Source organism: Talpa europaea (assembly GCF_964194135.1).
Source record: "Talpa europaea genome assembly, chromosome: 1".
NCBI lineage: Eukaryota > Metazoa > Chordata > Mammalia > Eulipotyphla > Talpidae > Talpa > Talpa europaea.
The window spans coordinates 7,114,676-7,183,583 of record NC_140073.1 but is presented as its reverse complement, the minus strand read 5'-3'; the positions used below and the strand labels follow the sequence as shown (position 1 = coordinate 7,183,583).

Below are 68,908 nucleotides of genomic sequence, written 5' to 3'. Positions count from 1 at the left end.
CCGCAGATCTCTGCCCGCCTTCTTCACAGTACAGGGCCAGCTGGTTCTGACTCGGCTCTGCAGGGGCTTCGAACGTCCTCTCAGCCGGCGGGGGAGGCCCCCAAAGCAACCTCAGCTCTCATCTATATGTAAATGTTTAAGTCATTACTGAGCTGACGGGAGGAAAATTGTACGCTACGCACGTCGACCAAACTAAAATAAAAGCAAAAACTCCAGGAAGTAAAACCAGCTGCTATTCTGGGACTTTCTACAGAATCCTGGAGACGTGGCCCTCCTGCTCTCATGAGTCCAGGGTGCTGCATGCCAAGCCCAGGGTCTGGGGCAGATGAGCAGCCCAGAGGGCTTTGTGGGGACCACAGTGAAGGAGCGAGAACCCCATTGTGCAGGAGGAGGCAGGGAGCCCCTGCCTGTCTAGATGGTGGTGCTGAATGGATTGATGAACAAAATCTCCCCTGAGAATTGAAGTACAATTCCCTCTTCCCTGGTGTGTGCACACCAAGCTCTAGATTAGGGCAGGGTAGGGGCCCTCAAAGGCTCAATCTGGAAAAAAACAACCCTGAACTTTCTTTACAGTGCGCCCAGGGTAATGATTCATTTAATGTGCTCCCCAGGCTTCAGGTGAAGCAAATATAAAATCCCTTCTGAAAGAATGTGATTTCCTCCAACAGATACCTTGGAGAGTTCTCAGAGTCACAGATAAAAGGATCACTTCACAAACAAAAATTACAAGATCCCAGCCAAATACCAACAATAAGGTAAGCCAATGTTACCTCAGTTTTAAAAATTAATTTAACCCCCCCCCCCCAAAATCACAAGACCGTAAAGAATGGAAAGACACAGTGTAGGCTGGGAAGACAGGTGCAATAGAGGCTCACTCTCCAGATGTAAACATTTATAGACATGTGTGTTTTATGTGTCCATACATATGTCATGTGTATTCAACTTCTATCCATGAATAAGGGCAAACAAAATGGGAAAATAAGCAAAGGACACAAATAAGCATTTTGCAAAACGAACTCAGAACTTACATGTACACAGATGAAGAGACGCTCACTCATGGATGTGAAAATTCAATGTCATGATACTATTCTCGACCCATCAGACTGGCAAAAATTAAAAAGTCAGGAAATACTCAGGGTCGGTGAGAGCCGGGAGACGGAAGCCTCCTCGCTGATGCTGTTGAAAATCCTTTGTGATCACGACAGCATGCTGTGACACAGTCTGGGTTAGTTCCCTAGAAAAACGCTTGCTTCAGAAGGTTTGCAGAGGCATTGTTTGTAAGAGCAATTTTGTAAGAGCAAAAAATGTCAAAACGAGTCCCACGTCCGTTACCAACAGCAGGGAATTCTAAGTGCATCGTGATATGTTCCTAGGGTGGAAGCGATTATAATGAGGTAAGGTTACCCTGCCCACCGTTTATCCCTTGCAGACTGACTTCCCGGAAGAGGAGCTGATCCCTTAGAGACTTCACGGACTCCAGCCACTGCCAAGTGCCTAAGGCACCGATCCACTACAGAGCTGGGATCCCAGCCTGCAGATTAGGTCTAGGGACGGGGCTGGTGTTTCTCCATCTGTGAAAGCAGCGTGGTGAATACTGTGCTGGCGCAACCTATCAGCCAGGTGCAATTGCCCAGTTTGGACCCTGGACCCATGATCACATGGGGAGGGATTGCTGGTACAGCCCCCCTTCTCACCCTCCACACAAACACTGACCTGACAGATCAGCGCCGGGAACCAGGTAATACCACAGAATATTGCTGTGTCCCTTTCCACAACCAAGGAGGGGCTGTGCTTCCTATTATCCTGCTTGAAAGCACCGTGGCCCAGAGCTGGGGGTCCCCCTCCCAGAGCACTAGAGTGGACAGCCACGCAGGATCTGCACACCTTTGACAGCTCCCACCTCCCATGCTGCTGTTCCAGGTGCCTGGCGGAGCTACGGGCCACCCACTCAGAGGGACCAGACAACAGGTCAGCCTCAAGAACAACATTAAGGGGCCTCCCTGGTGGCACAAGGGGTTAAGCACAGCACGGTGAAGCTATCCACAGCCACTGCAGCAGGAGTTCCATCCCTGGCCAGGGAGCTGACCCACATGGCGCAGCAGACCTGTCCTGTCTCCCCGCTGCTCCCCTCAGCAGTGTATTTCAGTAGATCCACCTGTTCTGCTCCCCGCTCTGTCTCTGGTGAATCCTCTGACCGCCCCGCCCCCATCTCTGGCCTGCACCCCAGCTCTTGTATGCATAAATAAATAAAATCTTTAAAAAATAAAAACAAAAAATGTTAAGTACATGAGGAGAGCAGGTTGAGCGATTTCATCTATACAAAGTTGACATCACGGTATCGATACATGTGATATACACGTATCAAACTGCTTTAAAAAAATCAGTATCCTTGTAAAACTATAAGGAGGAATGGTGAATGCCAAGTTCAGGGTCATGGTTTCCTCCAGGGGAGGAGAGGGAGGCTCTCCCAGGGGGCACCCAGGGGGCGCCTAGTGCTGTGTTCCTAAGCTGTTGGGGATATAGGGCGTTTATTCCTCAAAATGGAAAAGGTGTGTTCTTTTAGACGCTTCGGAACTTATGTTTTACATGCAAGGTGGAAGAGGTTGATGCAAGAGCTGTTCCCCATCTCTGTCTTCACATCTTAGACTCCATGCAGCGGATCAGAGCCACGGAGAGTCCTTTGGGACTCGCCAAGGACACCTGCCCTCAGGGAGCCGAGCCAGAATCGGGTAAGAGCAGCCACCCCTAAGCTGCCTCCGGGTGGAGGGGGAGGAACTGCCAGTTCTCACCCCTGCTCCCGCCTGGTGCTTTGTCTACCTACCGATTTTCATGTCTCCGAAACATGCCTAAGTCACTTCTCCCCACACCCGACTTTTGCCCTATCCTGCCAGCCTCCTCCAGCAGACCCCAGGCCTATGGGTTGCTTCACGCACACCGCTGCCTCCCCACCGGGGCTGGGCTCTGTCCCTGGTCAGGGGAGACTTCGGCAGTGCTAGGTCTATGAATTGGGAAGGCCGTGTTGAACATCAGGGACCTCCCTGACCCCCGCAGAGTCCCCGGGTGCCCGAGCACTGAGTAGCCAGTGACCGTGGCTGCATTGCTAGCGCACTCACATTGACCCTCCACAGCCCCAGGCGGGCACCAGGGATTCTGTGTTTCAGATGCAGACACTGCCACTCAGGCCACGGCAGTTGGCATTTCCACTGGGCCCCCCACACTGCACCCCAAGACAATTGTGCGGTGGAAACTGGCCTCCTATTCCCATCTCAGCTGATGATGGGGTGGCCGGCTTGGTCCTTCAAAGGAGAGGGCTCAACCTCCCAGGTCATCACTGAGGGGCCTTTAGCAAGGCACTGGTTTCCTGCTGCATGAGGTAGACGGCAGGTCTGGCAGAGCCCTCTGGTACCAGTGTGACTACAGCGCCCCCAGGTGGCCTCCTTGGTCAGTGTTCCAAGGTGACATCGCAGCTGCTGCATCTCCTTCAACAGTAGAGGGACTTGGGGGTCATTCCATTCTGACTTGAACTAACTAGCAAGATTCTTAAGGACCGAGCGGCAGGCTGGCTGGGTCCATGCCGCCCAGCAGCGTGACAAGAGGCTAGAAGGGGAATGACAGCCGTGAGTACACAGCCCGGCCCTCGAGAGTAAAGTCAGGTTGAGAGACAAATGCACACACACGGCTAAGTGAGAGCTTCGTCAGGGCCGTGACCCAAGCGGTGAGTGGGCTCGCCCCCGGGCCAGACAGCTACACGACCAGGGGCTTCCTGGAGGAAGCGGGCTGTCTTCAGGGAGTCTCCGGGAAGAGCGAACCGTGGAGTAGAAGCAGCAGAGCGACGTGGCAGTAACAGCAGACATGGGGGAGGAGGGGGTGCCAGCAGCAGTTACACGCCAGCATCGTTTCTGTGCAGTCATGGTTCTCGGCACCTTAACTCTGCACCCTACTTTCCACACTGTGCCACAAAAAGGAGGGGCGTGGAGCCCACAGGGGTGCGGGAAGCAGCTCGGTTGCTGGAAGTGAAAAGCCGGGTTGTGCCAGCATAAAATGAGATCTATGTAGCGCCCAGCACGCAGGGCCTGTCGATGAGTGAGGGACGGCCGGGCGGAAGGGAAGGCATGGGAAGGCCTCCCAAAGGCCAGGAGAGTGGGCCATGCCTGTCCTTGCAGGCTGTGGTCTGGAACTGGGGGTGGGCGTGAGGCTAGTCCCCGAATTGTATTCCGAGCACCCGCACAGGGCAGGAAAATGCGTGCGCGTATCTGGCCAGAAACGTTTCCGCGGCTGAGCTGTGGTGGCCCCCGGGGTCCAGGTCAGTGCCAGGATGCCCCGACGCCGACCCTCCCCCACTTCGCCATGCTGCCCACCTGCACACTAGTCCTGACCGGCGCCCCTCCCTCAGCACTGTCCCTGCTCCGGAAGTCTGTCCTGCCTCACGAGAGCTGCACGCTGTAACTCTCCTTTAAGCGATAAACACACAGAACAGTCCCCCACGCTGGTGGAGGAAATACAGACCGGTCACTCCACCCCGGGAGCTACCCTGAGAGCAAAGCTGGGGGAAGTTCCCGCCCGCTAGTTACACAACCGCTGTACCGCCCCAGAAGTGAGTGCCCTGGACATTACAGGGGACACACGCACATTCTTGCTGGTCACAAGCCCAAGGCAACTGGGTTAAACGTTCAGCGGTCTTTCCTGCAGGGCTGCCGAAGACCTTACTAGCTCATCAGCACTGACCCTCCGCGGGAGGCATGGCGCACCCAGCGTGCCTGACCGCGGGACGCGGCCGGCAGGACACCCATGGGGCTTTACGTGCTGACCCGCAGCCCGGTCCAGGTTCGCACCCCTCTTCCCAGCTCCCTGTCCTGACCACCTCCTCACGTAGAGTCCCAGCCCCCCACGTCCTCACCTCACTCTTGAAGTCCAATCCAACCCACTGCCAGGCACACTTCAGGATGGCTCCTAACCCGGGGCCTGACCTCCCAGGCCACACCCACCCCACTCAAGCCACCAGGCCGCCTCCCCCACAAACACCTTGACCACAGGCCAGGGGACCTGCCCTCTGCCTGCAACTCTGCCCTTCCCCTCCTAGCGCCTTGTCATTCGGGCTCCAGCCCATCTGTCACCACCCGAGCCTTTCCCAACCCAAAGCAGCCACGTGACCACCAGCTCCCTGCTCGGCTTTCCTTCTCTGACCTCTGTTGCTGTTGCTGGGCTGGGTCCCCTGACACCAGCGCACCTTCAGACCTCCCAGCGCCGGACTTGTGAAAATGTCCTTCTGACTCGAGCCAGTTTGGGACAGGCCCCCATCACCTGCAACCACGGCGTCCTTCTGGATGCGCTCACAGCTCCTCTGCAAACAGCTCGTCTGCCGAGCTCCTGCCTCCCCCCAGGCTGTGAGAAACCCAGCCCACCAGGCAAGGGGCAGCTGGAAGATGAGGCCCCACAGGACAGAAGGACAAGGGCTGCGGGGACAGAGATGGAAGATTCATTCTGGCAAACAGCTTATACATTTATTTCTGTTGAGCAATAAAAAAGAAAGAAAAGGCAAGAGCACGGTGACAGGAGAGAAGCGATGGGCTTCCTGGAGGCGGCGTCCCGCCCTGCTCCCTCCCCGCCCTTCCAGCGCAGGTGCTGGGCTACACACACACAGGAGGTGGCTGTGTTTGCTGTTTTCTTTTTTTAATGAAACTAGATCGCTGCTTACAAAACCCGGCACTTGCCCTCGTGCCCACCCCGTCACATTTCCCTCGGCTCAGCCTCTGTCTGCAGGAACTGGGCATGGCGGACGCGGCAGGACCACCAGCACCAGCTCTGTGGACGACAGGAGGGAGAGGCCCTGGCCTCCAACCAAGCCTTCGGAGGGTGACATTTCCACCTCCAGTCCAGGCCCGTCAGCCCCGGTGGCTGCACGGATGAGGGTGGTCTGCGCTGCCATGCTCTCGGCTACCACCCCGACCGGCGTGAAATGATGTGAATGTCCCGCCCCATGGACCCCCCTCCCGCCAGTAGTCTCTCCCCTTCCTCCCCCCACCCCCACCCCTAACTCTAACCCCTAGTGAGATGAGGCTCAGCTTGTGTCAGAAGGGCCAGGCCTACAGGCTGTAGAACTTGAGGCTCCTGTCCATGCCTGTTGAAGCGATGAACTTGGCGTGGTGCCCGAAGGCCACCCCCGTGGTCAGGCCGCTATGCTCTGTGGGGGAGAGAGACGAGAGGCAACAGTGAGGAGGCTGGTCTGACCCTGAGAGACTCACCTCCCCACCCCCTGGCCCTTCCCTGGTCAGTGCCCATCACACGTCACTGCTGTCTGTCCGCTCCCGGGTCCATCACCTCCAGGCCAGGACCCCAGCCTGACTGCGTGGCATGGGCCCCAGGGCTCACCCAGTGCCAGCACGCAGCAGATACTCAAGATCTTGTTGGGGGACGGAGTGTGTGTTAAAATGCCAGTCCCCCCCCCCCCAGCTTGTGGGGCAGCTACAATTCTGTTCAGTTCAAGTGCTCAGAAGCAGCCGAATCAGGCTCGGGCAGCAAGAGACGAGTGCACCACACCACCTCTTTCCGGAAACTTCTCTGAGCTTTCAGTCCAGCTTAAAACCTCAGTGCTTGCTTCGAGAGCTATTTAGTTTTAGCTCCTTGCTTATAACTACAACAGTCCATCCACTTGTCCTGGTTCACAGGGGTCCAACTCAAGGAAGCCGGGGACCCTCACGCAGGGCGGGGCTGGGGGGCAGAAGAGACCGGACAACTCCTCGCCTCCAGGAGTGAACTTGGGTGCGAATTCCTCCAGGCTCAGATCACACACTTCGCCGGGCAGCCCGCCCACCAAGAAGCCCGCCCCGCGCTGCCAGCCGCCACTCCAGCTAACCCTGCCCCCAGTCAAAGCACCAGGCAGACGGGGAAGGGCCGGAGCCCATGGCACCTCCGCAACAGCAACAGGCAGGGCGCCCGCCAGCAAGGACGAGAAGCACATCCGCGAAGCCACTCAGCCCCGAGCGCGCCCACGGCACCAGCCCGCACCATCTGCCAAGCAGGGCCTGAAGAGGAAGTGGCCACAGCTCTGAGGTCAGGCGTCTCGCACACTCTGGCAAAGCCACTGGTGCAGCCACGCTGCCTCCACCCAGGCTGGACACCCAGGTGCAGTGGGTGCCACGTCCCCGCTCCGGTCCCTCAGCAGACCCAAGACGTGGAGCCAACGACGACAGCAGCAAGCTCTCACTACATGCCGGGCGCTGCAGGAGCTACCTTTTGTAGAAGCTCATTTCCGCCTCACAAGCTCCCCCCAGATCACCCTATCTCCGAGGCTCCAGAGGTGAAGTGACTTCCTGGTATCACAGCTTCAACAGGACAGCTGGGCATGGAGGCCCAGCAGTCTGACCCGGGTTCTTTATTCAGCCACTGAACTCGCCTGCCTCAGGGTGTGATCTAACCGTCCGTGCACATCCCCGCCCGGCCTGAGCAGTCCCTAAGCCGGCGCTTTGTCCCCACATCTGGCCCTACCTGTGAAGTGAAGGATCTCCGTCCACTGCTTGCAGATGTAGATCTGGACATCTGTGCCCCCGAGGGCCAGGTAGGTGCCGCTCTGGTCAAAGATCAGGGACTTCACCTGCAGGGACAAGAAGACAGGTCCCGGGAGGGGACAATCAGGGACAGAGAAGCCATTTAGATTAGTTCAGTGAATAACTGATGAGGCAATTGCAGGGGGGGGGGGAGGGGGCAGAGCGGGGTGCGCACACCTCAAAGTTGCTATCCAGCTGCAACGTCTTGAAGTTCTTGAGCTTGCGCAGATCCCACAGCTTGACAGAGGAGTCGTCCGCCGCCGTAGCCAGGTAGTAACCATTCTCGGAGAAGGCGATGCTGGTGATGGGGCCAGAGTGGCCAGGGAAGTTAGCCACGTTGGTGCGCTCCTACAGTGGGTGGGGGGAGCAGTAAAATGTCACCCACTGATTACTCTTGCCTCGGACATCGTCCTGTGGTTCAGGTAAGGACACTCAAGAGGGCCCCCAGATCACACCACCGAGCCAGCCTCTCCTTCCCTGGGACGCCCCCAGGGCCAGGTGCCCCGGGCACTTCATCCCCAAGCCCAGGCCTCACCATGTCTTACCTTCAAGTCCCAGATCTTGATCTGGGAGTCCATGGTTCCTGTTCCGAAGATGAGCCCATCGGGGTGGAACTGTGCACAGGTGAGAGCTGTGGGGGAGAAGGAGCTGCGGTCAGAGCCCGCGGGAGGGACCAAGCGCAGCGGAGGCAGCTGCCTGGGTCTTCTCGTCCCGCGCCAGCACGGCGCCTGGCCGCAGCAGCACCGACGCTCGGTGTTTTCAGAACAGATGGACAAAGGACTGACACACAAGCCTGAATGACAAACAGCAGATGAGGGAATGCCCGTGCCCCTGTGGCAACTCACAGCAGCCGGAGGTCTCGTCTGTCACCTTGGTGAGCACACGCCCGGTCTGGATGTCAGAGAAGGCCCAGTACTGAAAAACAGACACCGGAGCCAGTGAAGAGTGGGTCCCGGGTTCTGGGAGCCCTTCGCGACAGCAGAGACCCCAGGTCCTCTTAATAGGAACCTTCCCCTCCAGGGTTCCGGGGACCAGCTGGGCTCTGGGATGTTCCCACTCCCAGGACGATCAAGCTGGGGAACCAGCCGGCCCGTCGGGACCCACGCTGGGACCACACCTGGTCATCGGAGGAGCTCAGGAGATAGTCGCCAGTGGCGTGGAGGCTGAGGCCGGTCACAGCGCTCTCGTGCGCCCGAACAACCTGAACACAAGAGGCACTGGGGACCGACCAAATCCTGATGGTGGCGTCTGGGGAGGCAGAAAACACCAGCTCCTGAAAGGCAAGTGAGAGGCCAGGGATCAGACAGAGCTGGCCCACAGCAGTCTCAGCGAGGGGCCAGGGTGGCACCAACAACCCCCAGCGGCTTCTTGTGTCAGCCTGCTCAACCTGCAGCCAGCCGCACGCTGAGGCCTGCGGGGTGAGCTGAGTCTGCTGAAGCGGTACCTCAGACAGCAGGTGGCCCAGGGAGGCCACGCCGTCTAGTGGTAAGAAAAACGTGCAGCAGAGAGCAATCACCCAGACTTTCTGGGATCAGAGAGAAATGCGGCTGAAGCAATTGATGAATTTCTTATTTAACTGCACTTTAAATTAGCCACGTGGCGTTACTGGCTACAGTCTGGGATGGCACAGGTCTTATCGACAGCGGGTCTGGAAGGGGCTGCGAGGGCACATTCCATGAGGATTCTGAAGGCAAGTTAATTCTCAGAGAAATTTGGAGTGGGGGAAACACTTACATAGTGTCACCCACCTGCTACTTTGGGCACTAAACACTTTTAAGGTAAATCTACCTACCATCGTTTACCAATGCAATTTCACACCCAAAAAATTAACACGTTTCCACACCCACTGAGCAGGAAAGCAATGCTTCCATCTGAATCTACTTGGTTTCATGAAGCATTTATCATGTTATTATTCTATTTCCAATTTCTTTAAGGCTCAGGGAAAGTCTTGCTGTCTGGGAAGCCTCGGTCCAGCCATGTCCTAACCGACACTCAGCGCCCAGAGGTCGTCACCTGGCCCACTGAGCTGCCTTTACCCTCGAAGCCAGCACTTGTCCACATATTTGAACACACATACTGTTAACAGCCAGTATCACATTTTCACCGCCACCTGGAGGACCGTGGGAATACAGACACATCTGCCTCGGGAAGGTGAGGGGAAAGATGAGCTGTGTGGTCTCTTGTAGTTTGTCACTTGTAGGGTTTTCTCCTCTTAACAAAGTATTTCAACGACTATGCTTTTTCAAGCTTAACGCTTCCTTGCTTAACCTGTTTTGAGAGCCGATGCCTTAGGACACCCTACACAGAGTCCAGGGCAACTCCCTAACTTCACCAGGGGCCCTAGAACACTGAGCAAGGGCACAGGGATGAGGCATCGAGGGCCAGGAGCGTCCCTTACCTGGGAAGGGTGAAACACCACACTGGTGACTTTCTTGGTGTGGCCTTTGAGGGTGGCCAGGATTTGCTCAGAACTCTTGTCAAAGACAACAACATTCTTATCTGCTCCACCTGCAAGGGCCCAAATGAGATCCAAAAATGACTCCGCCATCCGGGTCCCTCTGCTGAAGAAGGCACACTTTCTGTCCCCAGGCCAGCAGAGGAAGAGGCGTGTGCATCTTCCCTGCTGCCCCCCGCCCCCCTAGCCTGCTCTCACCGGTGAGGATCTTGTTGGTGTCAGAGGGGCAGAGGTCCAGGGCAAGGATCCCGGGAATGCTGGCGCTATGCAAGCCCTGAGCAGACACAGCACATGACAGCTGAATCGAGGCATACTCTAAAGCCACCCAACTAACCCCATTCCAGCCCCAGCCCAGAAGCAAGAGGGACTCTGCCCCTTGCACTATGCTTGGCTTGCTGCCTGGACACTGCAGCCTCTCATTGCACTGCCAGGAGCTCAGAGGACAGAAGAAAGTCCCAGCAACCCTCAGTCAAGGCAGAAAATGGGCCAGAGTCTGGCCACCCTGCCAACCGCTGGCCTCCACTTGGGCCTGCCAGCCCCAAGGACGGACCGGGAGGGCCGTTTCCGACAGCAGGGACGCGGCTACTCACCACGTGGGAGGCCACCTGCCGGTATTTGCTGAGCTCTTCGGGCTTCACCAGCTCCTCAGGCACAGTCTTCCCTCTCTGAGAAAAGAAAACGCAAGAAGTGGAGCTGAGTGCAGCACCCCGCCAGCCCCGTTCTGAGAGGGGTCACCCACCTCCCACCAGACCAGCCCTCCCTCCCTCCCTCCCGGCTTGGGGACAGGACGTACCTTCTTACGCTCCGTGGTTAGCACAGTGGCCTTGTCTTGAAGCTGGGGAAGCAAGGGAATAGGTCAGTGTGGGACAGTGGCTCATTGGGCACCGGCCACATCCCTGCCCCCCTGCATGTCACAGACACCTCGTTACCCGCCAAGTTCGCTGCCCAAGGCTTCCAGGAATGATGTCACTTTTTACTTTCACCCCAACTTTGGGACCTGGTGATTGGTGATTTTTTTTTTACAGAGGAGGATAGTGAGCCTCAAGGAAATAAGTCGCTTGCCCATGGCCACCGAGGTGGTAAGTGGCAGAGAAAAGAGTGAAAGTGTGCAGAGCTCCAGGCTGGGGCAGCCACTGAAGATGGCAGCGAGAGCAAGCCGGCAGCCTGGGCACGCAAGCTCTCCTCCGCTAGGGGCTCACTCTGGGGTGGAAGGGGCCCGGACCTGTCAGCTCTGCTCATGAGCTGTGAATGTGAACCTCGGAGTGTTCTGCTGCTAAACAAAGAGGAGTCGTCCTGTCCTGCCCCCCTCCAGAGGGAAAGCATGGAACCAAAGTGCTTTAATATCTGCAAAGGACCCCAGTGACATAAGAGCTGCAGTGCACCTACTAGTAATTAAACTCCCACAGTGTAACAGTGGACGCTATTGTTCCTGCTTCAGAAGCAAGCGTTGGCTGAGTCAGCCCGAGGCCTTAAAGCCTCCAGCGGTGACATCCACATCAACCCCTGTCTGCCCCAGACTTCACTCCTAAGGGCTGAGAGTCGTACTCATACAGGACTCAACGCAAAGGATGAAAAGTGAGGGTCCCTCAGCACCTCTGCCAAGTGAGAGGAAGACTCACCTTCTGAATGATCTCGGGGGTCATTCCCACCAGCTCACCCAAGTCCATGGGCTCGCCTGCACCCTGGAGAGAAGAAGGGGGGAGGGGAGAGAGGTCAAGACCGCCACTGGCACCTGAAGGGGAGCTGTGAGGGCCGCTGCGCACAAATGAGCCAGGGCAGGGGTGGGGGCGCTCACCACAACGCTTGGCTGTGAGCTTGGCACAGCCTGGGGCACGATGAGACCAGCTTGAGGTTTCAGGGTCGCCAGAGCTGAGGGAGAAGATCATGTCAGAAATGGCACCATACCACACAGGACCAGCCCTGGGGCAAGTGGCGGGGGGCGGGGGAGCACGACAGGACCATGGGATGGACAGGGGGTGGGCCGCACCTTCTCGGGCAGCAGTGACCTCCTTGGTCAGACGGGCGATGACACGGCAGGCCGCATCGTGCTGGTACAGAGCGTGGGACAGCTCTTGGCGAGTTGTCTGCAGCTGCTGGCGCAGAGTGAAGCTGTGCAGCATGACGGCGTCCTGGGGGGAAACACCACCGTGAGGGATGAGGAGCAGGGTGCGCCCAGCCTCGGCAGAGCCCACAACCCAGACCACCATCAGGGAGCAGGCACGACTTGAATGACCCTGAAATATGCTGGCAGACACTCCTGCGCTTCTGCCCTGCCGAGTCCCAGGCACAGGGACAGGAGCAGCACCAGCTCTCACCCTCCCCGTCTCTAATGAACCAGCAAATTCAGATGCCATGCCACCACCTCGCTGAGGGGATGAGAATGCTGCTGCACTGCTATTTTATCGATTACCCTCGAGGTGTCAGGCACCCTGCCAGCAGCCTCAGGGTGTGCTCACCAGCCCTACTTCAGAACACCTATTACTGTGGGCGCCGCCTGCTGTGCTGGGGAGACACTGCCAAGTAAGCCCCCGATGTCATGAAGTTTCTACTTTAATTTTATTCTAATTCTCCCCAAGCCCCAAGAGACAGGCACGGATCCACGTCACAGTGCAGAAAATCAGGGCTTGGAGATGGACCCTGACTTGTCCAGAGCCACAGGCTGGTGACAATGGAGCTAAGCATGGAACCCCCACCTGTGTCCACATCCATAACCGGGCCCCTCCCCTGTCCCTCTGTCCTGGAAAAGAAAATCACGCTCCCTCCTCCCCTGCAAGCCCTCGTCCAGTGACCTGTTCTCTTCAAGCGGGAACCATCAATTCTCTTCCAGAGACTCACCCACTCATCCTGCAAGGCCTTCAGGATGGCTGGGATGCTGGTGGCCGAGGGAGGCTTGGGCCGGATTGGGTGAGCAACTGGCGAGAGAAAGTGGGTATGAGGAACCACAGCCCCCGGAGGCTCCCCCCCGCCCCAAGCTCTGTGCTGAGATGGCCTAGACTGAGGCCTGCCAGCAGGTACCTTTAATGTCAATAAGCTGCTCTTCTGACAGAGGCTGGTTGTTGATGGGGTCTGTGCCGTTCTCTGCAATGTACTTCTCAATGAGCCGCCGCTCGTAGACATGATTAGACACGGGGGACACACATGGGTGCTCGGGCACCTCATTGGAGACTGCAGAGAAAAGGCAGGCAGTGAGGTTGGGCCAGACGGGAGCCTGGGCCAGGGGATGCCTCCCCCAACTGGCCCCAGTAAGACCATGGGTCCCCATAGTCTCTAACAGGAAGCAAGACGTGACACCAAGCCCGCTTTTGCATTGTCCCCAGAATGCTGCCCGCTACACAACCAGCTTCTCCCTCCGCCTCTCAGCAGTCAGGTGGTCAACAAATAATGACTGCGCAACTCCTAGTGACAGCAGCAAAGAGCAGTCCATGATCCCACCCCAGTTCATTCCCGAACAAGAACGCTTAGGACCCAAAATATGCCAGGACCGGGAAATACACACAGACACTCAAACAGCAGGTGGACGAGCAGACAAAAGAAACTATAAAGCAATGTGACCAATGCGACAGTAACAAACACCACAGGCTGTTTATTAGGTGCAATCCACAAGGGTAAACACTTGCCACAGAAAACTCATCCTCAGATGCCCCCCGCCAGCCCCACCACAACATCCCTGTACACGCCTGCCTCTGTGGTCCCCGCACCCCCCTGAGGTTTGGGACTGCAGTGGCCGCTGCCTTCAGCACACGCAGGCGCCCGGCAGGCTCTCCGTAAACACCTCAGAGAGCAAGGGAGGAAAACAGTGCTGGGAGCGCAGAAAAAAACCTCCCTCAAGATGGCAAGGAGACAACAGATGAAAACACCCTGCAAGTTGTCATTTCTGCATAGTGAAGCCTCCTTTTCCTCCTCATCCCTGTCCTCCCTCCCGCCCCCCTCCTGGATTCACTGAGAGGTTCTGGGAAGAGTAAAGGGCTCGAGAATTACGAGGCAGAGAGGGAAAGGGATGCTGCGCTACTCCCTGCCGCAGCGACCCCTGCGGAGCACATCTGCGTGCACAAGACACGCCAAAGCAAAGCCTGCCCAGGCGGGAACGCGGCTGGGCTTCAGGGGCAGCGAGCCCGGCCCTGCCACTTGCTGGCCTGCAGCTCCTGCCAGGCCGCACGCTTTCTGAATGTCACAACCGCATCTGAAAGCCCGGGACCCTGACTCCTGCTTTGAGCAATCCTTGCAAGGCCACAGGAGGTCGGGGTCTGGCAGGGGCGCCGCACGCCGCTCCAGGCCTGGGAAATGTCCGCGCTGTTCGCATCGGCCGCAGGGGCGAGGCTGGGGGCAGCTGGGGCCGGCCCTGGGCCCGCCGGGGCCGCCGAGCGACCTTCGCCGGCGGCAGCCGCCCCGCCGACACCCGCTGCAACACCCCCCTTTGCAGCTGGGGAAACGGAGGCCGGGCCCGGCGCCGCCTCACCACGCCGACCCCCGGGGTCCCCGGGTCGGCCTCGGCCGCGGCCGTACCCTGAGGCGCGACGTGAAGCGTGAAGCGCTGCGCCCAGGCGGCCGCGGCCGAGGGGGCGACGCCCGGGCCAACAGGCCCCGCTCCCGCCGCCCGGGCGCCCCGCACCGCGGCGCCCCGCGGGCTCCCCGCCCTCGGCCGCCCGCGACCCCGAGCGGCCGCGGCCGCACTCACTGGAGCAGATGAGGGACATGGCGCCGCCGCCGCGCTCCGGGCGCCTCAGCACCGGCTCCCGGGTCCGCTCGAGCCGCCGCGCGCCGCTTCCGGCTCCCCGCCGCTTCCGGGCCCTCGGCTGCGAGCGGGCCGCGGCCGCGCCGAGCGATGCGCGCTGGGCCCTTCACGTGGGACCCGCGGCCGCGCGCCTCAGCCCGCGGCTAACGGAAACTGCCCTTTCCCACAATGCAACCGGGCAGGAAAGGGCCCGCCACGAACACTCGGCTATTTCCGGCAGGACTCGGGTCCTTCCGTGAAGCGCTCCCGTGGGCGGTGGGAGGCGGGGGAGGAGAGCGGAACTACATTTCCCAAGATGCAGTGCGGATTTAAAGTCACAGGCTTTCGGGAGACTTTTTTGGGACGCGGGCTGCCCTGGGCCGTGGGGCCGTAGCCTGGCTGATGTGGTGTGCAGGAGAGTGTCTTAACGAACTTGCTAAAATGCTTATTTCTGGGGTCTGCTTTGGAGAGTCTACTTTTTCAGAGCGTGCCCCACGTGATTGGGAGGCAGGCGTGTCCCTAGCGATGAGAGCTGTTGTGTGGCCCCGTGAAAAAGCACAGAGGCAGGTGCGTAGAGACTAACACTGGCCTAGAAACTGTTCTCGTCCTGCCAGTTTACTCTATTTCCAGTTTACTCTGTGACCTTGTGCAAGTCATCACCTTCTCTGTCCCTTTCCTACATGACTTGTCGGTCAACTCCAGCTCAGATAGTAAATTCTTGGCGAATAGCTGCAAGATAAGATACTCTCGGGGATTGGATTATATACATAAGGTGTTGTGGGCTGCAAGAGACCTAGGTGAAACAAGAAGACAAACAGGTGTGGTCGGCGAAGAGGTATGGATGAGCTGGACTTTGATTGGTAGGTGTGATTTTTGCAGCTTACCTGACATTTATTTATTTGGTCATTCAGATGGCAAAATATATTTCTCATCTATATTGGTCTTCATCCACAGTAGCTCACAGCTCCCCAAGCCCTGGAATTTCCTAAGTGTTGAGAGTGATTAAAAGGTGTCTTGTGTTAATGGAGTGACCCCACCAATCATGTGATTTGAGGGTTGGAACTTGCCCTACCACCCTCTTAACCTCCAAAGGAAGAGGTGAGGGCTTGGAGGTTGAATCAGTTCCCATCAATCAATGACTTAATTAACCTTGCCAATGTAATGAAACCTGAAAAGGACAGGATCCAGAGAGCTTTCCGTTTGGTGGACTTGTGGAGGTGCTGGGCAAGTGGTGTCTCTGGAGAAGACATGGAAGCCCCCCTTCTTCTTTCCCCACACCTTGCCCTGTGCATTTCTCCCACCTGCTGTTCCTGAATTATCTCCGTGTATAATAAGTTGGGCAAATCTAGTATCTTGCCCAATTCTGTGAGCCGTTCTAACAAATTAATAGAACCCAAGTAGGGGGTCTGATTTATAGCTAGTTGGACAGAAGAACAGTAACAACCTGGGCTTGAGACTGGTGTATGAAGTGGAAGGTGGTCTTGGGAGACTGAGTCCCTTTACCTGTGGAATTGAATGCTGTCTCCTGGTCGTGTCAGAACTGAGTTGAATTCGTGGACACCCTGCTGATGTCCAAGATTGGCTGGTTGGGTGAAGGCAAGCCCCCAGACACACCCAAGCTGGAACTGGGTCTAGGAAACCACCCAGAGGGAAAGGAGAAGGGAGGGCAGCCCACCAGGAGGAATGACAATAAGCAAAGGCTTGGAGAGAAAAATAAAAGTTGCAATACAAAGGGGCAGTGTGGCATAGTAGCCAAGGGCATGGACTCTGTGAAGTCACGCTGCGTGGCCCTGATCCCAGCCCCACTCAGCCAGCATGCTGTGTCTCTGCCTTAAATCCTTCATCTGTCAAATAAGAGTGGTAACAAAGGTGAACTAAATGCTGTGAGCAGTTAAATATTGCGAAAATGCTTTGAACTAAGCCTGGTATTAGTAAGCACAATACAAATGTTCATGTTTGTTTTTGGCCCAAAAGCCAAGCCAGATTGCCCAACCTACCACCTCTCCCCTACACCAATAAAATTGCATCCTAAATGGTCTTGCATCCAGCCTGGTCTCCTCCTAATGCACTTTCTACAAAACAGCCAGTGATCTACTCTCAATGAAAAATCTATTCCTGCTCCTCCCCAGGCTTTTCATTCATTCAACAAATATTGATTGGGTGCTGTCCAGTCAATTGGCTGTGGCCCTGTTCTCAGATCTGGACATACAAATGGTGGACAGGACAGACAGTTGGAGCTTACCTTCTATTTGGGGGGAAGGGAATGCTTAGACAATCAATACATAAGAAGAAAACTCCAAGAGGGGCTAGGGCTATAAATAAATCAGAATAAGGTGGACAGGAGGTCAGGAGAGATTGGAGCGGGGGCTGCTCTAGGGAGAGTACTCAGTGAGCGCATCTCTGAGGAGGTGACACAGCGGCAGAGGCCAGAGATGAGAGAGTTTCTGGCAGAGGAAACTGCCCCCCAATCCTGCAATCTGGCCCATGCTGACCTTCACAGTCCCACTCACCTCTCCTGCCACACTGGCCTTTCAAGTCCTCAAACTTTCCTCCTCTGTCCGGTCCCAGCACTTCCGCTGAAATACTTTGCTCTCATCTCTCCCCTCTTTCCTCCCTATGAGACCTGCAAAGTGAACTTGAGCCTCACAGTCACGTCCTCTGGAGTTTTTTTTCTTGCCCTTACTGCAGCTTAGTCCCTAAGGCACCCTGTAATTCTCTAAGCTGCTTTGGTAACTATACTCTTTGAATTATTGATAAGTATCTGCTTGATGTCTGAGTGCTCTGCCAGACCAGAACCTCCATGATGGCAGAAACCATAGTCGTCTGTCACTGCTGTTTCTTAGAGTCTGACCCAGTGCCTGGCACACAGTAAGGACCCCATGGACTGCTGGTTGAGTGACAGGCTGCCTGGTGGACCAGGCATCTTCAGAACTTGACGGTGGTAGGAAATAAAGTGGACCCGCAGTTTAGGTGTGGCCTTGAACCCCAGGTGCTTAGACTTGATTTGGCTGGCAGCAGAATAGCAGTTAAGCTATGGAGTGACAACCACACTTCCAGAAGATTCCTCTGGCAGACACATACTGGATGTGTTGGAGGGGGCCAAACTGGAAGAAGAGAGACTGAGCATTTCATTCATTGGGCAAATCTGTATTGAGTGCCAAATGTGTGCTGTACTAGACATTGGGGATACCACTATGAGCAAAAGCAGAGGTGAGCTATATTGGGGAGCATATGGCTCTAATAGTGGAATAGAGGGACAAAGGCATCCTTTCAAGACTTTTGAGTTCAAAAGCCTTCCCCAGCCTGAGGAAATAGAACAGGTTTAGATGAACTGATTTTGGAGTAAATATTATGGTTAAGAACTTGATCTCCGGGCCTCCCCGGTGGCGCAGCGGTTGAGCGCTGGGTTGCGAACCTGCCTGCGGCCACTGCGGCGCCGGTTCGATCCCCGGCTGCTCCCCGGCCACCAGAGGAGGGTCCCACATGGCACGCAGACCTCTCCTGCCGCCCGCTGCTCCCCTCAGCAGTGTACTTCGGTCCTTCTGCCTGCTCTGCTCCCCGCTCTGGCTCTGGTGAATTCTCTCACCCTCCTGTGCTTCTGGCTGTACCCAGTGCGTGTGTAAACAAAACAAACAAATAAACATGCCTCTATAAAATAATTTAAAAAAAAAAAAAAAAAAGAACTTGATCTCCGATTCCTCCCCACTCCCCTCAAGCTCAACCTCCCCACAGATGAGATAGAGCTTCCCTAGGCTGGGAAGAGAGATGTAGGGAGGTTTATATATGCATAGATGTTGGTGGAGCCACAAGAAAAGAACTCTATAGCCTGCTCCCCCAGGCCAATGCTGTTGTGGCTGCTGCTTGGGAAGCAAGGGGCCACACTGGCCAGTAACCCCCAAGCAGCTCCATTTCCCAGCTAGTGGGAACCTGTATGGACAAGTGATGGGATTAGACAGAACAATGAAGCTCAAACCACTGGCACTGAGGATTAAATGAACTCCCCCCCTTTCCCCCACTGGCTCTTTGTTCTTTTTCCAAAAAGTGTTTACACCTGAAAATCAAGGGTGGGAAGAACCTGAACTATCTGAGGTTGTTCATATAACTCCCATAGAAAAGAGTTGAAAAGCAATTAACGCACAGGGAACTAATATTCCACTGGAAAGTCTGTGCCCTCAGACTTGTAGGTCTACAAATCAAAAATGATCTCACAAATGTAGAGTTGGAACTGTTAGAAAGGCCAAAAGATAAGGAGAATTATTAGGCTGACTCAGGAAGCTGGGAAAAAGATCTGTTTAGAGTGTTGTGTTTCAGGACTTGCATTAATATCAAAAGAAAGCTTTTCTGTAGCAGCCAACGATGGGGGTAGAGCATTCATGATGGGGTTCTGATGAGATTCGGGGGCCTTTGAGTTATCATGGAGAAGAGTTTTGGCAGAGTTCCCCTCTCAGCAAAGTGCCTGCGTAGACATGGGCAGGTAGAGTTCTTCATTTGAAAGAGGCTTGAGAGACACCTGCATAGACACAGGTGCTGGTCTTGTTTTTTTTTTTTTTTTTTAAAGATTTATTTATTTATGCATACAAGAACTGGGGTACAGGCCAGAGGTGGGGTGTGTGTGAAAGGATTCACCAAAGACAGTAGGGAGCAGAACAGGCAAATTGACTGAAATATATTGCTGAGGGAGGCAGCCAGCTAGACCAGAGAGGTTTGCTGAGCCATGTGGGTGGTTGAGGATCTAACTCGTGTGGCAGAGGCTGCGCATAGCCTCACAGTACTGTGCTTAACCCCTTGCACCACCAGGGAGGCCCCCTTTGTGGAATTTTTATCTAGTATTAAATCAATCAATTCTAGGGTCTGATTGGGTTAATCTGTAAAGACTAGAGATTCTTTGTAATGATCCTCAATCTCTATATTCCCATGCCTGGTCCACACTTAAGAATCCACATTGTAGTGACTGACCATCTCCAGACCACGCTTAAGGATGATTCATTTCTGTGGTTGGCTTGAGGGCTATGTGTGTCATTTCTCCCCCTACCCCCAGTTTCTGGTCTTCTGACTCCTCCATCTCGTTTTCTACTCTAAGCCTCCATCATTCAGACAGCAACTTGGATTTTGTTGTTGTTGTTAACATTCACGCACTTTCATGGCATGTTCATTCTCTTTATTTTTCCACACCTACTGTGGAGTGCGGTGGTATTTTCAGAAGCATATAGTACTTGACAGGAGTTAAGTCGAGACCAGCGAGAGGAGCAGGTGCCCAGGTGCTTCCCCTCCAGTGCCTGCTGCCCCCCCCCGCCCCCCAAAAGGCTGGCTTTGTTGTAGAAACCGGGTCCGGGCGTCAGTCCCCGGCCTTCTCTAGAATCCAGTGGACACCTGGGAGCCATCTGCGGAGTCTGGGTGTGGAAAAGGAGGCGCGGTTGCGTTTTTCCTGCACCGTATGCCGCTAAACGTTCCTCTAATACTTCCCCCACCTCGAGTGCCATTTTAGCGCGAAAAGTTTCTCCAGCAACCAAGTGCCGCGGGCGCCGGTACCTGGGAACTACATTTCCCACAATGCCCCGGGAGGCACGCGCAGCGGGAGAACTACATTGCCCAACATGCCCTGCGTGGAAGCCTCCAGAGGGGCGTCGGGCCGAGTCCAAAGGCCCAGTGTGTCCACTCTACGGCCCAGATAAAATCCCCTCTGTCCCCTTTCCTGCCAGAGACTTCCGTTCCCAGCTCAAACTTCCGACCCCATTCTTCGCCCGGTGGGAACGCTCGGGGAAAAACGTCACGGCGCGGGCAGTGCGCACGCGCGCCCCGGCCCGGGCCGTGGGGGCGCCGCCGGGGCCCGGGCGCCTCCCGCCCTGCGCGTGCGCACTCGGGGAACCAACGCCCGGAGTCGAGGCGCGGGTTCGGTGGCGCTTTTCAGCGAAGCCGCACGTGAAGGGCAGCGGTGGCCGGAGCCCGGTAAGCCGCGAGCCGAGGCCGGGGGCCGGCGTGCAGCGCGGGGGTCCGCGGGGAGCCGCCGCTGCAGCCGGAACCGAGGGGGAGCCCGGCGGCCCGACGGGCGCCCCTGGGGCGGGGTCCGACGTCGCGCGGCGGGGGGAACGGCTGGGGACCCGGATTCTCGTTGCTATGCAACAGGGGGCGTCGTTACTAGGTAACGGGGGAAGCCAATGCTTCCGGGGAGTGGAGGATTCCCGGCGCTGCTCCTAGGGCCGGCCGGGACCCGGCGAGGCCGGACGCGGGGACTCCGCCAGCGCGAGCCCTGCGCCCCCGACCGCCCCAGCACCCAGGCTCCAGCGCCGTCTCTCGCAGCCCCTTGGGGGTGTCCTGGCCCCTGGGCCTAGAGGCATCCCCTTGCCAGCGACACCATCCAGCAGGGTTTGGCAGGGACGCGGTGTTCGAAATAGCACATGCCACTGACACCCGGTCTCCGGGAGGCTGGGCGCTGGGGAGGGCGCCTCGCGGTGCGGCTGGGCGGCCCTGGCTCCAAATAGCTGCAGGACAGCAGCTGTCAGGGGGTGAGCGGGGGCTGCCCCCACCTGCCAGGACCAAGTTGCTGCGTTGTGGCAGCTTCGCCCGGCCTAGGAACCTCCTTTCAGCGCAGCTGTGTTTCTCGGATAGCCCGCAGCATGCTTGGATCAACTTTAAAATAAAACCTCTCCCTGGCTCTACATTGCTCCCCTCAGGGCTTCTTGGCGGGCCTCCAATATTCGTTTAGCAAGTGTTTATTAGCTCTTGTTCTATACTAGGCGCTGGGAATTCCAAGAAAAGGTAGTTGTCCGGTCTGATCTCCGGTGTTCAGGAGTGTGAAGAAGGCTGCCTACAAACTTGCTAAATTATGCTACAGTGTAACGAGTGGTATATTGGCAATTCGTGCCCTGCAACATTTCTGTAGATGTTTACAAAGTTCTTGTAGCAACATGTGAGCCTTGCAATGACTTTCCACCTGCTCAATCCCATTTTACCTGGAGGAGACTGCAGCTGCAACAGGTTAAGTATCAGGCACGAGGTAGTGACTTCTACTTGCTGGCAGAATTAAGTCTGGGACTGAAGTCTAGGTCTTTTGTGCCTTTCTGCACTTTTGGGATTTTGCCCGGAGCCGACTTTTGCCTGTGCTGCTGATTGGGTGTGGCAGCTGTCCGATTAGGCGTCAGAGATCCCTGAGGAGTCCCTGTGTGGCATCCTTTAAGTAAATTGACCTGGGGTGGGGCAGACATCTTGCTCTGGAAGGCTCCACAGGCTGCTATGATAGGCGCCAGAATTGAGAACCGCTGCTCCTAGGGGCAGCTCTGAGCAAGGATGGGCAAATCAGAGCCAGCAGAGGGCACTAAGGCAGCTGCCCCTCCTCTCCCCGCTTCCCCCACGGTATGATTCATAGTGTGGAAGGAAACGGGGCGGAGGGAGCCTTGGCTGGGGATGTGTGGATGGCCCCACCCAGCTCTCTTCCCGAACCACAAACACATTGTGCCTCCTCACTAGCATAGCAAGTGGAGCATTTTCTCCGGCTCAGCCGGGTCCTCCCGCCTCTCTGCCTAAGCTCTCTGAACAGAAGTGGTGGGTCTAATCCCAAACCTTTTCCATCTTCTTACCTTACGCTACAAAACCATGACCTGTAAGCCCAGCAGGTGGGTCCACACCTGGTGTGTAGTCTTTTCATTTTGAACTTGTTGATGAGTTTAGTAGAACTTTAAGTGCCATATCTTACTGAGGGAGTGTGGGGGCGAGGTGCAGAAGGACAAGATTTAGATCCTGGGCTCTAGAGTCAAGTCCAGGTTCTGCTGTGTGAACTTGAACCAGTCACTTGACCTCTATAAGCTGTAGTTTTCAGAGTGCAATGGGGAGAATAGCAGTGGGGTGGTGAAATAGCAAGCACTTTGAAGATTATAGAGCACCAAACAAGAATATTTATAATAACCATATATCCCTTGAGAACAGGCATTACAGGAGCTGAGAACATTTACTACCAACTTCCTCTCGGAGCTTGTGACTATTTCGGCTATTGACCACAATGGCCTCTAAAGTGTGTGTGTGTGTGTGTGTGTGTGTGTTGCGGGGAGGGGTGCGCAATGGCATTGTGTCAGATTCCTACGGCCTGGGATAGACCTGAAAGAAATGAGAAAGAACCTATTAAAGAAAACATTCTGAAGGAACAGAACAATCAGAAATCTGTAGTCCTATCTGCAGAAAGCACATCCAGAATCCTGTTGAATTTCGTTTCCAGTGCACTTCAGGTCAGCTGACAAGGCAGTGCCAGCCCCGCTCCCAAGGGTTTATTTCAAGGTCCCCCAGCTCCCTTTGACTGGGGCAGCTGGTAGCTCGAAAGTTGAGGCTAGCACAGAATGTGGCAGGCTGCCATGGCGGGGGTGGGGGGTGCAGTTCACATGCCCTGACCTCCTCAAAAGGGAGATGAATCTGCTCCCGCCTGGTGGAGGTCCTTGGATATAGGATCCGACCCAAGACAGCAGCTCTGCTCTTCAAGTCCCCAGCGCGGTGCTGACCCAGATAGCACAGGCACTGACCTGCGCTTCCCTCTTCTCTGACCACTGGCGGGCAGGAACCATCTGGTTCTTAATTTCTGCCAAAAGAGAGTAGAAGGCTCTCCAGCCTGAGTCGTTCCGCATGGATCGCATGTTTTGCAGCCCTGCTTGACCCTCCAGGTCTCAGAAAGGACTTAGAACAGCAGTTTCTGTGCCAGAATGTGCCCCCAATGTGATATTTTTTTCTGACCCTTTCTTGGAACCCTTCTCCTTCCCACCAAACAAAAATGGGAACATCTTTCTCCCCATCCCGATGGCGCCGGATTTCTAGCCAACTCCCTGCGGGCCCTGCTAACTGCAAAAACTTCGCGCACCTGCCTGCCCCCAGCTCAGGCCATGCTAAGCCTCTGCTCATGGGGCTGAGTCATGGACACTCCCTGGAGGCGCAGGTCCCTTCTGAGCCTGGAAGGGAACAGGGGATTTGCTGGTGGTGGCTGACATTTCTCAACCATGGTGGCAGATAGAAGTTGGGATTGAAACATGTTTCTTGGCAGAATCCACATGTGCTTCAGTGAGTTGGTGCTTGTTGGTTCTTGCCCGTGGCAGCCTTTTACAGAACAGATGAGAGCTCGCAGCGGTTAAGTGAATTTTGTCACCGGTAACTCACGGAGTCACGATGGGTGGGTGCCACCTTTCCTTAGCTCCTCCTTTATTTGAAGGAATTTCTAAATCACTTCTGAGACTTCGGTTGGAGATGATAGAGCAGGGTGGTATGGGGGGGGGGAGTTCTGAAGTCACATATCCCCGGATTCAAAGCTTGATTTCCACGCTTTCTACTTACCTTTCCTCCGTTTCTTCAGCAGTAAGATGGGGGATAATAACAATTCCTTCCCGACAGTCACTCTCCTGACGGGTCACTGCGAGGATTAAGTGGGGCAGGTGGTGCACGGTTAGCTTTTTACTGATAATGGAATCTTTCCTCGGCGGTTGTGCTTTCATCCTTGGCTGAGTTTGGGGGCTGGGTAGTTGAGGCCATTCTGTTAGTGGGTCTCAACCTGGCAGGGAGCAGTAATTTGGGGACCGTTTACAGGTCTGAGCCTGGCTACACTGGCCAGTGACCTCAGAAGCTCTGGGTGTGGGCTGGAGGCCCCTGGCTGTGGACTCCCGGGTGAGCGCGGCGACCAGCCAGTGCTGAGATCCTGTGTTACCTTCGCACCTCACGTGTGTGGCCCTGGAAGCAGAGGCTTAGGCTCAACTCCTGGCTTTTCTTCATAGCACGCGACATTGGGCAAATGCCTTTTACTCCTAAGTTTTAGTTTCTTATGTGCACATTGGGGCAAGGAGGGTCGCACCTAGCTCAGCACTTCTCTTCCATGGCTGCACAGTGGCAATCCCATTTGTGTACTATTTTTAAGGGTTTTTTTTTTTTTTCAGCTTAAGTAGATTATAATTTCCTTGGGGACAAGCCTGATCATCCTGTATATTTTTTATTCCCATGGTACCTAAGAGCCAGAGACAGACCTTCAGCGTTTTAGAACTGGAGTAGCCTTAGAGAGCCTGCCTCATTCTACCCCGCCCCCAAGGGCACTGAAGAACACTTGCTGGTTAGCTCATACACCAGGGGTAGAGAATGTGATGGGGGACCCCGCTGTCAGATGACTGTGCTCCACTGAAATAGAAAAATCCCTGTCCTGCCTGTCTCAGCTAACAGGGTAGGGGCGGCAGAGGGTTTCCGGGTGCATCACAGCCGGACAGTGGGTTTCTGTGCCCGCTCTGGTTCTCTGCTCACCCTGTGCTTCTCTCCTGCCAGACCCAGCCATGCCAGGCCCCGGCAGCACCTCAGCGCAGGCTAAGTACCTGTTCAGTGTCATCCTGGTGGTCCTCGCGGCCTTCATCCTCCACTCGGCGCGGGCCCAGTCTTCTCAAGACTTTGGCTCACCCGGCCATCGGAAGAAGGAGGTCCCCGTCGATCTCTTGAGCCAGATAGGCCATTCTCTGCGGGCCACATTGGATGAGTGGGTGGGGCCCGAGACCATGCACCTGGTTTCAGAGGTAAGCGAGGGGGTCCCCGCTGTGACTGCGTGGGTTGAGGAGTCCTGACTGCACATCCTCTGTGTCATAATCCCCGATACAGAAGACCCCAGAGTGCACAGGGCGAAGCCAGCTGGAACCTGTCTCGTGGCTCCCATGTTTGGTTCCTACCCCGGGGCCTTTGGCTCTGCCTACTTCTTGCCTTGGCTCCTGCCCTTTCTTGCCAGAAAGACGGGGAGTGAGGCGTCTTTAGAAGCCCATGTAACTGGGTGACTGCAGAGCCAGACTTTGGTCTAAAAGTCAGACTTTGACTTTAACCTAAGCCAGACTTTTACCTAAAGTTGGTAAAAAAAAAAAAAAAAAAAAAAAAAAATCAGGAACTGAATCCATTCCTTACCTGGAGAGGTGGGGGTGGGGCTGTGACCTGATGGCATCCCACGTCACGTGCTTCTGAGGCGGCACCAATGACTGAGGATTCTGGACAAGGTCAGAGTATAGTGGAGCCGACGGACCCCTTTTTCATTCACACATCCGAGTCCTTCACAGAAGTTACTCCATACACTTTCATGATTCCCCAAGAGGCTAGGAGGACCCCAGTTTCACAGAGTGACTACTGCACGGATCTGGTGATTTACACACAAACTATTCCAGCAAGTCAGTTGAATTAGGGCCCAGATACCCTGGGGTCCAGTTCAGGCCAGAGAAATGACCTGCTGTCTGTCCCTACACCCCGGAAGGTGGCTGTGGAAGAGACTTAGCCAGGCCCAGCAGCACTTCTGAGAAGCAGGGGTGAGGTGCTCCTCCTGGGCCTGGCCGGCAGAGGTGGGATTGCTCAGGGGAGGGCAGCATCATTAATTATGGACTCACTTGCTCTCTCCACAGACCTTGTCTCATGTGATGTGGGTCATCTCGTCAGCCATCTCTGTGGCCTTCTTCGCTCTGTCTGGCATCTCTGCGCAGCTGCTGAATGCGTTGGGGCTGGATGGTGAGTGGCAGAGCCCTGGTTAGGGTACTGCAGTTTAGCCTGGCCTGCCCTGTGACCAGAGTTCATTTCAGGGTCCAGACATTTCCCTAGTTGCTCCACACCTCCCAGGTCTCCCTGGAGGCTACTGTCATAGGAGCAGGCCGATAACTCCCACCACACAGCAGGCTGAGCGTCTTGCTCCCTGTGGTACCGCACTGTTAACCTACAGCCCAAAGTACTCAGTGAGTAGCTACAGGCTCAACCACCCAGCGGGGACCGGAGCTGACCCTCTTCCCCGCCCCTGGTCACCTTCCCAGGGTGGCTGATGCTGTGACTCTCCCCCTTCCAGGAGATCTCCTTACCCAGGAACTGAAGCTCAGCCCCAGCCAGGTGCAGACCTTCCTGCTGTGGGGAGCCGCGGCCCTGGTCCTTTACTGGATTCTGTCCCTGCTTCTCGGCTTGGTCTTGACCTTGCTAAGGCGGATCCTGTGGGGCCTGAAGCTGATCTTCTTCCTGGCTGGCTTTGTGGCCCTGGTGAGGTCGGTGCCTGACCCTTCCACCCGGGCCTTGCTCCTGCTGGCCTTGCTGACCCTCTATGCCTTACTGAGCCGGCTCATAGGCACCCCGGCCTCAGGGGCCCAGCTGGAGGCCACGGTTCGAGGGCTGGAGCGCCAGGTGGAGGAGCTGCGCTGGCGGCAGAGGCGAGTGGCCAAGGGGCCCCGGAGTGTGGAGGAGGAGTGAAGGACGCCTGGCAATGCCACCTTCGTCATACCAAAGAGCTGAACTGCTTCCGGGTCACACAGCCCTCCTTCCAGGCCCTTAGCCCTTCCTTGCCCTGGCTCTGAAGCTCAGAACCTCCCACTCTGCACCAGACCCCCAGCTGAGAGAGGAAGACCACTTCCCCTGCTGATTCTGGGAGCCCTGCCTTCTGGGGTTCTGTGTTTGGGGTTAGTTCTCTTAACCCTTTCTCCACTCCTGTCCTGTCTCAGCCAGGACAGGGGTTGGGGCATCCCCCAGCTTCTGCATCTGCTCTCAGCACTGCCTTCATCTCCGGTGCCGTAGCCAGGTCTCCATGCAGCCACCTCTGACGCTCTTGCTCTCCTGTCCTCCGCCTCCTCCTTTGCTGAGTCCCCGGCTCCCATCCCGTTGTCTTCGCTTCCTGCATCCACCCAAACCACACCTCTCAGGCATGCTCCTGTCCTCTTCAGTGCCCAGCTGGTAAAGAGGCAGGGGACCCGAGACCTGAGGGGAGGGGGCGGGGGGGCATTCCCTCGGGCTGGGACAAGGATGACCCTGGAGTCTGTAATAAGTGCCTTAATCAGGGCCAGCGGGCCCTCTCCTTGCCTCTGCTCTCTGTAGTGCACTGGGCTGCTTTGTGTCAAGAAGAGACTGGTTCCTTTCAGAATCTCGATTCCCCTTTAGCCAAAGCAAAAGATGGCTGCTTTGCAGACTCAGGCCTGCAATTAGGACCCCACCGTGGTGGTCAGATCCCCTGTGGGGACTTCAGAAACTCTGAAGGAGGAAGAGGTCTCATCTTCTGGCCTGCACAGTTCTAGATGGCTGCCTACCCCCCACCCCCTACTCACTGCCACCAAGGAGTTGCTGATCAGTGCCCACCCCGGGGCCTAGGAGGAGCACGGAGCAGAAACCAGAGATGCAACTATAGCCTCTGTCTCCTGTTCTGCGGGAGCGGGGAGCCTGCGGCTGACTCGTGCTCTTCCTTTGAGGTCTGGTAGAAGTGGGTGTCCTCTGCCCCGCCTGGCATGTGAAGAATCAACAGATGCCCAGTTCTTCCTGTTACAGTTTGATGTGGAATCACAGCTGCAGTGATCTATATTTTTATCTGCGCTTGGTTGGTTTTAAATAAAGTGCACGCTATTTTATTATCTTGCTCTGTGTAACATGCATTTACTCAAAGTCTGGATGACTTTGATTTCTCTACAGTGAAACCCTTTTCTGTGGAGCTGCTCAGCTTTCCTGATTGCTTCCCGCAGGGGTGGTGTGAAGCTGGTAGAAGGGAGGGGGGACAGACTAAAGGCAGCCCTGGGGCCAGGTATGCTTCCTCCCTGGAGGGTGAGGAAGGAGGCAGGAGAGCCCCCCACTACAAAACCTCCAAGAACTGAGCAGCACTGTGGGGATAATGGAGGGTGGGGGGAAGAAACCCCGACCCCTCGGTGTGGAAAAGGCTAGTCCCAGCCAGGAGAAGGCACACCTGCCCTCCCGGCCTGCCTCACCAGACTAGCACTTATTGTACCAGCCTTCACCAGGTGGTAGATTGGGTCGTTTGTCTTGAGGGGCCCTGGCAGGTGGGGGTCTTGTCTTCTGAAGGTGCCCAGGACATAATCAGGTGCAGGCGGGGTGCCCTGCTCTGAGCCCCTCGGGACACTGGCAGCGAGGCTGCACAGGGAGGCCCGTCTGGGAGGCAGGCCTCCTTCAGGAGCAGAGACAACCCCCACGCCTGCCAGGCCCATGTGCCAGGCCCATGGGCGTCCCCGGGATGGGGTTGCCCGAAACTCCAGCTGCCTGCACCCGGAGCCCTCCCCCACGGGAGCGGCCAGGACTGCGTCTGGGCAGGCCCCGCTGGTTGTCCCCGGGCCGCATCGCCTCGCCCGGCCTCCCCCATTCCACCTCTGCATTCCGGTGTCCCTCAGCCCCGAATTCTGGTTCTGATCCGGTGTCAGAAGCCTTTACAGGTGAGCTGCTTGTGGGGCGGGAGTGGGCCTGAGGAAGTGGCTCGTTCCTCTGGCTCCGGGGCTCCCGAGAGGGCGCCCCCGGAAACGCGGGGTGTCCCGCCGGGGCGCGCCCGTGCCCGCGGGTCCGGCCGGGGGAGCAGCCTCCGCCCCCCGCGAGCCCGGGCGCGCGGCGCGGGGGACCCGGCGGGCACTAGGACCCGGCGGGCGGCGGCGGGGTGCGGGCTCCCCCTCCGCCGGCCCCGGCCCCGGCGCCCGCTCCATTGTCTGGGCTCGGCCGGCGCGGGGCGGGCGGCAGCGGGACCCGGCGCGGGGCGGCGCGGAGCGGGCGCCCGAGATGCCGCGCGGGACCGCCGCCCCCTGAGCGCCCGCCTCGGGCCCGCCGGCGGGAGGACGCGCGGCGGATGGCGGGGCGCGCGGCGGCCGCGCGCGGGGGGCCCGGCCGCGCGGGGCTGCGCCTGCTGCTGGCCCTCGCCCTGGACGTCGTGAGAGGTCAGCGGGGGCGCGCGGGCGGGCGGGCGGGGCGCCCGGCCCGGCGAGGCCGGCGCGAGGGATGTCGGGGGGCCGGGAGCCCTCGTCGCCCCCAGCCGGGGTCTCCCCGCGGCGGCCCCGAGGGTCTGCCCGGCGCGCGTGTTGCTGCCCCTGCGCTCCCCGCCCGCTGCTCCGGCCGGTCCGGCTCGCCCCGTGCCCGCTGCGGCCCCTGCCCGCCGCGCCCTCGGAGCTTTCCCTGCAGCCGGGCGTCCAACCGGCTGCTCCCTGCCCCCGGGCACCGGCCCCTGCGGTGCCCCTTCAGGGGCGCCCGGGCTCCTCGCCCCTCCTGGCTCACTACCTACCCCACGAGAGCGCGAAGCTGCGCCTTTGCCCGAGGCCTGCCTTCAGGAGCTCCCTGACCCTCGAGTCTGCAGACACTGCCCTGTTCCCGCCTTCCTGAGCCCTCACGGGCATCTCCTCCCTGCAGGGGCAGCTACTTTCTGTCCCCTGGGGTGGGGGCTGGGCCTGCCCTTGGCTTGGGCCCCGGCTGCTAAGTGGATGGTGCCACAGAGGAAGAGCCGGGGCCAGCGGGGCATTTTATACCCCTTCATCCGGCCTGGGAGAACTGAGCTCTGGGGGACGGCCCGTGGGAGTCAGGCCACTGAGCATCTTGTAATTATGGAGGCAGTGGAGTAGGAGGACGGCTGGCCAGGGGCTGCCCCCTGGGAGCTGGAGTCACTCACCTGTTACGCTTGGGGGGAGGGGGGAGAGTCTCCGACAGGCTGCTGGGTGGGGAGGGTCTTGAAGGAGATTGAAACCATCATGGCCCCCAGCCCAGCAGTGGGGCTGAGAGGAAGCTGGCTCTGGGGTTGCTTTCAGCCACCTGCTCCCCTCCCCAGGGGACCCGGCATGATTCCTAATAGCCCTGCACAGAACGACAGGAAAGCCTGGTCAAATCCATTGTGGCGAAGCAATAACCCTCCCTCCAACATCGCTCCACTGTACCCAAAGCCCTCCCTGTCCACGGTGGGGCAGAAGACCCGCTCTACAGGCAAGGAAACTGAGGTCCACGATGTGAGGACTGACCCAGATTTCACGGAGGCTTTTACAGCAGAAACGTAATGACAGAACACTAGGGAGAGCTGTCCAGCTTGGGGGATTCCAGGGTGGGTTAGGCGAGGCCCCTGGCTGGAGGAGAGGAAGATAACTGATTCAGAGGCAGAAACCAGGGGTGCAAAAGGACTGATGGGAGAGCAAGCAATCAAGGAGGGCTTCCTTAAGGAGGCACCATTCACTTGGCCCTGAAGGAGGAGAGAGGTGCCACTGGGCAGGATAGGGGAGACCCACAGTCTAGGTGGTGAAGCCCACAGGCACATAAGCAGCATGTGTGGGGAGAGAGGCAAAGGCTGGAGGGGCAGGGTGGTGTCGTGGTCAGCACCTGGGCTCTGACGCCCAGCTCCAACCCTCTCCAGCTGTGGGGCCGCAGGCAAGGATCTTAACCTCTCAGCCTCATTTCCCACATACATAAAATGGCATCTATGGTAATAGAGACGTTAATTCTCAAAGTTATTATCAAAGCTGTTTAAACTGTAGCCTGTACAGTGTTCAAAAATATTATTTATTATTTTTGAAAGATTTATTCAAGAAATGTTATCTATTACTGTTGGAGTGAATTAATAGTCCATTGGTAGAAATGAAATAGAGCTTAGCAGTCCTTTGCTTTCTAGATGTTGAATGTCTTTTTTTTTTTTTTTTCTTAAAGATTTATTTATGCATTCAAGAACCAGGGCACAGGCCAGAGGACTTACCAGAGACAGAGTGGGGTGCAGAACAGGCAGACTGACAGAAACACACCACTGAGGGGAGCAGCGGATGAGGCAGGAGAGGTCTGCTATGCCGTGTGGGCAGCTCCCTGGCCAGCCGGAAATCGCTTTCGTGCTGCCGAGGCTGCGCACAGCCCCACAGTGCTGTGCTCAACCCCTTGTGCCACCAGGGAGGCCCCTAGAGGTTGAATGTTTTGATTATCTCCCCGTGCACTACCCCCTCCCATCCCACTCTTACACTCCAACAGCCAGGGAAGAAGGGAGCTAGTTGGAGGACTCTTGAGGTTGCCATGGTGATGATGGGGGAGGGTGGGTGGACACCCACCAAACCTGGCCAAGTACCAGGGGTAAAGGAAGGGCCTCTACTTTCTCTGCGCTCACCTGGTCACTATCGTTTACCAGCTGGGCCTTGTCTGGGGAGAGCTGTACCCCACAGAGGCCTGAGTGTCAGAGGCAAGGGGACAGGGCCAGGAAGGGGTGTGGGAGGCATTGAGGGGGTTCTGCCACAGCAAGGAAGACCTGCACCCGTGGATGGCAGAAGGAACAGCTTGGAAGCTGCATCTGGTCCTGGACTCTGACTCACATCCGGCTTCCTCAGTACTGCCTGTGCAAGGCTGGCGGAGGCCCCTCGTCTCTGAAATGGGGTGATCCCCCCCACACCCTAGGGGGATGGGACATGCACATCTCTGTGACCCCTGCTGCTCACCACTGGTGTGTGCTGGGACAGAGCTCAGTTCTCCCTGCCCGGCTGCAGCTGTCACCATCTCTGCCCCTTGTCCCCCTCAGTGGCCTGTGACCAGGACCCCCTGGACCCGCTCTACCTGCCAGCGGCTCTGGAGCTCCTGGATGCCCCTGAGCACTTCCGGGTGCAGCAGGTGGGCCGCTACCCACCTGCCAACTCGTCTCTGGGCTCCCGATCCGAGACCTTTCTGCTCCTGCAGCCTTGGCCCAGGGCCCAGCCACTACTCCGGGCGTCCTACCCGCCCTTTGCCACTCAGCAGGTAAGGAGGGGCACCCGGGCCTCCCAGGCCGGCAGGGCTCAGGGCCAAGGGCTGCTGCCTGTGGCTCCAGGGCCAGCCCCCACCCCAGCTTCGTTCCGCATTTTCTAGAGGGAATCTGAGGCCCATAAACACCCTCCTCCCAGGACGGGGCTGGCAGCCCGGGATGCCCCGTCCCCAGACCTTGCTTCCACCACCTGCTGAGTTGACCGTCCCTGTCCTGCCTCCAGGTGGTGCCTCCTCGCGTCACGGAGCCCCACCAACGGCCAGTCCCCTGGGACGTGCGGGCCGTGTCAGTGGAAGCAGCAGTGACTCCGGCGGAGCCCCATGCCCGTGTGCTCTTTCACCTCAAAGGGCAGGACTGGCCCCCGGGCCCTGGCGGTCTGCCCTGTGCTCGGCTCCACGCCACACACCCCGCAGGCACCGCTCACCACGCCTGCCGCTTCCAGGTAGGGGGTGGGCCCCACCCGGGCTGGCTCTCACCAGAGGGCCCCTGGGGAAGGGAGGAGAGGGAGCACCACTCCTGGGAAGTTTGGGGGTCACCGGCCACTTGACTCATTCCTGGAGTGTTGGCTTCACGGGGCCCCGTGAAAGGGTCATTTAGGCCCCTGAGAATTCCGCCCATTTTCCATGGCTGGGCAGTCTAATGCCTCTGAGACTCAGTCCCCTCGTCTGTCAAATGGGGCGATACCAGTTCCTACCCATAGAGAGTGGGGATGAGGAGCAAGGGTGCGTGCAAGAACAGCTTTCAGCAGGGTGCCGGCGCAGTCACCCAGCCAGGAGAGCTGTGTCTGGCTCGGTGATGGTGAGCGTTCACCTGGAGTGGCGATTTCCACCATTTTGGGATCTAGCACAGAGAGAGGTATTTTGCTGGCCTTGGGATTTTGATCAGACTGAGTTCTTGTCAGGGGCCCCTGGCATGGTTTGGGGGAACGAGACCGTCCCCAAGGTAGGAGAGTGTCTCTGGACACGCCCGAGCCAGCCACACGTTGCCAGATGGCTGTGTCACCCGGACCTCTCTGTGACTGCCGGCCCTGCTTTTCGCGAGCCCCTGCAGCTCTGGGCTCCCTGTGAGGTGCTGGGAAAGCCCGCTCCTGGCGCCCTGACCGTGGCCGTGGTGTCTTTGCAGACGTCGCTGGGGGCCTGCGTGGTGGAGCTGGCGTTCCCCCCGCACTGGTTTGCCCAAGACTCCTCCACGCGCGCTGAGCTGGCCTACACGCTGGAGCCCGCCGCCAAGGGCCCTGGGGGCTGTGGCCCCGGCGAGGAGGACCCTCGGGAACAGGCCCTCCCGGTGGGCAGTGTGGAGCTCCGCCCGGCAGACCCCCCGCAGTACCAGGAGGTGCCCCTGGACGAGGCGGTGACTCTGCGGGTGCCTGACGTGCCTGTGCGGCCTGGCCAGCTCTTCAGTGCCACCCTCCTGCTCCGGCACAATTTCACAGCCAACCTCCTGAGCCTGAGGTGAGTGTCAGGCCCTGCGGTGGGTGGGTCAGAGGGGGCCTCTGCAGGAAGACAGGGCAGGTGACTGCTCCTCTTGGGGTCCTTACTGGATCCTTGGACATCTCTAAACGTGCCCACCAAAACCCCTCCAGGCCAAGCACTGTGGTTGCCCTCACAGCAGACGGGACGCAGCAATGCGCATGGCCATGAACTTGAAGTCAGGTAGCGGGAAGGCCCCCTCTCCCTAGCACCTCCCAGAGGCTCCTTGATCCAGTGGGGCTAAGGCTGCCCACTTTCATAGGCTCTGGGGAGCAGAAGCAGGAAAGGCTCTGGAAGCTGGCAAGCACAGTGCCCGGCGGGGGCTTGTCACATTAATGCCCCAGGAGAGGGGCTGGCCCCATCAGGGTATGTCTTCCTACTTGCCATCCTCTCAGGGCTCCTAGCCTCTGGACTAAGCCAGGAAAGCCCTCCTCTTTGTGGGCCCTTCTGCAGCCCCCCAACACACAGCAGCCCCCCAACCCAGTGCCACTGACAAGCCCTGGCAGAGAGTGATCTGCAGCTCCCGCAGTGGGGCTTGTGCATGCCCCCTCCCCTGTGTCCCTTCTCCCTGTCTCTGGCGTCCTCCTATGCATCTTCACACACTCATTCGATCTCTCCTGGACATTTAGGGTCTGCCCAGCCCCGGGTCTCCACTCTGCAGCTGCAGAGATGAGCATGATCCAGTTCCCATCTGGCAGTAAGGGGCCCCCAGTGGCAGGGAAGGGAGCAGGCAGGCGAGCGGGATGATGGGTGGTGATGAAGCATTGCAGGGACTCGGGTTAGGGGGACAAGGTAGAGGAAATTCTGTCACAGGAAAAGTTTTCTAAAGGATGTGGTGTTTAAGCCACTTGAGGATGAGCAGCTAAGGAGAGCAGGGGCAGAGCAGGCAGAGCACAGCCTGAACAAAGGCTTAGGCAGAACAGCCTTGTGCATATGGATGTTGCTGAAGCAAGAGTAAGTTGTCACAGCTGAAGATGCTTCCGGACCAGACCCGGGAGGGCCTTAAATGCCAGGCTGAGACTTGATCTTATGTCTGGTGGGGAGCTCTGCGTGGGGGGACAGCTGTATGGGGTGAACTGCAAAGAGATGGGGTCCTTGGGTCAGAGCATGGCTCAGAGGAGATGCAGACTGGAACCAGAAGGCCAGATGGGAGGCTGGTGTCCTTAGCTACCCGTCTTCCCCCTCTGAACCCACCTTGACAAACTGCACCTGTGTTCTCTCCCAGGATCAAGGTGAAGAAGGGGCTGTACGTGACGGCTGCCCACCTGGCCCAGCCTGAGCTCTGGACCGCCAAGCTGGACCGCTCCAAAGGCTCCAAGCACCACAGCGCCCTCATCACCTGCCAGCGCACTGGGCCCCCAGGATCAGACCCCAGGTGGGCAGCTCCGTCCGGGGGCAGAGGAGAGAGTGTAGTCTCTGCCCACTCTTCCTAGGGTGCTAATGGGTAGATTTATGGGCCTAAGGGAAGGGGCTGCCACACTATCTCCATATTTCCATGTGAGCCGGCACAAAAAGAGACTCCTGCCCAAAGCAGATGTGTATTTCATTCGTTCATTCATTCATTCATTCATTCAACTCTTTCTCTCCAGCCACGTGCCAAGTACCACCCTGTTGCTAACCACCACCAAATGGCTCCCTTTTTCCTGGGTCATTAATATTCTACCCAAAGCCCAGTTACTGTTTTTTTTTTTTTTTTTTTAAATAAAGATTTTATTTATTTGTTTATACAAGCACTGGGTACAGTCAGAAGTGCAGGAGGGTGAGAGAATTCACCAGAGCCAGAGCAGGGAGCAGAACAGACAGACCGATGAAATACACTGCTGAGGGGAGCAGTGGGCAGCAGGAGAGGTCTGCGCGCCCTGTGGGACCCTCGCCAGTGGCCGGGGATCGAACCAGCGCTACAGAGGCTGCGGGCAGCTTTGCATGCCAGCGCTCAACCGCTGCGCCACCAGGGGAGGCCCCCAGTTACAGTTCTTTATCAACTCTTCATATTTGTGCCCTGAGCTGCGGTCAACATCTTGGGCTTTTTATCCTGTTGAATCCTAGTTTTGACCTTTTGGATGAATAACATTAGGCAAATCAGGCAACATCCTCTTAGCCCTCCAGAGCCCCAGTTTCCTTGCTTGTAAAAGTGGATAATAATGCATCTTAGGGTTGATCAAAATCTGATTAGATGCTGCATACAAACATCCCGGCCGGTTCCTGGGACACAGCGGGGGCGTGATGAAGGAAGCTGCGAGAGTTATTATTCAGGAGGTCCAGTGTCCAGTCCTGCGGCTGGAAATAGATCTCTCTTCTTGGCAGCAATTGACATCAGGGGGGATGGTGGTGATGCTGGTGATGCTCGTAGTCCCAAGAGAGGGGTCCCCAGGAGCAGGATGCAGGGGTTTAATCCCAGTCCTGCCGCTCTTCACTGTGATCTGTGGCTAGTTGCAAACCTCTGTGCCTCAGTTTCCTCCTCTGAGGTAATCACAGAAAGTGCTTCCAAAGTGCCTGGCAGCTACCAAGCATTCAGCTTCTCTCTCTTCTGGCCAGCAGCCCCCTAGACCTGTCCGAGTTCCTGTGGGTGGACTTTTTGGTGGAGAATGGGACTGGTGGGGGTGTGGCCGTCACTCGCCCGGTCACATGGCAGTTGGAGTACCCCGGCCAGGCCCCCGAAGCCGAAAAGGACAAAATGGTGTGGGAGATCCTGGTGTCGGAGCGGGACATAAGAGCCCTCGTCCCACTGGCCAAGGTAAGGGTGGGTCAGGGTGGCCGGTCAGGCCGGGGGCCTAGGGAGGTGAAGAGCTGGGGCTGAGCTCCCCTATACCCCCAGGCTGAAGAGCTGGTGAACACGGCGCCACTGACTGGAGTGCCTCGGAGGGTCCCCGTGCGCCTCGTCACTGTGGACAGTGGGGGGGCCCTGGCGGAGGTGACAGAGCACATCGGCTGCGAGTCGGCCAACACGCAGGTGCTGCAGGTGAGTGGCCCGCGCCTGCTGCCACTGGAAGTAGGCAGTGCCCCCTCCCTCCCCATTCAGGCCCCCGAGAAGTCAGCTTCGTCACACCAGAAACCCCCAGACTTCAAAGCCTTCTGTTCCCACCCGCTCTCTCCAGCCTCAAGTGGGAGCTAAGTCACCCCACCAGCCCCGGCTCAGGCACTCTCGCGTTGGCTGCTGCGCTGGCAAATGAACTGAGGTGGGGAGTCGAGAGCGGGGGCTTGGGGGTCAGATGATTTTAGTCTGAAACCCCTCTTCGTTCTCAGCTGGCTCCGTGATCGTGGAAAGTCTCTGAGCCTCGCCGAGCCCGAGGCTCCTCAGCTTTAAGCTGGGGCTCTGCCTTTGGGTTGTTGTAAGAATTAGAAGCACCGTCAGGCAGTACCCAGCAGAGAGCAAGAGCTGAGAAAAGGGCAACTACTGCTGTTCTAATAATGTAATAATGATGTACTGATAAAAAATAATGATAATTATTATTATTGGAGCCTCTTAATGACCTGGTTGGTAAAAAAGGGCAGGGCAACTTTCTCCATTTCTGAAGTCTGAGAGGGGAAGCCTGCAGCGTCTGCACACATCCTGCCTCTAGAGTGGGGACGGCGTCTTTCCCCGCTGGGGCTGACGTTTTCCTCTGTGTGTGCAGCTCCTACCTGCAGGCCCTCAGGTGCCTCTGCCCACCCACCTGTTGCCATTTGCCAGGTGGTTCTCGCAGCAAAGTCAGAGGCTAGCATTAATAAGGAGCCAAATTTGTGGGTTCCAACCATCCTCTGCCAGGAGAAAGATTCTCCTGTATATGAATGCTGGTTTCCCTCCCTACCCCTAAGTAGAAGGTTCCGATTTGGTTTTGATTTGGTGGATTAATTGGGGGTTGAGAATGCTATTAACATGCAAAATTTTTTGAGTATTTCCAGACCCACAAAATAACCTACCAAATAAGAATGTTCTCCTTTCAGATAGCTGGGGAACCCTGTAACCAGTTTCTCCAGCTGAGCTCCAGGCAGACTGCAGGAATGGACCCTAGATGCGTGGGGAAATCTTGATCTTAGGACACATGTCAACAATATATAGTGCATCCTTTTGGCACAGTCAGAATGCCCCGTCTGGTCCACACCTGGCTTCTGGAGCCCCATCCACCCCGTACTCCCTGCCCCCCTACAGGTGTCTGAGGCCTGTGATGCTGTGTTTGTGGCTGGCAAGGAGAGCCGGGGCGCACGTGGGGTGCGGGTGGACTTCTGGTGGCGCCGGCTGCGGGCCTCGCTGCGGCTGACCGTCTGGGCCCCGCTACTGCCCCTGCGCATCGAGCTGACTGACACGACCCTCGAGCAGGTCCGAGGCTGGAGAGTGCCCGGCGCCGCTGAAGGGTGAGTGGAGGGAGGCCTGGGGAGCTGGCAGGCCCTGGCACAGCCATGCTGGGACTATGAGAGGGTGTGGGGAACACAGCCATGGGCTAGGCCTGGAGCCTGAAAACCCGCCCTGATGCTGGCTGCTCCTTCTGCCCATGCCAGCCCTTCAGCACCCAGGCGCTGTTCACTCTCTGAAACTGCTGAGCTCTGGCTCTTTCTCCCCCTTCGCTGCCTCACATCTCTCAAAGCACCGATCAATGGCCACTGCTCTGCATCATCTGGCCAATCTGGGCTGCCTGCGCCCGCCACTGCCTTGCCTAGAATGTAAGCCTTGAAGGCAGGCGGGGTTTCTGCTCTGTTTACTGCTGTGTCCTCAAACCTGAGATGAAACCCAGCTCCGTAAATATTGAGGGGGGTCCTCCTACCAGAGCCTTGGAGTGAGGTGGCCCCAGCCTCTGTAATCGAAGCTCCCAGACACTGCAGAGAGTGAGCACGCCTAGCTCTCCCCCATAAGAGGTCTCGCCTACCCCTCAGCCACGGTGCTCCCTTTAGGACCAACAGGCGGGGGAGAGCATCTTGATGGACAGGCACAGGCACCAGTTAGGACCGGGGCTGGGCTCCGAGCCAGCAGGTGGAAGGGCCTCACGCCCCAGGTGCGCCCCAGGAGCTGGGTGACTCCAGTGGGCGGCGCCCTCGCGGCCCGGGCGGGCCCTGCGCTGACACCTGCCCCCCATGCACCCCCCAGGCCTGCGGAGCCCGAGGCTGCGGCGCCAGCCGAGGAGGCCGAGAGGAGAGCCCGGGGCTGCCGCCTGCAGTACCAGCGCGCGGGGGTGCGCTTCCTCGTCCCCTTCGCGGCCCACCCGCTGGACGGCGGCCGCCGCCTCACCCACCTGCTTGGCCCTGACTGGCTGCTGGACGTGACCCACCTTGTGGCGCCGCACGCCCGTGTGCAGGACCCGCGCGTGGCCTCGCTGGAGGGTGGCCGCGTTCTGGTGGGTCGGGAGCCTGGCGTGACCTCCATCGAGGTGAGTAGACCCCCTGAGGAGGGTGTCGGTGGCCCTTGTTATTCATGGCAGGTACCGGGTGTGAGTGAAGGACCCAGGGTTTACCTGGGAAGGTCCAAGCCCAGTGGAATTGGGGATTGGGTGAGATAGGGTGGCTGTGTCATGGGGGGCTCCTGTAGTGTGAGGGGTGGGGTTGGGTATATGGGGGCCAGGCCTGAAGAGAAGAGAATATCCCTTGCTGTGGCGGTGGGTCCAGATATGTACAAGACTTATGGTTGCCTGCAAAGGGTAGAGGAAAGCAGCCTCCCTTGGTGGCAGTGCTGGGGTCTCAGCAGGGAGAGGCTGAATGTGAGACCCCCACTTCTAGCTCCCTCTCGCCCTCAGGTGCGTTCCCCGCTGTCTGACTCCATCCTGGGGGAGCAGGCGCTGGCCGTGACGGATGACAAGGTCTCGGTGCTGGAGCTGCGGGTCCAGCCAGTGATGGGCATCTCACTGGCTCTGAGCCGGGGCACTGCCCACCCAGGGGAGGTCACAGCCACATGCTGGGCACAGTCAGCCCTGCCTGCCCCAAAACAGGTGACAACTGGGGATCAGGGGGATGAGGTCTACCTCAGGGGGCTGGGGGTTGATGACACCTTAGGGTTTTCAGAATGAGGACTGACTGCCTGTGAGGTAGTGAGCTCTCTGCGGCCGGAGGTAATCAAGCAGTGGCTGGCTGGAGTGTGGCAGTGGGAGGTTGATTAGCCGGCGCTAACTGAGGCCCTCCCAACCACTCAGACCCCGGGGGCTGCGTGCAGGCAGGTGATTGACGCACGCCCCCTCTCTCCCTGTGTTCTGTCTATCCGCCCGTGTCTGTTTTCTCTCTGGTCTCTCCTCCGTGTGGCCTGTCTCTGTGGGAGTGGTCTCTGTGTGCATGCGTGCCCTCGCGTGTCTCTGCCTGTGTCCGTGTGCCCCGCAGGAGGTGGCCCTCTCCCTGTGGCTGTCCTTCTCTGACCACACCCTGGCCCCCGCTGAGCTCTACGACCACCGTGACCTGGGACTGTCTGTCTCGGCCGAGGAGCCTGGTGCCATCCTGCCAGCTGAGGAGCGGGGCGCCCAGCTCGGGGTGGTGGTGAGTGGGGCGGGCCCCGAGGGGCTGCCCCTGCACGTGGCTCTGCACCCGCCCGAGCCTTGCCGCCGGGGCCGCCACCGTGTGCCCCTGGCCTCTGGCACCGCCTGGCTGGGGCTGCCCCCGCTCCCCACCCCGGCTCCTGCTCTCCCATCCAGCCCTGCCGGGCACTCACCAGCCACGGAGGCCAGCAAGGGTGGTGAGCGGCAGGCAGCGGGCAGTGTGGGGGGCAGCGAGGGAGTGAGGGGCAAGTTCGAGCCGGCAGAGGAGAAGGCCGGGGAGACTGAGGCCAGGGAAGAGGAGGAGGAGGAGGAGGAGGAGGAGATGGTCCCTGCCCCTCAGCGGGTCACGGACCTGGAGCTGGGCATGTATGCCCTGCTGGGCATCTTCTGCCTGGCCATCCTCATCTTCCTGGTCAACGGTGTGGTCTTCGTGCTGCGCTACCAGCGCAAGGAGCCCCCCGACAGTGCCCCTAACCCTGCCTCCCCCCAACCCCACAACTGGGTCTGGCTGGGCACTGACCAGGAGGAACTGAGCCGCCAGCTGGACCGGCAGTCCCCTGGCCCCCCCAAGGGGGAGGGGAGCTGCCCCTGTGAGAGTGGGGGAGGAGGGGAGCCCCTGGCCCAGGCTCCAGCCCCTGCCCCCGCCCCCGCCCCTGCCCCTGCTGGGGGCACCACCAGCTCCTCCAGCACCCTGGCTCGGAAGGAAGCTGGGGGGCGGCGGAAGCGGGTGGAGTTTGTAACCTTTGCACCAGCACCCCCAGCCCAGCTGCCGGAGGAGCCCGTGGGGGCCCCTGCCGTGCAGTCCATCCTGGTGGCAGGCGAGGAAGACATCCGCTGGGTGTGTGAGGACATGGGGCTGAAGGACCCCGAGGAGCTGCGCAGCTACATGGAGAGGATCCGGGGCAGCTCCTGACCCCTCCCCAGCCTGCCTGGCCCCGTGTCGTCGCCACCAACCCAGGCAGCTCCTGCTCACCCTCCGGTGCCGGCCGATCCACGTCCCCTGCCTGGTCCCTCGCCGAGGACTCCCAGCCAGGCCCCCTCTGCCCTGCCCCTTGTCATGGACCGTGGTCATGAGGAAGGGCTCACGCCCCTTATTTATGGGAACCATTTCATCCTGATGTCGGGTACAGAATAAACGAGGGAAAATCCAGCCGAGACTGCAGCTGTCTGGTCCGGGAGACCGAAGAGAGGGGATGGGTCGGGACGCGCTCAGCCCCTGTCTCTGCTGGAACGGCTCGGGGAGGCTGGGCCGGGCGCCGCCCTCTCGTAGCGCCTGGCGATCCAGATGAACAGGAGGGCCGTGGCGGCCTGGATGCCGGCCAGCAGGAAGAAGTAGTAGTCCATGCGGCAATAGTTGATATTCCCTGGGGAGGGCAGGGTCATGTTTGGGTCAGGGCCGGGCTCCCCTGGGGGCTGGCAGCCGAAGCAAGGTGGGCAGTGGGTGGGTCTGAAGACACAGGGCAGACAGCCCTGAAGCATCTGCGGCCCCGGGGGCTCTGATGCCCAGTCGCGAGTTCAGACAGGGGCCGCGGGAAAGGCTGAACGGCAGACTCAGATGTAGGAAGGACCCGCATGTCACTGAATTCACTGCTTCCTCTTGGACATTTGGGGAGACGGAGGCACCAGAGGGGAGGCCACGCTGTGAGGGACTGGCCATGTTGGCGCTAGAACCCCTTCTCCTGAGTCCAGCCTGCTCCTCCTTTCTGCCCGGGCCCAGCGGTTGCTGTCCCCTCTCCACGCCCCCCTCCACCCAGGGCCCGCTCCCAGGGCCCCTGCCCCGCACTCACCGAAGTCCTTGGGGCAGTACATCCAGGCCAAGGCCGATGGGACTGCCAGCAGGGCCAGCAGGCCGGAGCCCAGCAGCGAGCCCAGCCCCGACAGGAAGAAGAAGATGCCCATGATGGCGCCCTGCATGGAGCGAGGGGCCGCTGAGTATGCAAACTCCAGGCCTGCGGAGGGAGGAAGGACCCAGGGTGTGCAGGCGCAGAGAGACGCCCCGGCCTGCACGAGAGCCCCCAGCCAGCCTCACCCTGGCTTCCCGGATGGCCTCCCACTCCGTGGCTGTCAAGCACCGCGCACCACATCGCACCTCACCCCTGCCCTGCTCGCCCACTGCCTGGCAGGCCGCCTCCACCCATGCGCCCCAACCTACCCCCCAGCTCTGACTCCCTTGCCCTGGGTCTCCCATCTGGGTGCCAGAGGTCGCCCACACCCTAGCCAGCACCATCTTCACCGCCCCCCAACTTCTCGCCCACCCTCAGTGTCAGCACCAATGCTGTTCTTACTTTGCTTTTGTTTTTCATTGTTTTTATAATTTTTTGTCATAAACGTTTTTTTCCCCCTCCCTTTTCTTTCTTTTAAATCATGTTGATTCTGCCTCAGAAATCTCAGAGTCTGCCCTCCTCTCTGTTGCCTCTGACCAACCCTCTCCCCCAGCCCTCCACCCCTGTCATTTCCTGTGGGGGGGCCCCTGCAAATGCCTCTCCAGCTCCCCTGTCTCCAGTCCTGCTCACCCAGCAGCCTCTGTCTAAAACCCCTTTAATGGGTTCCTTTCCCTCCCACAAGCCTCTTGGGGGCTGGGCTGTTGCTCTTGGGAAGAATCTCAGTGTCCTCAGGGCTCAGCCCACAGGCCCTGCGTTCTGAGCCCAAGACCAGCTCTTCGCTCAGGTGTCCCTTGGCCAGTGAGGTCTTGCTGCCACCTGCTGCGCTCAGCTCACCTGCCCTGCCCCAGGGCTTCCCAACACTTGGCTTCACTCGTGGGTTACGGTATGAACTCGGCCCCCCACCCCGAATGAACCACCTAGTCTAGCCCTGGGCCTGGCCCAGCTTCTTGGCCAAGAGAAGAGCCTGCCCCAGCCTGCAGGGACTAGACATAAATGTGATTACAACACAGCAACCTGTGTGCCCTGAGAGTGATGGGCAAAGCGGGGGGTGGGAGGGACAGCCGTGGGACCTTGCCGAGGGCCTCCCGGAGGAGGTGACATTTAGGCATGGAACTGTAGAAGAAATCAAAGCTCGCTTTCCCTTTGAGGCAGAGGGAACAGCAACTGCACGGACAGGGTAGGGCGGGGTACTGCAGGGGGTGCGGGGATATGGGAAAAGTGGGATAAGAATGTCTTACTCACCTCCAAACCCCCACTGCTTCTCTGGCGCCTGACATGAACTAAGTGCTGATAAATCCTGCCAGGTGGCTGCAGCCCCACTAGAAAACCCTTTCTCCCTCCACGCAGGTGAGCTCCGAAGGCCCACCATAGGTCTCTGCCTTTCGCTGCTGCGAGGCTGGGCATGGGGCTCGGATACCTGGAATGCTGGCAAAAATCTCGCTGATCCCAATGAGCAAGTACTGAGGGATCTGCCACCAGATGGACAGTGGCGCGGCGTCGTATATTTCCTGGCCGATCTGCTGGGGCACCGTCTGATTTCGCTGGATGTATTTTAGGCGCTCCATCTCCAGGACTCCTGGTGCAGGGAGGGCAGAGAGAGACTACAGACAGGCCCACTCCGGGCAGCGTGGCCCACGGCAGAGCTGGCATTGGCTATGTAGCCAGTGGCTGGCTGGGCATTGGGTAAGGAGAATAATCCCTGCAAAGGGGAGGGGGTGTCAAGATTTGGTTTTCTGCCTCTTCCATTTTTGCCTTGACTGCTCGGAAGCTCAGCTTGGTTTTGAACTCAAAAGCAGCAAGAGGTCTCACTGAGAGCCTGTGACGCGGTAAACACTTCATATGCATTCTTGCAGGTGAAAAAATAGAAAAATTTTTCTGCCTCCACGCAGGTCGTGGAGGCTGGATTTGAGCCCCAGTGTCTGGGTTCAGAGCCGGTCCACTGTCTCGGGTTAACACATGTCTCCTCTACCGCGGCTCCGGTGCTCCAGGGGGGTTTCTAACCTGACTTTCAAGTTCAGCTGTTTCATCTCCTTTCCCTTCCAGCACAGCTTAGCAGACAGCTGAGCTCAAGTGGGGTGAACACTGGGCGGAGCTAGGTGACTTGGGATCCCATCCTGGCCCTGCCACGGACTAGCTGTGTGACCTTGGGCAAGTCACTCGACCTCTCTGGGACCAGTTCCCTTATGCAAGGAGCAGGAATAAACATCCTGGGATTATTGGGAGGATGAACTAGGACAAAAGACAGTAAAACCGGCAGCAGAAAAAGCACCTCGTTTGATTTTCACCCATTCAGCTGACTGAACTTGGGTTTCTCCAGCTCCTACTTGTGACCCAGGCTGGCTGCCAGCGGCGTTAGAGACTTCATGTCCTTCAGTCCTCACAAGGGACCAAGTCCCCCGAGGACAGAGTTGGTCCTGCACCCAGTCTGGTGACTCACTACCCCTGTTACAAAGATGAGGTTCAGGGACTCTAAGAAACTTCAGGATCATTCAGTTACTAGGCGAGAAGGGCTGGGGGTTGTGCAATAGCAGGAAAGGCTGCTTTCCTGCAGTCCTTCATTATCTGCGGCTTTGAATCCTTTCGAAACAGAATAAGGAAGAAATTAAGTAATACTTTTAAAAGGACATCCCCATAGGCCACAAAGTGCCTGTGCATCTTTGGAAAATTCATTTAACACATTTATCGCGTGGCCACATGCACTTCATGTGAGTGAACAAAAAAGGAAACAAAATCTGCCTTTGGGAGCCTTACATCCTGCTGGGGAAGGTCTTTTTCCTTCTCTTGGCTTGGGTTTCCACATCTGTCAGAATGAGGGGAGGCTGGACTCTACGAGACAGGGCTCCTTCAGCTCCTGCCTTTTGGGAAACTGAGACAGGCCTGTGAGGTGGGAGGGGGTGCTTGGCCAGGCCCCCCACCCTGTGCTGGAGGGAGGCCAGTCCCCTCCCCATGCCCTCAGGCTACACACCTGCCACAATGACGGAGGCGAAGCCAAAGAACATGCCCAGAGCCATCTTCTGCAGACTCGAGGGGAGCAGCTGGCACCGCAGCAGTAAGGGGTCGATCAGGTGGTCCTTCACGGGCACCAGGATCAGCACCACCACGACGTTGGCCAGCAGGATCCAAGCTTCTGGGATCTGGGCAAGAGGGAGCCAGAGAGGTGGCCTAGCTGGGCGGAAGGCGCTCGGGGCTGGAGTCAGGAGCTCCGGAATCCTAGACTCTAGACATCTCCTGGGGACCCAGAATAGGGCCTTTGCCTCCCCAGATGCACATTCCTAGGAGGTGGGACTAGATCAGGGCAGGAGGCAGCTCCTCTAATTCCTACCTGAAACATTCAAGAGCTCAGCATGGAGGCAGATTGATTAGTGATGTCTGCCCCGTGCAAGGCAGGGAGGTACGTAGAAAAATACGTCATTTGCCTGCCAAGCTGAAGACCTATGACTTGGTGAGTCTCTGACATGCCAAGGAACTGTTTTGGAAAGTGCTGGTGAAAGGCAGAGATCTGGGCAGCCAGTGGTCCCAGTGAGGGAGGGAATGAGGTGGGCTGCAGGAGGGACAGACTGTGCTGGGTCGGAGGGCACAAGCCAGTTAGCCAGAGCCATTCCAGGGCAGCAGCAGTGGGAGGATAGCTGTGAATTCTTTTGCATCTCCTGGCAGGAAACATGGGCTGTGATCTGAATCACAGGTGATTTTCCTGCACCCTGAGGACACCCTGTGCTGGGGAGGGGGAGAGTGGAGGCAGCTCCATTTCCTCTCCAGAGGAAGCCCCCAGCCTGGGAGCTGAACACACCCTCACTCACCCTGTAGGTGTGGCTCTGGGCTCTCAGAACCATGGAGCTATTGATGGATTCTTGGAAAATGTTCGGGATTTTGAGGTGAAGGCCTTGTAGGACGTACGTGGACTGCATCTGTGAAGGGAGAGGGAGACAAGGCTGGAGTCAGCAGCCCCTTCGCCAACAGCCCAGGACACGCATCTGTCAGTGGTTGGCACGCCGGCTGCCAGGCAGTTATCCCCCCTCTAGCCCTGGGGGCGGGGGAGAGCGACTCTCCCACCCACCACCCTCCTTGGAAGCCAGGTTTATTCTGGGGGCTGCCTTCCAGGCACATGAGCTGTGTGTGCGGCCTCAACCAGCGCTTGGGCACAGCTGGCCTGAGTCATTTGTGTCTCCAGGCCCTGGCCCAGAGCGGCGTGGGTATATGTTTGCTGACATAGGGATGGTAATGATGAGGCTGAGCGCACAGGGAGTTCTCATCTGATGCTGAAGCCAAGCTGAGGCCAACAGGTTGACACAGCCAGGAAGGTGCAGCCCATGGGTGGCCCCGGAGGCAGGTGCAGGCCCAGGGGGTCCTGCCATGGTAGACATGGGAGCTTCAGCTGCTACACATTGGAAGGGAGAACCCCACAGGAGGGTGTGGGCCAGCGGACACTTGGGTTGCTCAGGAAGCACAAATACCATCCCCCATGTCCCCGTCCTGTCCTGGACATCCTCTACCTCTGTGCCACCCGTAGCAGGCTGGCCTGCGTGACCCCAATCTTCTGCAGCTTTAAACAAGATTCTTCTGAGGGGTTATAGAGGCAATGACCTGTGGTCTAGGGCTTAGGGCTGGGGTTAGGCTCCTGCTCACTCTACCGACACACACACACACACACACACACACACACACACACACACATTGAGTTAACCTTCCCTTTGGGGAGTGCTGGGAAGGTTTGAGAGCCTGGCTGGACTTGCCCTGAGGATGGGCCTTGGGAATCTCTGTTTTCCTTCTTCCTCTCTCCCACCATGCCTTAAACCCCTTGACCCCTTTTCGCTCCTCACCCCCTCACTTAGCCTCAGACACCTCTTCTGGGGCTTCCCCTTTGAGTGTCCACTAGCTGACGCTTACTTTGCTTGGTTAATTCATCAGCTTTGATTCCTTGTTTTTCTCACACCTATGAAAATGCCCAATATCTGTCTGTATTTTTCTGACTTGCTTTACTACACATAATTCCCTCGAACTCCTCCTACTTTGCTGTAAAAGATGATTACTTTGTCTTTCCCTGTAACTGCGAAGCATTCCATTGTGTAGGAGGCCATATCTTCTGAATCCAGTCCTCTAACAGCAGGCCCTTAGGTTGCTTCCGTAAGAATCTGTATTTTCTAAAAGCTCTGCAGGTGATTCTGAGGCCCGGCCAGAGGAGAACCAAGGTCCCCAAAGCCCAGAGCTCACCCCTAACTTGCTGCAGGGTCTTGGGGAACCATCACACCTTCTCTGGGCCTCTGCTGCCAAGATGGAGAATTTAAAGGCCATAGAGCTGTCAGGGCCTCCAGTCTAAGCCGCCCGCTTTACATGTGAGGACTCTGAGGCCCAGAGAGGAGGGGTGACTGCTTCAAGTCTCCAAACCTCAGACCTGTTTCCAGAGTCCCTCCTGCTATACCACTCACAGGGGTTTCACGACAGGGCTGGCTTCATGGCCAGCTCCACACCATCCACTACACAGCAGCCATCACTGCTCCCAACCTGCCTCTTCCAGCATCCTCTGGGCTCCCAAGGTGAGACCTGGACGCATTGTGGTGTCAGGTCCCCAGAGCAAAGGGCGGGGGGCCCACCTGGAAGTACACCATCCAGTAGGGCACCAGCGTCACCATGACGGGCAAGACCTTCACCAGCACCTGGAAGTTGATGATGTCCTCTTGTGGAGAAGGGCCAGGCTGGGGAGTCCTCTGGTCAGGCAGCAGCTGGCCCTCTTCAGGGTCTCTGGGGAGCAGATGAAGGCCAGCTATCATTAGCACAGCCGCCCACTGTTGGCACCTCCACCATCATCCCCTAACTTCTTTTTTAAGATTTATTTATTTATTTATACAAGAACCAGGGTACAGGCCAGATGTGTGGAAGGGTGAGAGGATTCACCAGAGACAGAGCGGGGAACAGAACAGGCAGACTGACGAAATACACTGCTGAGGGGAGCAGCGGGCGCGACAGGAGAGATTCACCATCATCCCCAAATTTAACCCTACACCCCTACCGCCAGTTGCCACAGCCGTCTTCTCTAAAATCACCACCCTCATCCCCTCCATCCACCATCAGTGTCACCGTTGCCATGGTGACCATCATCACCAACACCAGCATCCTCCACCTCAGCCCCGCTGCTCACAGCCTCCCCTACTGCCACGGCCATCACCGCCGCCGCTGCCATCTCCACTGTAGGTGGTAGCACCTTCATCACCCCTGTTCTATGACGACCTTCACTGTCAAGGCCATGAACGTCATTATTCTTATGCTGCACTCTGTGGTTAGACTGCATGAGGCAGAAGACAGGGTCCGGCGAGTCTCAGGAAGCTCCACGGCATTGGACATGAACTGAGCCTGAGGCTGACCAAGTCATTCAAAAGGAACATTTTCTCCCTGGAGATGCGGGGCTGGGTCACCTGCCCACACGCTGAGAGTGACTGTCCCTGTCTACGCGAAGGAGCTCCTCCCCAATATGCACTTTAGATGAAATAAAGTTGTCACCACTAACAAACCCTTTCGGCTAACGACACAGAACCCCTCGTGAAGAGGTCACCGGCACGAGGAGACCGCGGGTCTGAGATGGAGGAATCTCGTGGAAAGAAGAGCAGAGAATGGTCCCAGCCTTTTAATGATGCCGGGTTAAAACTGCTTAAACAGAACCTCCACCAGCTTCCCGGGAGCCCACAGACCCTGCCCCTGGGGCTGACTCCCTTAGCCCCAATTCCACGCACTTTAACAGATTCTTAACCTGATGCCTGCAGGATTAGAATCTCCATTATTTCCATTTCTCGCAAAACCCAAAAACCCACAATCCAGTGACAAGCCCACTGCCAGCCAGCACCTTCACCTCATTGCCACGCTCAGGCGCAGTGGGCAGCTCTGGCCCACTGGAGAGCAGCCCCACACAGGGCCAGGAGTGGAGCTAAGCCAGGATGCCTTCAGCCTGACCGTGTCACCCCAGAAGCACAGCACTTCTCCAGACCCCGAGGCCCCCTTTGCCCAGAGCCCCCACCTTACCGGGCAAAGCATCGCCACAGCCTGGGACAGCAGTTCTGGATAGCAAGCTTAAGCATCGAGGACACTTGGCTGCCTGTGGGGGGCTTGGTGATGAAGATGGGGCTGGCAAAGAGGAAGATGAAATAGGCCAGGGTCACAAAGCCCACGGGAATGCAGTAGCCCAGTATTAAGCTGATGTTCTGTTGGATAAAGGCCACCACCAGCAGCGACAGCACGGCCCCCACGTTGATGCTCCAATAAAGCCAGTTGAAGAAGCGGCGGGTGGCATGGCGGCCAAGGTCCATCACCTGCCGGGCAGGGGTGAGAGTGAGGGCCACGGTGGTCCAGGACCAGGAGGCTGGACGTATTCTCTGTTCCTGTACCCTCACTCCTGCAGAGACACTTCCTGAGTCAGTGGGTGGGCATTCTGGCATGTTCCTAGTCTCTGATCACTAAATAGACATTCAATAAATAGCTTCTGAATGAATGAACCCTTCTCCTGGGAGCCACTTGCTAATGGCCAGGACATTTTGGCACAGCTGTTTTCTCATGCCCACGGCACACATCGCATTTTTATTGCCACCGTATCATGCCCACAACAGATGTCTCCGATGTCACTTTATTCATTTCTAGTTGATTTATCCTTCTGCCTTTTTTTCTGAGCAACCTATGGTAACTTTTATAATCAGAGAAAAAGCCAATAAAGATCTCAAGTCTGCTCCATGCTGTTACAAATGATGAATGCACATTGCGAGAAGTTAACAATGTAATTGAGAATTTCCTCTGCAGTTTGGAGATGCAAACTTTTTTATTAATTTTTATATATTTTTATTATTTTATTTACTACATATATATATTAATATATAAAATATATTATTATATATTTTATTATATTATTTTTATATATTTTTCATTAATTTTTTTATATAATCAAGGAAAGTAGAGGTGGGCCTAGACACAGCCCCAAGAGCTGGTTCTTGCCTGCTGGGAAAAAAAAATCAGGGCCCCTAGCAAGGGCAGAAGGGCAGAAAAATCTCTGTGCAGATTTGGATCAATCTGTAGCCCTCAGGCGCCAGGCCCCCTCTGGACTCCCACAGGAGGTCAGCGACATTGGCTGCCCCATCTCCCTGACTCTGACCCCAGATTCTGACCCAGCAGGTCTGGGGCAGGGCCCGGGCATCTGCATTTTTAAAAAGCAAGGTGGTCTGGTGGTTGTTTCTCTAGTCAGGGATTGTGGGCATTGTTAAACCCATTGCCCTTGAAATGACCCCCACATCTCAGCCTCCATCATTCCCCTTCCACCCAGCGATACTTATTTCCACGAGCTAAGAACTTTTGTCAAGGTTTACTTTCTGTAGCTGTACTGACAGGGTGCGGGGAGTCAGGACTGTGTTCTTTTTCCAAATGTAAAATTATAATCCATACAGCAGCACCTGAAACTGCAGTCCCTCGGAGATGCTGAAGGGGCCTGTTGGGGGTGGTGTGTGTCCTCTCACTGAGACGCCTTGCTCTAGACTTTCAAGCAGAAAATTGAATAAGTCCCACTAGGAGTAGCCGTTTCTGCTGATTAATTGGATGTAAATGAGTGTGACAATTGCAGCTCTGAGGGGAAGCCCGGAGAGCCGGTCCGGATGTAATGAGCTCCCCCTAAGCGAACACTTCCTGATGATGGATGGCCCTTCCTGAAATCAGCAAGTGTGCTAAGCACGTGGCTCCTGGGTGTAGCTGCCTGCCAGATGGTGCCGCTCCTCACACCCCCATGCCCCCCATCTGACCGCCCCCCAAATCCCACGGCAGCCCCTCCCTCACCCTGGCGCCCCCCCTCTTGTCTCTCTCATCCACTCTCGACACTGGCAGAGCCACTTTCAAAAAACTCTAGGCCTTTAATGCCCATCCCTGCCTCAATTCATTTCAGGTGCAGGCCTTTCGCCAGGCCTCTCCCCACCCCAAGTTCATGCTCAGTAATGGGAGAGTGCGTAGGAGCTGTTGTCACTGTGGGGGACACTGGGGCTCTGTTCTGCCACCACAAGGAGGGAGACACAGGAGGCACTGGGTGACAGGGTTTCTGGAGGCCAATGAGGGTCAAGGGCACAGGTTAAAGGCACCAGGCGTGTGGTGGGATACAATAAGAGTAGAATTAGGGGAAGTGAGGGGCTCCTATTGGCAGATGCTGAGGGTCTCCTGGTTGGAAGGAAGGTCATCTGTGGCTGAGCAATGAGCCAGGCTGCCCTGGGGGGCACTGAGTTCCACATCCTCAGAGGAACCCAAACCGGAGGGGTGAGTAACTCCTTGGCAAGGGCACCGGAAACTGTGCTGGGTGCTGAGTGGCAGATGCCAGCTGGATGCAGTGATTCTTTTAAAAAATGGGCTCCTTTATGATGATGAAACATGTCACTAAAACGTCTGGAAAATGGAGACAATTGGGGGGAAAGTAATTAGGCCAGGGGCCTGATTACACTCGCTGATTTTTCCTTTTTAGTGGAATCCCATTCACGTGGCAATAACTGCTCCCCTCTGCAGCTCTGTGTCCTTTTTGCACCGTAACACTGTTTGCAGTTTAAATAATCATATGATGGATTGTTTAAAATTATCGTTCAATATCCCACTGAGTAGAGTACCTGAAGGAAGCCCCACTGAAGTATTTACTCATTCATTTAGCAAATGTCTACTGAGATTCTCCTGTGAGCCGTGCTGTCTAAGGGGCGCAGACAAAGGCTCAGAGGTCACCTGTGTGTGTCCAGCGGACGGCGCTGGAATCAACGCAAGTCCACTGACAACCTCTCACGCTGGTAGGAAGAGGCTTGGTCCTGCCCAGGAGCCAAGGCCTAGAACACACCCCGATGCTCGCGGTGGACGTGGAGTCCAGCCATGTGGACCTGTTCTGTATGTGAACCTGAACACGTTAACCCTGAATGCCCAGGGTCCCCATCTTTAAAATGGACATCCTAACTCCACCCACTGTCCGAGTAGCTGGAAGAATGAGTGGACAGCAGAGGGGGGCTGGCCTAGTCAGGGAAGGCCCACTGTGGTTAGAGAGTGTGCCCCTCCTTACTGTTGTGGGAATCAGCACCCCCTCTTCTTTCAAACAAGGAAACTGGGGGAAAGGGAAGTGGTTTGTCCGAGGTAACGCTGGGGGCCGGGCCTCCTGACTCAGGGGCCTCCGTCCCCGGCTATGGCACTCGCGCACCCTCTTGCCACTCACCTGGTCAGCGCCGAAGGAGGTGAGGTTGCTCCTGATGGAGCTGGCGGCCAGGGCGAGCACCAGCAGCCCGACGTAGAGGGTGGGTGCGCAGTAGGGCTTGGGCCAGTCGAGTTGGCAGCCTGGTCCGGTGCAGGGGGTGGACAGCGGATACAGGGGCTTCTCCCCGCAGAAGGAGGTGTGGTAAATGGCGGCGGCGGGCAGCAGGCTGGCGGCAGCCAGGTAGAGCAGCAGGCTGAGCGTGATGGCGTTGTGGCGACCCAGGTACACGTCGGCCAGCCAGCCGCCCACGGGCGCCAGCAGGTAGGACGCGCCCAGGAAGACCAGGGCTGCGGAGGACGCCTGGCTGCCGGCCCAGTTGAAGTGGTCGCTGTTGAGGTACAGCACGAGGTTGGCAGACACCCCGAAGAAGGCGGCCCGCTCCAGCGTCTCCACCAGCAGCACCGCGGCCGCCGCTGTCCACCGCCGTGGTCGGGGCACCCGGGGAGGAGGGCGCAGCAGCGGCCGACGCTCCCCCGGGACACGCAGCCTGGGCATCCTGGGCCTCCCTGCTGCCCTCTTCACCCTCACTTGCCAAGCTTCGTCTGTCCCCTGACCCCGGACACCCCACTCCTCTCCCTGCTCCCCAAGCTGGCCGCCCTCCGTTCTCACCCCCTCCTGCTCCCTCGCCACTCCCTCTTCACCCTGAATTCCTCTCTCCCTGGGGTCTCTGCTGCTGCCACCCAGATGCTATCCCCGTTCCTACTTCCCCAGGCTCTCCCCTCGGCTCTCCCCGCTGCTCCCCTCCCTCTGCCCACCTCCCTCCCAGGCCCCTGGCAGCTCTCTGCCCTCCTCCTCTTCCCGGCTGGTCTCTCAGCTCGTCACCTCCCCTGGGGTCCCTGCTCCATGCTCTGAGGCCAGGGGCTTTCTCACAGGGGCTCCTTCTGCCCCCTGCCCCCCAGCGCTGCGGTGGCCTCTGCCTCCCCCCTGCCTCCCCCCGCAGCCTCCCCCTCCCTAGCCGCTGGCTCGGCTCTGGGCTCAGCCTCTGTCCAGCCTCTGCCTCTTGAGAACCTCCGCGCGCCCCTCACTTCCCCTTTCGCTGCCCCCACTGCTGCTCCGCCGCGTCACATGGTGCTGCGGGGAAAGCCGGGGTCACAGGTCCCTGCCCGCCAGGCCTCGAAACCCCCCTCTTTCCTCTGCCTGCTGCCCCACCCCCACTCTGCGGGCCAAGTGACCGTCTGGAGGGCTGCGGTCCACCTTTCACTTTCATTTCTTCCAGATCCCTCCCTGGCTGCTTCCTCTCCAGCCACACCCCCACCCCGCAAGGATGGCCTTGGGCGGCCACCCGCAGCCTTGGGCCCACCCGCCCTCTTCGCAGGTGCCGAGGTTGAGGCCCAGGGGACCGGTGGGGGCGGTGGCGACCGGTTCAGGACCTGAACTGAACTAGGGGCAAAGTGTTCTCCCCTCCTGAGGGGCCGGGAGGCCATTCGGATTGTGCAAATGCTGTGCGGAAGGAAGCAGGGCGCCTGCACGGGCCTGGGGCGCAGGAAGCCCAGCAGTGAGCTGAGATTGAGAGGGATGCAGACCTCGGGCTGTCGCCATCCAGCCTCGGCACACTCCTCAGAGCCCGGCCCCGGCCCTGGAGGCAGAGCCAGCCCTCGCCTGACCCCAAAGCCCAGCGACAGGGGCCCCTGCCCACTGACCACCTCCCCCCGCCCCAGCCCGCCGGGCCAGCCCCGCTCTGCAGCCCTCCCGTGGCGAGTCCTTCCGGCCTCAGGACCTTTGTGTCTGCTGTTTCCTCTGCCAGAACTGCTCTTCCTCCGTCTCTGCTTGTCTGGCCTCTTCTCCTCACCAGGCTTCAGCTGGGACATCTTCACAGAGACCTTCCTGGTCATCTCACCCAAGCAGATCCCCGCCGATTCTCAGTGATCCGTCATCACGCGTTGTCCTGAGGGAAGGTGTGCGGAGCACACGACACTCACTCAATGACTGGCTTATTGTCTTCCCAGTGGAACAGAAGTTCGGTAGGATCAAGGACCTTGTCTAACTCTTAAGATTATTTTTTAGAGTCGTTTTACGTTTAGAACAAAATTGAGAGGGAGGAATAGAGATTTTCCACACACTCCCGACACCCCCACCTCCCTGGAGTCAATATCGCTCACCAGATGGTACCTTTTTTTTTTTTTTAGAAAGATTTTTTTTTTATAGAGGCATTTTTATTTATTTATTTATTTGTTTGTTTGTTTGTTTTGTTTATACAAGCACTGGGTACAGTCAGAAACGTGGGAGGGTGAGAGAATTCACCAGAGCCAGAGCGGGGAGCAGAGCAGGCAGAAGGACCGAAGTACCCTGCTGAGGGGAGCAGCGGGCGGCAGGAGAGGTCTGCGCGCCATGTGGGACCCTCCTCCGGTGGCCGGGGAGCAGCCGGGGATCGAACCGGCGCCACAGAGGCCGCGGGCAGCTTCGCAACCCAGCGCTCAACCGCTGCGCCACCGGGGAGGCCCTGGTACTTTTTTTTTTTAACACCAACGATGATCCTACATCACCCAAAGGCTACACCTTAGGGTTCACTCTTGGTTTTATCCATTGCGTGGGTTTGAACAATGTGCCCAGCCTGACAATATGGAGCATTTTCACTGCCTTAATAATCCTCTGTGCCCTGCCTATTCCCCCGCTTCCTCCCTGGCAACCTCTAAACTTTTAACTGTCATGCTTTGCACAAGGTTGGATCACACAATCAATAACCTTTTGGACTGGCTTCTCTCACTTGGCAGTGAGGTTTCCTCCATACCACTTATGGCTTCATCAATCATTTCTTTTCAGGGTTGAGTAATCCATGTGTGCAAGGGCCACTGTGTGCTTATCAGTTCGTTTATCCAAGCACACCTTGTTTGCTCCCGGGCTTTGGCAATTATTAATAAAGCCACTATAAACATTCACGTGTGGGGTTTTTATGGACACCCATCTTCAGCTCCTTTGGGTAAAATACCAGGGAACATGATGGCTATATCATAGGGTAAGTGTATGTTTAATATTGTAAGAAATTACAAAGTCTCTTCCGAGGTGGCAGCACCATTTTGCATTCCCACCAGCAATGGATGAACATTCCTGTTGCTCCACATCCTGCCTCCCCTGCTCCCCAGCATGTGGTGGTGTCTGTTCTCCTTGTGCATCCTCACAGGTGTGTAGTTGGGGGTCTCCTATCTTCATTTGCACTGCCCCGCAGACATATGATGTGGAGACTCTTCTTCTATGCTTATCTGCTGTCTGTTATCTTCCTTGGTGAGGGTCTGCCCAGGAGCCAGAGTGGGTGACTAGGGGATGCCCTGGGGACTGACTTAGCTGGGGAGTTTTCCCTCTTAAAGGACACAGGAAGTAATGTTCTGAAGATAAAGACTGTCCTTAAACGTGAATTACCAGGCCAGTTAAATGTGAATTACAGCATCGGGGCTGGAAAGCAGAGGTCTAGGCTGAGACCAGCACATGGTCCCTCACCACAACTCACAAACACATGTGGTTTGGTCCACAGAGCATTTGGCCGCACAGTGTGAGGTATTGTTCTTGCTTTTGTTCTTGTTGTTGAATTACATTTCTAAAAACTTAGTTATTTCCTTAAAACTTCAGAAATGTTTACATGGAAGTTTAGATGGCTGGCTACTCTTGAAATTGGTGGGGGGGGGGCAGAAGTGGGTGACCCTAGGCCCACATACTCACTGGGAACCCAGTGGCAACAGCGCCAAATAGTGCAGGGGCGCTGCGGTGGGCCTCAGTCGGAGGCTGGAGGGACAAGCCTTTCCACCTGCACAGCGAGCTGCTGTGATCTTGAATGTGAGGAGTGTGAGGCTGTACCCTCAGCCAGCCTTCATGGAAGGAGCGGCTGGGGTGTTTGATGGAAGTGGCTTCTCTGTCTCCCAAGTCCTCCTGACAGCACTCGGCCAGGACAGGTGAGAGAGGCCAGCTGGTGGGGAGTCCGGAAGCAAGGCTCACCTCACCTGTTAGGGCCACAGACCCACCTGCTAAAACCCAGCATAGTTTCTTGATGTGGCTGAGAAAAGGAAGTGGTGATGCTTCATCTGACTTGTAGTTTCCAGGTAGGTTTCTCAGCGACGCCTGCGCTGTCCTACTTGGTCGCCCAGAGGGTAGAGTCCCCGCAGGCACCATCCAAGCACAGCCTGGTCCTAAGCCTGTAAGGATGGCCGTGCAGTGGCTGGTCCAGGTTACCTCCCAAGCCTGCCTGAGGCCCATCACACTCCTGCAGGACAAGGTGGGTGTGTACCTGTATGGCCGGGTCTTCCACCTGGTCTTATACCTGTAGGGGATCCTGGGCTTGAGGACGGATAGGAGCCAAAAAGATAGAGCCACCTGGATGAAAGCCTGGTCACCATGGAACCATCCTTTTTTAAGGATGGCAACATTCTGGGCAATTCCAGATGGTGCAGACGCTGGTCCCCAGCAGCTTCTATGCTGGGAGTGGTCAGTACCCGCCTGCCTGGTGTTAGCAGGTGTGCCAAGAATTCACCCACCATGGAAATGTCCCCATAGGACTTGCATTCTCGGGCTACACTCCATCAGGTGTGTTGGTGCCCGAGAAGGCTGAGAAGGGCTCTTTTAGTCCGCTCCTGTGGCCACTGGGAGAGCCGGGTGCCTTGTGGGAGTAGGACAGAGCCAACACGTTTCCAAGATCAAGACGGGAATGAATGAGTGGAACATTCCCAGGGCCACAGCTGAAGGTGGGGCATGGACTGTGGACAGGCGTGTGGCGGGCCAGGACCCCCAGGGGAAGAGGCACTGGAGAGGCATTCTGGCACTGTCTCCCCTGTCCCCATTAATATCCCTGAGATGAGTAAGAACATCCACAAGATAGGGTTTGGGGGGGCATTGGCATTTTCTGATAATAGTTGTTACATATTATTTCCTTTTCTCAAACATCCATTCTTAACAACATTTTAGGAACCCTGGTATAGCTGCCCCCTGCTTCAGGGTGCTACCAGTGCTCCTGCCTGCAAGTCCCACTGATTTTGCCCAGAAATGCTCTCCCTTCCATTGAGCTCCGCCATTTTGGGCAACCATTGTTCCCTGCTGGGACCACTGCAGTAGCACCTTTCATGACCAGCATGCCGTTCATGTTCAGCACCATGATCAGAGTACCTGGAACGCTTCTAGGGCTCCCTGAGTATTCAGACTCCTTGGTCTGGCTATGAGGGCTCTCCAAGCTTAAATCTCTTTCCTGCCAACTCTCAAGCCTCATTTCTTGTAGCTCCCTCTCTCTACCCCCCACCCCACTCTACCTTTCACCTGCAGCCAATTTCCAGACCTTTCTCTCATCTGGAACTCAGCACATGCTGTTCTCCCAACTTGGAGCTGTCCATGAGTAAGGAATATTGGCCCCACGGGACTTGACCAAGATGCCACCCCTTCCAAGAAGCCTCTCCTGATTTCCCAAGGTTGGGTTAGCCCTCAGAGCCCCCTACAGTGATTCATATCATTACTGCTGCTTCCTTGCCTTTTTCTCCTACTAGAGACTTTTTGAAAATTGGGGAGTGCATCTTCTGTTTTAAGTCAGAAATGGAGAATAACACTACTTACCTGAAAGGTTTTTTGTGAGTATCAAACTGAGATAACCCAGCAAGGTGGCTGGCATATATCAGGAGATGTCTGCACCCTAATTCACTACACATGAATTAAATGTGTAGAGAGTGGTTAAGATGTGCCAGATGCTGTTCAGGGTGCTGATTCAACAGTAAACAAAGCGGACACAAACCTGCCCTCATTGGGCTGACATTTTTTTTTTTTTTTAATAATGTACTGCATGGTCTTTTTTTTTTTTTAATAATGTACTGACATTCTTTTTTTTTTTTTTTAATAATGTACTGCATGGTCTTTTTTTTTTTTTTAAGATTTATTTATTTATTTATACAAGCACTGGGTACAGTCAGAAGCACAGGAGGGTGAGAGAATTCACCAGAGCCAGAGCAGGGAGCAGAACAGGCAGAGTGATGAAGTACACTGCTGAGGGGAGCAGCGGGCGGCTGGAGAGGTCTGTGTGCCATGTGGGACCCTCCTCCGGTGGCCGGGGAGCAGCCGGGGATCGAACCGGCGCTGCAGAGGCTTTGGGCAGCTTCGCAACCCAGCGCTCAACCGCTGCGCTACTGCCACAGAGGAGGCCCCTGGGCTGACATTCTAATGGTTGAGGAAACAGATAATAAACACATTAAGTGATGAGAAGAGAAAGTATTTAATATCACTATATAATAAAGGCTATAATGAAAATAAATTGCATAAAGAGATGTAGATGACAGAGGAGGCTTTTTAGATAGGGTTTAATATTATCACAATTAATTGTAAATTAGGGTTTTTCAACCCGGTTACTATTAGTGTTTTGTTGGGGGAGGGTTGCCCTATGTATAGTAGGGGAATTAACAGTACCCCTCAGTCTATTAACAAGATGCCAGCTGCACCCCTCCCCCTCAGTTGTGACATATAAATGTCTTGCCAGACATTAGCAGGGACAGAACGACAGAGTCATCGCTTACTGAGAATTACGGCTTTACATCAATGTCTGTTGTATGAAGGTGTGATGGTTTAAATTGTGGCCCCCAGGAAGGGATGCCAACATCTAATACCCAAATTCTGTGACTATTCCTTATATGGCAAAAGATGTTCTGAAATTCAGGATCTTGCAAGAAGGAGCTTATCCTGGGTCACCCTGGTGAGCTTAATGTCATCAGTGTCCTGACAGGAGAAAGGCAAAGGCAAGAGGTGGCAGATGCTGGTGAGAATGTTCTTTCCAGGGAGAAATATGCATTCAAGTTAGTAGAGTTGAACCAAGAAACAGAGTGTGTTTAGGGAAAAAAAAAAAAGCGAATATGCTCCTCACAGAGCCTGCCTCACAATAGTCACAGTAAGTCACATTTGCAGTTTTCTAACATCATTCCAAAAGCATGGCATGAATATTTCACTTGCCCAGAATCCTCGAGAGAAAGCAAATCAAGTATGTTTTTGAATGTCTGTTTTTTCCATTATTTGCTCATCTTCTGACGATCTTAAGTGTCTAAAGAGAGACAATGTAGGCCTCCCTGGTGGTGCAGGCGGTTGAGTGCAGCACTGTGAAGCTGTCTGCAGCCTCTGCAGTGTGGTTTGATCCCGGCCGGCGGGCAAGGGTCCCACATGGTGCAGCAGACCTCTCCTGCCTCGCCCGCTGCTCCCCTCAGCAGTGCATTTTGTCAGTCTGCCTGTTCTGCTCCCTGCTCTGGCTCTGGTGAGTCCTCTCATCCTCCTGCGAATCTGGCTTGTACCCCGGTTCTTGTATAAATAAATAAATCTTAAAAAAAAAATAGAGACAATGTGTTCTTCAAAATCCAGAAATGCCTGAGCTCCATCCTTCTCTATATATTTTGTTGTTTTAGGATTAATTTCCATTTTCTTTAACCTCTAATCCTACAAAGCCTAAAACAAATCTATTTCTGCAATCCCCCAAAAAATTTCATCACTGAATGTGGGAAGTGAGAGAGACATTTTTAATCTATTGGATCCACAGACAACAGCTTGATTTCAATCAAATGCTAGGCAATTTACGGAGATGCCAAAAGTTTTATTAGCTGGGCAGAAGAGAATTGTAGCTGAGAATCAGCTTGTCTGGTGACATCTGTCTTATCGATGGTGCAACTACTATGAGAAGCAATCGTGAGGTTTCGCCAAAAAGTGAAACTAGAACTACCATATGATCCAGCAATTCCACTTCTAGGTATTTACTTGAAAGAAATAAAATCACTCTCTTGAAGAGTTTCTGCACACCCGTGTTCACTGCCGCATTATTTACAAGAACCAAGACATGGAAACAGTCTAAGTGTCCACTGACAGGTGACGAGATAAAGACAATATGCTCTACAGCCAAGAGTCACTTGACGATGTTTGGGTCAACAGTGTACCGCATATATGACGGTGGTCCCAGTGGTTAAGACACACAGTTGGGTGTGCAGTGGGCTGCGCCTTCTGCGTTTGTGTAAACCTATGAAATCACCTACTGACACACTTCTCAGAACACAGCCCTGTCATTAAGTGACACACATAACTGCATAAATACAGTGGACTATTATTCAGCCATGAAAAAGAAACCAGCCCTACCATTTGTGACAACATGGATGGACCTTCAGAGTATTATGCTAAGTGAGATGAGTCAGCAATAGGCACATCCTGTACGATCTTACTAACAGGTGAAATCTACAACAAAACAAACCCAAACTCATAGAAACAGAGAATAGATGTTGTTACCAGAGGTGTGTGTGTGGGAGGAGGGGGAGTTGGGAAATGGGTGAAAGAGGTCAATTAAAAGAGAGAGAGAGGGGTAGGCAGAGTCAACTTAGACAGGCCCATGCAGAAGAGAAGACGTCATGAGACAGTGGCCAAGATTGGAGTGAGGTGTCCACAAAACAGAGAACACCACAGAACTCCTGAGCCCACAGGGAGTTGGGAGAGAGAAGGACACAGCTTTTCTAGAGCTTCTGGAGGGGGTGGGGCCACACCTTGTTGAACTTCTGGCCTCCAGAAGTATGACTGAATACACTTCTATTGCTTAAGTCACCAAATCTGTGGTAACCTGTTACAGTAGCCACAGGAAACAAATGCAGAAGTGACGCTGTGTCAGTGCGTGTGGCTTCAGGCTTGAACGCCGTCATCCAAGAGTCAAGGAGAACTTGTGGAGGGGCCTGATGTGGCTGAGGGTGACCCATCGGCAGCCCAAGTGCAACTGGAAGGGTTTATAAAACCTTTGGCCAGTGAGCTCCAGACCCCAGAAGACATTGACAGAGCTTCTCTATATGGACAAAGTGTTTAGACCAGAATGTCAGGCTTCGTCTTGGGGCCCACAGACCCAATGGAGGCACCTGGCCTGATGAGGTTTAGCAACAACAGGACAAAAAACAGCCTTGGGGATTTTCAGTTATGGTAAATTCAGAATGAGTCAAATCCCAGGGCTGCCGCAGGCCACTGCGTAGAAGTGGTTGTCAAGGTGATGAGATTGTAATGGCTTTTTTCTTTTCCTAGTTTTCCAGAGTTCCTGTAATGCGCTTCTGAGGGCTTTCTGAACACTTGGCCTCCGGGGCTGCGACTCCGCTCAACTCCAGGCTAGTCAGGAAGGGTCCTGAGATCCTTTCAGGAACCCTTTTGGGAATGAGGTTAACACTGTTTTCATATTAATGATATTTTTGTGTCCAACTGGCAGTATTGCTTGGTGCAAAGCTGCTGGTGCCCTCAGCAGGATCCAAAACAGTGGCGTTAAATTGCACCACTGGCCCCTGAATCCTTCACCCCCAGAGTAAAACTAAGGGGGGATAATGTTAGTTTTGCTGAAGAATGTCCTCAAGGAAGCAGGTAAGTGACTCATGTTAAGTCACAACCTGGATGTACATGTCTCGAATATTCTTTGTGACAAAATGAGAAGTAGAAGGACCTTCTGCTGAGGCAGCAGGGAGGGAGATGCCCTGGGCTTTCCCGGGGCTGGTATCTGATCTGCCAGCGGAACTAGCTGAGGTTTGTGCTTTCCATGGAACACCATCTTTGCTTGGAACCATGGTTACCCACTCCAGAGGATTTGGCAAATTTCTGAAAATGACCAAAGTGAACTTGTCACTTCAAAGACAACAACTAGTAGCATTTGTTGTCAATCATGAAATTGGAGCATTTAAGCAAAAATTTGAATTTTAGAAAACTTGTGTCTGCCACCCTGCTTTGGATAGCTTTCCAATACTTCAAGTTTTCTATGGGATTAGAGGTTATCTTTTTTTTTTTTTTAAAGATTTATTTATTTATTTACACAAGCACTGGGTACAGTCAGAAACGCGGGAGGGTGAGAGAATTCACCAGAGCCAGAGCGGGGAGCAGAGCAGGCAGAAGGACCGAAGTACACTGCTGAGGGGAGCAGCGGGCAGCAGGAGAGGTCTGCGCGCCATGTGGGACCCTCCTCCGGTGGCCGGGGAGCAGCCGGGGATCGAACCGGCGCCGCAGAGGCTGCGGGCAGCTCACAACCCAGCGCTCAACCACTGTGCCACCGGGAGGCCCTAGAGGTGATCTTAATAAATGTGATTTTTAAATTTAAAAACAATTTAAATTTGTTCATTGAGGTAATGTTGGTTTACAACACTATATATTCAATTTTTGATGTTGTGTAATGAAATATGTCAACATTTGAAGGGTCTGCCTGATCATGAACCAGCATATCCCAGAAGGACCAGCACATGCTATTACATGTAATTGGATAAGAGTCCTTCAAAGTGCTAGATAGTGAATGCAATGAATTTATTTTTAAGATTTATTTTTACTTATTTATGTAGACAAGAACTGGGGTGTAAGCCAGAGGTGCGGGGGATGAGAGGATTCACCAGAGACAGAGTGGGGAGCAGAACAGGCAGATCCACTGAAATACACTGCTGAGGGGATCAGTGGGGAGACAGGAGAGGTCTGCTGCACCATGTGTGTAGCTCCCTGGCCGGGGATTGAACTCATGCTGTAGTGGCTGCCAATAGCTTGATAGTGCTGACTTTAACCCCTGTAACATCAGGGAGGCCCAAAGAGGCCCTGTCTTTGAGCTGAACCCCCGCTTCTACTCTCAGACTCAGACTTGGAACTTCCAAACTCTGCTCTGCTGGCTTAGATTGGGGTCACATCTCTAGCTCCCCTGAATGTCCACCTTATGGGCTGAGATCTTGGGACTTCTTAGTCTTCAAAATCATGTGAGTCCATTCCTTATAATAAACCATGTACATACTATTCTACTAGTTGTGTTTCTCTGGAGAGCCCTAATACACTTGTGTCCTGAGTTTTGTGATTATTTTTGCATTCCAGCTCATGTTCTTGGACTGTCCCCTTGGGAATTCTTTGACTTTTCAATGAGTTTATCCAGCGATGATTTTCATATTTGTTTCTGCCAAGTGTCTAGGGACCCACTCTCCACTTTAAATCCTCCTGTTGCTTTTTGTCTGTTTGTTGTGTTGCTGTTGCTGCCAGACGGGTCCTGTGAATTCTGCCTCCAGACATCGACAAAGCAGCTGGGGTTAGCTGCTTTCAGGGCTCACATTCCCCGGCCCAGCAGTCTTGTGTCGTTACCTTTGAGAGGTTTTTCTCTCCTCAGTCCTCCAGGGTAGCATTTCATTGTTTTTTTTTTTTTTTTTTTTCTTTTAAAGATTTATTTATTTATTTATACAAGCACTGGGTACAGTCAGATGCGCGGGAGGGTGAGAGAAATCACCAGAGCCAGAGCGGGGATCAACGAAATACACTGCTGAGGGGAGCAGCGGGTGGCAGGAGAGGTCTGCGCACCATGTGGGACCCTCACCCGGCGGCTGGGGATAGAACCGGCGCTACAGAGGCTGCGGGCAGCCTCGCAGCCCAGCGCTCCACCGCTGCGCCACCGGGGGAGGCCCACTTTTCATTGTTTTACTTTGGACTTTGCTCTTCCTTTGCTCAGTCTCTCGGCTTTGTCTGGGCCCATTAAACTGAAGTTCTGGGCACCTGGGACCAGGAGACACCCGGGACAGTCACTGCCTCTGTTCTCAGTGATGTCTGGAATGGTGCTCTCTTCTCATTTTCGGCCTCTGATAATTGTCCTTAGTTTTGTTCCATCCTGGCCATGCATTTCTTTTCTTTTCTTTTTTTTTTTAAAAAAGATTTATTTATGTATATGAGAACTGGGGAACAGATCAGAGATGTGGAGGGTAAGAGGATTCACCAGAGACAGAGTGGGGAAGAGAACAGGCAGATCTACTGAAGTACACTGCTGAGGGGAGCAGCAGGGAGACGGGAGAGGTCTGCTGAGCCACATGGGTAACTCCCTGGCTGGGGATCGAACTTGTGCTGCAGTGGCTGCGGAGAGCTTCATAGGTTGCATCTTAACCTCTTGCGCCACCAGGGAGGGCCCCTGGCCATGCATTTCTAAAGTTGTTTAGATAGGTTTCTATTTTGCTGTTCCGGAGAGCTTCTTGCGTAGGCCAACGTCCAGCCGTCCTCCCCAGTCTAATGACTGTTGCTCTTGGCAACAGACCTCTCACTGTGCTGGTCCTGCCCCGGCCTGGGTTTGGTCTCCCGTCTTTGTGAAGCACATGCTCCTTGAGGGCAGGAGCTCCTGTCCTCTCTTAGCCTTCCATGGAGTCCATTGCAGAGTTCCTGGCCCCCCCAGTCTCTCCACAGGAGGGTGAATGGAATTGAATCCTGTAGCGAGAGGCCCTGCACCACCCCCTGTGCTACCAGAAACCTCCCACCAGGGGGCAGCCTCGCTCTGGCAGAGTCTTTCCACCCACCGGGTTGGGCCAGGCTCCTGGGGCTCCAGACCCCAGATGCCAGAGGCCCCCTGAGGACAGAATCTTGTGGAGAAATCCTCTCCATTCCCCAGGTGGGAACATGAGGCTTCAGGGACGTGCCATGCCAGGGCAGATGAATCTGAGACGGGTCCTACAGGGGAGAAATAGGATAGAACCAGGCTCCTCTGGTCTTTCAAGGGTTCTGCGTGGACAACCAAGTCAATCCACCTAGCCCCGCATTCTCACACAGCGCCCGTTCAGCATCTGCAGCGTGCCCACAGGAGCTCAGCGGTGGATGGAGCCCTTCAACCCTGCTTCCTTCCCAGTTGGGCTGGCCAGTGTCCTCAGTGTCCAGCCTCCGGGCAAGACAACTTGGTTTTCTGACCAGTGCTGGACTTCCTGCCTCCGCCTCTTGCTCCTGCCACTGCCTCCATCTGGGGGGCCCCGTCATCACCGCTAAAATCCCACTCACACTCCAGCTCCATGGAAATCCAGCTCCATGGAAATCCAGCTCCATGGAAATCCAGCTCCATGAAGGCCAGTTCCATGCCAGGCTCCCACGGGGGAGTGGCTGTCCGGTCCTGAACGTGAACATGGGAGGAACTGGACCCTTGAGTGCCATGTTGGGGGGCAGCTCCAGCCCAGAGGAGGAGGCAGGGCACAAAACCTCCCCAGGCCCTCCTGATGTACAGATTCTCTGAGGCAAGGTGGGAGGCTCTCCCCTCTCAAAAGAGCAAGGCCCAGCCCTCTTTCTCCCAACCATCTTTGCACCCAAGGTCAGGGTGAGCTTGGGACTGAACCCCACCAACCAGCACGGGGTCTGTGAAAGGGGCCAGGCAGTGGGCCGCTCAGGGCCATGCAGACAGAGCATCTACTATGGATCAACTCTCCCAGCAGAGACGCACACCCTACTTCTCCCCTTTCCTGGGGGACCCCGCACTCCAGTGTGCGGGTGGGTGTGTGTGTTGCTCCGGGACTCGGGCTCAGCCCCATGGGGTGGGCTCGCAGCCGACGCACCTGGCTCCCTCCAGCCCCCGTTATACCAGCCTCCTTCCTGGAGCCCAAACCACAAGCAGAACAGAGGCTGAGAGACTCACCGGGCTTGGCCGCATGCGTGCAAAGGCGTGCTCTCTCTACGGCAGAAAGACGCAAACGGGAGCAGCAAAGGCCAGAGAGGGTGCGCAGCGGCACCCCGAAGCCATGTCCACCTCCGGGCGCTAGGATGGAGCTTCCTGCTGGCGAGCGCGCACAGCAGCCCCCAGCGATGGCACCGGCAGTGTGGCTTTTCTTCGCGGCGGGCGTGCTGACCGAGGCCCTTGCAGGTAGTTCCCCTCTTCCGCCACCCCTCCCGCTGGAGGCCTGGGGCTGCCCTCTCGGCCCCTCTCTGGTTCTTTCCTCACACTCACCTTTGTGGGGCCTTTTAGCCAAGACTGTCCATGGGCACCAGGGCGGCCCTGGCTGCGCTCCAGCAGTCAGGAGCCCCGGGACGGAGCAGGGCCTGGACAGGGCCGAGGGGATGCCGGCGGGTGAGGGTCTGTGGGCACACGTGGGTGCCCCAGGGATGGGCTCCCGGGGCCCGGGGCCTTCCACCTGGGCTCAGGAGTGCTCCCATTCCAGCTTCCTGCCGACTCTCAGGAAGGAACCCCTCACCTCCCAGAGAGGCCGGGCCCTGGTGCTTATACTCTCCACCCCAAAGCTGGGGCTCTGGGCCCAGGAGCCTGGACCTCTCATCACAGCGCAAATGCGAAATAGGACCCGGGGAGTCTGTGCGTGTTGGGGAGAGTGGGCGCTGGCACCTGCAGCACTGTTTGGGGTGGTTTGGGGCACACATGGCCAGGAAGACTCTTGAGGGCCCCTCCTCATTCCCTGAGCTCCCGGGGTGCCAAGGAACCCTCGCCACTTGGGCTGGGCTGCAGGTGGCCAGAGTTTTGGGTGCTGAGCTGTGCCTGTCAGACGTTTGCCCAGGGCCAAGCTGGCAGGATCTGGCCTGGGGCCCAGAGACAAACGAGACCCTTTCCTTGAATGTGGGGGCACGGGAGACTGGTGCGGAGACAGGATTCTAGACTGTGCGTCTGAGCACCCTGGCGGTGCTGACACTCAGTGCTTTCAGTTTGGCGTGAGGAGCACCCAGGAAGGCCCCATCAAAAGGGGCATCCGAGTTGCCTGGGAGCCTTGGGGAGCTTGGGGAGCCTCTTCTCTCTGCCTCTGTCTGGAGGCCTGTGTGGCGGCCTCCTGACCTGGACTGGCTCGGGCATTTAGCTCCGGGCAGGAATGTGCGGGCCTTCCGCCCCTTGCGGCCGACTTGGTCTCTCTGCTCTTCCAGGAGCTCCTGGGCCTCGGTCACCTTCTGCCACAGGTCCCTACACTTCAGGCCTTCTGGTCATCTCCTGCCCCGTGTCCACCCTGGGCAGTTACAAAACTGCATTAACATTCGGTGGCTGTCCTTGTTACTAAAGAAAGTTTACTTTTGAAAGGAAACTTTATGTCACTATTGGCAATGGAAAACTGACGTCATTTGCCATAAATGAAAGGTAAAGGTAAGCATAAAAAATAAATGGCCGCCAAAAGCAATTTCTATTATATAAGAGCCCAAGAGCAAAAGAATATAAAGTCCTGGAGCTGGCAACCTGCACCCCACCCCCGCTGTTACAAGGGAGATAGCCTGGCCAGATGCTTATTTTCCTCCTGACTTTTCAGGGGGGCTGATAGTGCGTGGAGCAGGGAATCGTATCTTTGCTGTATGAGTTGATGGCATTAAATGCTGTGCCCTGGACCCTGCAGAGGGTGACGGGCGGAGCCTCCTACTGATGAGAAATGTGATGAGGGAGGCTTTCCAGACAGGACAACCATGAGAGAGCCTCCGGGAGGGCCAGAGCCAGCCCACCTGGAGGCAGCTGGTCTTGCCTCATCCTGCCTGCAGCCCCCAGGACCTAGCACCCCTCAGGGCCTGCCTGCCCTGCTCGCCTCAGTGTGTTGAACAGACCAGATTGGGAGAAGGAGATCAGGGTCTCCAAGGAGAAAAGGAAAAGGAAAGAAAGAAAATACAAAGAAGGAGGAGTGGCTGCTGGGAGATGAGGCCCGGATGGAGTTCCAGGGCCCTCACCCCGAGGACTGTGTGTGGGCCTGGATGGTGTCGGGCTGCGCCCACTGCCACAGTCAGGCTTCCCTGAGGCTGGTCGGCCAGGCTGTGGCCCCTTGGTGCTGGGCAGGTTGCCCCTTTTCCGCTCGCTTTCCAGTTTGGGGTCTCAGCCCCCTCCTGGACTGCTTCCCAGGCTGGCCTGGGCTCTGGGCTGCCTCTCATGGGGCTGTTGAATGGCCAGGGCGGGACCAGCCCCGGAAGCCATGTTTTCCTCTTCCCTGTGGTGTTCCCTGGAGGCTGACCCAGGACCAGTTTGTCCACCACCTCCCCACCCCAGTCTGTGCCTCAGTTTCCTGATCAGCCACCTGGGGACGAAGAGGCAGAGAGAAGGATCTAGAAGTTCTTGACGGGGAGGATGGAATGGGGTGGGGAACCCAGGGTTTCGCCGAGTCTGGTTGCTAATTCCCCGCAGAGCTGTGCCCCTTCTGCTCTCGACTGCGTTTTCATGCCAGGAGATTGGGGTGCTTTGAGCAGAGGACCCCCTAAGGGGTCCTCTTGTCAAGGCCTGACGCTGACTCAGCAATAAAGAACCAGGCCTTTCCCGCGGCTCAGAGCCAAGGTTGTGTCTCAGACCTCAGTGGCCGGGTCCTCTCAGGCTGTTTTGTGCATGAAAAGACTATTTGTGCTACTTAAAAAAAAAAGTCTCTTAAATTAGCAAATTTGAAAAATCTATTGAATGTTTAATACGCAAACCTCATTTTGCTAAGTCAGAAAATTTTTAACAATGACACTCAGGGGTCTTTGATAAATATTTCAGCAAACCAGGTTGAACAGAAAAGCTTCCTTAAATAACAAATACCATTTACAAATGTAGCAAATTTAATTCCCTTCCATCTGTGTTGTCTGACACAGCAGCCACTAGAAAGATGCATTTCAAACCCGGTAGCCAGAAATGAGAGGCGTTGGACATGTAAAATATACAGTAAAACACAGATGTTCAAAAAAGAAAGTAAAATATCTCATTAATGAATTTTATAGGAATCACATGTTGGAATAATAGTATTTTGGGTATGTTGTTAAATCAATTTTATGATTATAATTTAGTGTACCTACTCCTTTTTGCTTTTTAAAATGTGGCTAATGTAAAATTCTAAATGACACGTAGCTCACATTGTTTTTTCATTGGACAGCACTGCCTTAGCTACTCTAAGCTGCCTTTACAAATCAATGAATTTGATTTTCTTATAAATGCTTCCAATACTTCTTAAGAAGCAAAACTTTTCCAAGGATTTCGAAGAATGTTACAGATGTAAATAACTAACTTTTAAAAGAAGTGAATATTAAATTCTCTTTAAATAGACTCTTTAAATAGTCATGCTTACAGACAGTCAAAATCTGTTAAATGTTCAATGTAAAAATTCAGCTGCTCGGTTACAAG

General features: G+C 56.1%; 4 protein-coding genes across 4 annotated transcripts; 2 read left to right on the top strand and 2 right to left on the bottom strand.

The window, feature by feature from the left end:
- Window positions 1-6,046: 6,046 nt before the first annotated feature.
- Window positions 6,047-12,134, bottom strand: PRPF19 (pre-mRNA processing factor 19). The gene is made up of 13 exons (XM_084240310.1): window positions 11,987-12,134; window positions 11,795-11,868; window positions 11,619-11,681; window positions 10,793-10,834; window positions 10,590-10,664; window positions 10,198-10,273; window positions 9,943-10,052; window positions 8,662-8,817; window positions 8,390-8,459; window positions 8,090-8,175; window positions 7,722-7,892; window positions 7,486-7,591; window positions 6,047-6,181 (listed from the first exon to the last, which is right to left on the bottom strand). The coding sequence occupies exons 1-13, from the start codon at window positions 12,117-12,119 to the stop codon at window positions 6,084-6,086; spliced, it is 1,260 nt and encodes a 419-aa protein (XP_084096436.1). The 5' UTR covers window positions 12,120-12,134; the 3' UTR covers window positions 6,047-6,083.
- An 8,690-nt stretch (window positions 12,135-20,824) lies between these two features.
- On the top strand, window positions 20,825-26,908 carry TMEM109 (transmembrane protein 109; the record flags this gene model as incomplete). Its single annotated transcript, XM_084255944.1, has 4 exons — window positions 20,825-20,849; window positions 24,983-25,224; window positions 26,086-26,188; window positions 26,517-26,908. The coding sequence occupies 4 exons, from the start codon at window positions 20,825-20,827 to the stop codon at window positions 26,906-26,908; spliced, it is 762 nt and encodes a 253-aa protein (XP_084112070.1).
- Window positions 26,909-29,261: 2,353 nt separating this feature from the next.
- Window positions 29,262-41,215, top strand: TMEM132A (transmembrane protein 132A; the record flags this gene model as incomplete). The annotated part of the gene is made up of 11 exons (XM_084231023.1): window positions 29,262-29,349; window positions 31,938-32,152; window positions 32,380-32,598; window positions 33,279-33,607; window positions 34,851-35,000; window positions 36,161-36,359; window positions 36,441-36,584; window positions 37,755-37,957; window positions 38,685-38,964; window positions 39,328-39,519; window positions 39,902-41,215. The coding sequence occupies 11 exons, from the start codon at window positions 29,262-29,264 to the stop codon at window positions 40,964-40,966; spliced, it is 3,084 nt and encodes a 1,027-aa protein (XP_084087149.1). The 3' UTR covers window positions 40,967-41,215.
- A 43-nt stretch (window positions 41,216-41,258) lies between these two features.
- On the bottom strand, window positions 41,259-52,659 carry SLC15A3 (solute carrier family 15 member 3; the record flags this gene model as incomplete). The annotated part of the gene is made up of 8 exons (XM_084254291.1): window positions 41,259-41,417; window positions 41,841-42,002; window positions 43,354-43,512; window positions 44,902-45,070; window positions 45,734-45,841; window positions 47,525-47,672; window positions 48,945-49,231; window positions 52,126-52,659. 8 exons carry the CDS (start codon window positions 52,657-52,659, stop codon window positions 41,263-41,265), a joined length of 1,722 nt encoding a protein of 573 aa, XP_084110417.1. The 3' UTR covers window positions 41,259-41,262.
- Between the last annotated feature and the right edge of the window lie 16,249 nt (window positions 52,660-68,908).

What these genes read in the sequence shown, in the direction of transcription:
- PRPF19 (XM_084240310.1), bottom strand. Translation starts at nt 12,119, where the DNA reads ATGCTGCACAGCTTCACTCTGCGCCAGCAGCTGCAGACAACTCGCCAA. An exon ending in GCTCACAGCCAAGCGTTGTG is followed by an intron (nt 11,682 to 11,794) that starts GTGAGCGCCCCC and finishes TCTTCTCTCCAG; the next exon opens with GGTGCAGGCGAGCCCATGGA. An exon ending in GGCAGGTGGCCTCCCACGTG is followed by an intron (nt 10,274 to 10,589) that starts GTGAGTAGCCGC and finishes GTGTCTGCTCAG; the next exon opens with GGCTTGCATAGCGCCAGCAT.